The 72,089-nt window shown below is 42.5% G+C and overlaps 1 protein-coding gene and 1 pseudogene across 4 annotated transcripts; one reads left to right on the top strand and one right to left on the bottom strand.

Moving 5' to 3' along the window:
• The first annotated feature begins 4,904 nt into the window (after positions 1-4,904).
• On the top strand, positions 4,905-5,176 carry LOC308513267 (barrier-to-autointegration factor-like; annotated as a pseudogene). Its single transcript has one exon. The product of its transcript is annotated as a barrier-to-autointegration factor-like (transcript).
• A 14,346-nt stretch (positions 5,177-19,522) lies between these two features.
• Positions 19,523-43,926, bottom strand: YBX3 (Y-box binding protein 3). Of its 3 annotated transcripts, none has more exons than XM_081084072.1 (10): positions 43,451-43,924; positions 39,645-39,708; positions 38,592-38,625; positions 35,014-35,103; positions 33,069-33,191; positions 29,704-29,907; positions 23,485-23,582; positions 21,684-21,855; positions 21,072-21,171; positions 19,523-20,082 (listed from the first exon to the last, which is right to left on the bottom strand). In XM_081084072.1, the coding sequence occupies exons 1-9, from the start codon at positions 43,710-43,712 to the stop codon at positions 21,106-21,108; spliced, it is 1,113 nt and encodes a 370-aa protein (XP_080940198.1). In that variant the 5' UTR covers positions 43,713-43,924; the 3' UTR covers positions 19,523-20,082; positions 21,072-21,105. The 3 variants fall into 3 exon arrangements, with proteins under 3 accessions (XP_080940198.1, XP_080940199.1, XP_080940200.1); XM_081084073.1 differs by having other exon boundaries at positions 23,494-23,582; positions 43,451-43,838; XM_081084074.1 differs by lacking the exon at positions 29,704-29,907 and having other exon boundaries at positions 43,451-43,926.
• Between the last annotated feature and the right edge of the window lie 28,163 nt (positions 43,927-72,089).

The raw sequence follows: 72,089 nt of genomic DNA, 5'->3' as shown, positions 1-72,089 counted from the left end.
CCAGGCACATAACTTCTTTAGTAAAAAAGTTTATCATTGCCTTAAGCAAGCCTTGTTCATTGTTTCTATGCATCTGAGTTAATACACTATTGAAATAACCACACTCAAGAGAGAACATAGTCTTGTTAACTATCCTATAAACTAATCCCTGGTTTGTTTTCCTCCACCTCCACGTAATTTCAAACACATAAAGGAAACTGCAACTGTTATTCTCAGGGGCATTTGAGATCTTGCTTCCTGGCATATGTCATCAGTTTGGTTCAAATAAACTCTTATAAATTTTTTTTTAAAGAAAAAAGAAGGTTCTAGAAGAAATGTACAGTGAAAGGGAGTAATTCTGTCCCAATACATGCAAAGGAATCATGAGATCTGTTATGGCCCTGGGTCAACAACTTCCTGTGTGTGACCGTGAGCTAATTAACATCTCTGTCAGAGGGTTGTATGTAAAAGATTATGAAACATATAGAGTAAAAAGACAAGGCATCTATCGCTATCCAGTGCAGAATATCTCAGAAAGCACAACTATGATGAAACCAAAAACATAAAAAACATATTTACATACAAGAGGATTCAGAAGTGTAAAACAAGAGGAAGGGTAGACAACAATTTTTCTCTATCATTTTAAGTGAGGAATTTAGTACCTTATATCCATCCCTCAACGTGGGTATGTAACCCAGTCCTTCTAATAGAATCTGTATTTGCTGTCAACAGGAAGAGCAAGAACTACAAAAAGAGATCAAGATTGTAGATGTACCCCTACAAAGACACGGGAAGCAGCTCAAAACAAAGGGATATGAGCTCAAAGCAAAGGGATATGAGCATCGCAAAACAAAACAAAAAATCTGCCATCTTCCTGGGTTCTTCTGGGTTCTTGATTTGTCCTGGGAAACAAAACTGTGACAGTAATGTGAACTTTAAAGGTTTGTTTGATCTTATCTTTTGAAATGAAGAGGCAACAAAGATCCCAATAAAGACAGGACAGAACAATGATAATGAGTTTAGTGTCTAAATTCCAGAAGAAAACCCTCAAAAGTCGTTGCTTAATATTTATTTAAACTGAACAAAAACATATTAAATGCTGTTCACCACCTCTTGCTCTGGTTTCCTCCTCTGTATGTCTTCCCTAACATATTCTTGGACCGTTTTTCCAGTGTCCTGGTAAGAAGGTATTGTGTCCTCAATCCGCATTATTTCTCCCTTCTTTTCCACTAACTTCGTCTCTTTCCATGTGTCAGATGGGGCAGAGTTCAGGCAATAAATCAAATGGAGTGTTAAACTCCACCCTTGCTCTGCTCCTCCTTAACGGACATTTATGCCCAGCCCTGCTTCCTTGATACTAGATTTTGCTTTCCACTATGGCTTAGTACATTTTATGGCATATAGTTAAAGTGACAAACATTTATATAACACTCACCATGTGTTAGGCACTGTTCTAAGCATTTCACATCTAAGAAACTGGGTCACAGGGAAGTAACTTGCTCCAGATCCCAGAGCTAGTAAACAGGGATTTGGATCTTCAAGCAGGTCCTGTGGCTTTAAAATCTGCTTCCCAGGTAGATTCTCATAAACTTTTTTTTCAAATTAGAATTATCTTTAACATTGCTTTAGGTTTTTGTTTATTAAGATATAATTCATGTACCATGAAATTCACCCTTTTAAAATGTACAATTTGTTGATTTGTAGTGTATTCACAAAGTTTTATAACCATCACTCCTATCTAATTTTAGAATATTTTCATCAGCCCCAAAAAGAAACTAGTACCAACAGCAATCACTCCCCAATGCCCAATCCCTGGCAGTCACTACTTTATTTTCTGTCTTTATGGATTTGCCTATTTTGGACATTTCATGGAAATTGAATCACACAGTTTGTGGCCTTTTGTATCTAGCTTCTTTCACATTCACCTGTTTTCAAGATTCATCTATTGTGTTAGTAAGGGTTCTCTAGAGAAATCCAGCCAATAGGATATACATATGTGTCATGAGGAGATTTATTATAGGGATTGGCTCATGAGGTTCTGGAGGCCAAGACGTCCCATTATCTGCCAAACCAAGAAAACAGGTGGCATAATTCAGTCCGAGGTTGAAGGTCTGAGAACCAGGGGTCACTATTTAAGTCCTAAAGTCAGAAGGTCAGAGAAACAGGGGCTCCAATGTTAGAGGGAAATAAAGATGGACATCACGCTTGGCCAGCATGGCTCAGTGGCTGAGTGTCAACCTATGAACCAGGAGGCCACAGTTCAATTCCCAGTCTGGGCATATACACAGGTTGTGGGCTTGATTCCCAGTGTGGGGAGTGCAGGAGGCAATCCATCAACAATTCTCTCTCATCATTGATGTTTCTATCTCTTTCTCCCCCTCTCCCTGCCTCTCTAAAGTCTCTCTCTCTCTCTCTCTCTCTCTCTCTCTCTCTCTCTCTATTATATATTATATAGAGAGATAGATATATATAGATATATATCTATAGATATATGTATATAGATATGTAGATATATATAGATAGATAGATATGTAGATATATAGATATATAGATATATATTTTAAAGATGGACATCACAGGTTGCCTTTTTGTCCTATTCAAAACTTCTTTTTTTATAATAGCCTCCCTAACTGATGTGAAATGGGTATCTCATTGTGGTTTTGATTTGCATTTCCCTGATGATTAATAATACTGAGCATCCTTTAATGTACTCATTGGCCATTTATATATATATATACTTTGGAGAAATGTCTATTCAAATCCTTTACCCATTTTTAAATTGGGCTATTTGTCTATTATTGTTGAGCTGTAAGTGTTCTTTATATATTCTGAATACTAAACCATTATGTGATATATGATTTGCAATATTTCCTCCTATTTTGTCTGTTTGTGTGTTTGGGGTTTGTTTTTTGTTTTTACTTTTGATAGTGTCCTTTGAAGCACAATAATTTCTAATTTTGATAAAGTCCAATTTATCTATTTTTGGGGGGTTGCTTGTGCTTTTGGTGTCCTAGCTAAGAAACTTGCTTAACTTAAATCATGAAGATTTATACCTATGTTTTTTTAAAGAAATTTATAGATGTTGGTCTTCGATCAATTTTGAGTTAAGTTCTGCATTTGGAGTGAGGCAGGGATTCACCATCATTCTTTTGCATGTGGATATCCAGTTGTTTTAGCACAGTTTGTCAAAAGACACTTCTTACCCTAATGAATTATTTTGGCATCCTGTCAAAAATCAAACAGCCATAGGCATATATGGGTTTATTTCAGGACTCTCAATTCTATTCTGTTGGTCCATATGTGTATCCTTATGCCAAGAGCACAGCCTTAATTACTGAGCTTGCAGTAAGTTTTAAAATCATTCAGTATGAGTCTTCCAACTTTGTTCTCTTTTTGAAGACTGTTTAAGATAGTCTAAATCCCTTTGTTCCCTATGTGAATGTTATAATCAGCTTGACCTTTTTCAAAAAAAAAATCCATCTGGAATTTTGGCAGTTATATATATATATATATATAAATTCTGGGAGTACTGCCATCTTACAAATATTGTCTTTCTACATAAGAACACAGATTGCTTTTCCAGTTATTTAGATTTTCTTTAATTTCTTTCCATGATAGTTTGCAATTTCAAGTGTACAAGTCTCATTTATTGTTGATGATAACATTTACAGTTCCATGTCCTCTAAAGGTTAAACAAGAATTCGTATGCAATTTGGTGATACCAAGGACTGTCCCATCTCTAAGAAAATCAGTTCTAGATCAGGTTGGGCAGCACATGCCTCCTAATTACTGGCCAGACATGCCATCTTCATCTAGCACTGCAGCATAACATAGGCCACCACTGATCTTCTCATATCTGATTAAGTACACAGAGCCCTACATTTTGTAGCTCTGACTGTCAGACCTAGTTTATTTTCTTTGATAGCCTTGAGTTGGTCTACATGTCTCAGGTTGCCATGAAATGGTGGAACTAGAGAGAATATCCAAAGTATCACATCTCTAAATTCCTATCAACATAAATGCTTCTACATATCTAACCTACAGAGAGCACTACTCTCTGGGTACCCAAAATATGTTTGATTGAGGTTTAAATAAAAGCCATAAAGGTGCAGTCCCCAATATCATTTTTGAACCCCGTAACTCAGGTATGAAGATATGGGGATTTCCAGCTGGCACAGAAAGATCTATCCAGGGTTCACTGAACTTCTTTTTGTGAGTGATTTATCTCACACATGATCTGAATATCTGTGAACTCACAACCTGTGGCCTTGCTGATATTATCAAATCTTTATTGCTAATCAGTTTGTAGATAACCTAAGCTCATACTTTCATTTTTAAGTCAGTGTGTCTGTTTCTCAATCCATGTTAACTCAGTGAATTAAAAATAATCAATTTTAATATCAGCCCAAGAAGAGTAGACTTAGAAAGATAAAAGTGGTGATGGTGAAGAGGAGATGATTTATGGATCATTATAAAATCACATTTGAAAAAATAAAATAAAATCACATTTGGTTCACCTGCATTTCTTTTTTCTTAATCCCACAAAAATTGAATTAGCCTTCAAAGCTACTGGTATCTTCAAATTTATAATAGAAAGCCACTTCAGAATAATTTATGGCTGCTTTAACAACCTCATATTGCATGTGAGACTAAGATCTAAGTGAAAAGGTGACTGGCCTTGGGTCAGGAAAATAAATCAGAGATCTAATCAGATGTGGGACCTCCTGATTATGAATCCATTCATCTTAAGAGTAGAACATGGGTGAGGATATGAAAGACAGGGAGTGAAATTGAGGACACTTGGCATTATGGAAACTGCTTGGGCTCCAAGAAGGCATGCAAAGACAGCAAGTTCAACTTAGTGGCAAAAAGCCATTCTTTGGAGGAGCCATTACAAGAGCTGGAACTGCCAATTAATCCTGATCAAGATGACAACCTCCCAAAAGCACGGAGACTTCGTGGCAGAGCCCATTGGGGAAAAGCCAGTGGGGAGCCTGGCCGGGATTGGTGAAGTCCTGGGCAAGAAGCTGGAGGAAAGGTGCTTTGACAAGGCTTATGTGGTCCTTGGCCAGTTTCTGGTGCTAAAGAAGATGAAGAACTCTTCCGGGAATGGCTAAAGGACACATGTGGCCCCAATGCCAGGCAGTCCCAGGACTGCTTTGGGTGCCTTCGAGAGTGGTGTGACGCCTTCTTGTGATGCTCTCTGGGGAGCCCCCAATCCCAAACGCCAGCCTTGTGTCTTCAGAGTTTGCACCTGAGTGGGGGTTACTCCCTTGTCCTCTACAAAGGAAAGGATTGCTGTCTACTCACCACCGATGTCCTCCGGGTCTTTGGGGGAGTATTCTCCCTCATCATTTCAACTTTTTTGGAATTCTCACTCTTGCATGCATCTCCCTTCTCTTTCCCCTGCCAGTTTCAGGCCAATAATCAGCTTTTCTGAGTGGATTTCTGGCCCCTTCCCTCACCCCCACTCTCACCTCTCGTCTGTTTAATGACATTTGGCTTCTCTTTTGGCAAAACAGTCACTGTCAATATAAAGTTTTTTAAATCAATAAAGTTAGTGGCTTTCCAGAAAAAATCAGTTTTTCCCCACACTCTAAATGAAGTAGCTATATCTTCTGTGCCACTATAGTCCTATCTCCCTGCTAAAGAAGCAATAAAAACAGCAGCCCTGGCTCCATTTCTTATTCTGCCTGGCAAGCACACTATGGAATGCAATGCGTGTTCCACAGATTCCACAGAATTCTGAATGCGCACAAACCAGAGAGCCCTTTGAAAGCAACCAAAATACCTAACCTCCATAACTTACTGATGAGGAAACAGCCACAGAATTTAGGTGTCTTCCACCAGCTAATTAGCACCTAAGCTGAGACTAGTATTGTGTGTCTTGAATGGCCACCTTCTGCTCTTTCACTATCATTTCCCATCACTGTGGATATTTGACTGGATATTTGATTTCTTTTTATTCCGTTAAGTTTTGTGGGGGTGAGGATAAGGAGGAAGACCCTAGCTCTTGAAATTTCTCATGTGCGTAGACTTTCATAGCTTCTTCTGCCTGCCAGGCCTTTGGGCTGTGCATGCGTCTGGACTAGCCTCTGGAAATCTTCCCCACAATCCTCCAAGGCTGAAGACCAGAGACTACTAGTATACATTCCAGTTGTATATTCACTGGTGGCATTGCAGGGCTTTAAGAATATTCGAGTGACTACTCTGCTGCATTCTTCTTCCTCCATCAGAACTCATTCTGACTCATAGTCAGATATCATCCCCCAAGAACACTAAAGGGGTCAGTCAGTGAGACGGACGGAGAAATCACAGATGTAGGAGGCAGGGCAGGTTCAGATCAGACTGACTAGATTTGCTGCATCTGCTTATAAATCTGAGGGAAAACCAGACAGGCCAGATCGATTGTCAGCATTCCCTTCATCCCCCCGACCCCCATCCCCCTCCTTCCTGAAACCAGCCAAGCCTGTGACTTCCAAGATTCAGATAAGCAAGTCCTTCCCTCTAACTGACCAGAGGCAGCACTAATTTGGAGCCGGAGGAAGGGGCATCAGTGAGCACTCAGACAAGGATCAGCCGGAGCTTTCCTGTCTGGGCCCCGCCAGGCCCAGCTGCCTTAAAAGGGACTCTGAAGCCCTGACCAGTTTGGCTCAGTGGATAGAGCATCAGCCTGGGGACTGAATGGTCCCAGGTTCGATTCCGGTCAAGGGCATGTGCCTTGGTTTGGGCACATCCCCAGTAGGGAGTGTGCAGGAGGCAGCTGATCGATGTTTCTCTCTCATCGATGTTTCTAACTCTCTATCCCTCTCTCCTTCCTCTCTGTAAAAAATCAATAAAATATATTTTTTTTTTAAAAAAAGGGACTCTGAAGAAGTTGATTCTAATGACACACACTTCTAGGCATGGCTTCAACATACATTTGGTTCTCATAGCTGATTATTATCAGAAAAAAAGGTGCATAGGATCATCTTCTCTGAACTCCAAATTATCATCTTGGGCAAATATTTTTCATCATTCAGTTGCTAGCATATGAATATAACATAAATTACATCTCCTGGAGTCACTCAACATAATACCCTGCATTTACCTAATAATATAGTATATCCGGTTAAATCATTCAACAACTGATTATAAGACAAAAACTAATAATTTTGAAGCTTTCTCCAGAAAGCTACCTGGCTTAAATTCTAGGTATTATATGTGTATTATTGAGATTTTCTTGTGGCCACAATGTACCTTTTGAAACACATATGTTTCCCCTTAACCTTTAGCATCTGCTACAATTTGTTCTTAGTAGAATTCTCACACAGCCTACAATCACTAGTGTATACATATGATAATTTTCATTTAGATCAGTGTTCTAAAAATAGCACCATATTTCTATGTATTTTGTTACCAGACAACTTCAAGAATCACTGTTAAATATATAAAGATGGGCCTGTTTACTGTAGCTGAGGCTATAACATGTTAACTGCTGCAGAATGAAACATTAAAATGGGTTTCCTTTTCATTTATAATTCTTGCCAGTAATTTAGTCCGCAAAAGTATGAAAGAGAAGGACTAAAAAATGCAATCATACCATAGCTGGTTTAGCTCAGTAGATAGAGTGTCGACCTGCTGACCCGAAGGGTCCCTGGTTCGATTCCAGTCAAGGGCACATACCTCATTTGCAGGCTCCTCTCTGGCCCAGGTCCTGGTCAGGGATTGTGCAGGAGGCAACCAATTGATTCTAAAAATCAATGGAAAAATATCCTTGGATGAGGATTTAAAAAAAAAAAGCAATCATCTTCAAGTTGCTTTGACCATGGCATTGTTAGCAATTGGCTGTCCATATACCTTGCTACTGCAGTGGCAAGAAGGCTTATTATTATACATGAGAAAACAGGTTGAGTTGAAAGGCAGACAATGCTTAGAAGCTGAGATGTAGCTGAGGGCTATAGAAAGTGGAAACATCAGGAAATCATTCTGTTGCCTGAAGACTAACCCTTAGGGCAGCGGTTCTCAACCTGTGGGTCGCCAACCTGTGGGTCGCGATCCCTTTGGGGGTCGAATGACCCTTTCACAGGGGTCGCCTAAGACCATCGGAAAACACATATATAATTACATATTGTTTTTGTGATTAATCACTATGCTTTAATTATGTTCAGTTTGTAACAATGAAAATACATCCTGCATATCAGATGTTTACATTACGATTCATAACAGTAGCAAAATTACAGTTATGAAGTAGCAACAAAAATAACTTTATGGTTGGGGGTCACCACAACATGAGGAACTGTATTAAAGGGTCGCGGCATTAGGAAGGTTGAGAACCGCTGCCTGAGGGAGTGGTACTCACAGCATAATAAAGCTGGAACCTGCACTGCCCAATTCAGCTGGAGTTGTAGGAAGGGAAAGTAGTGGAGATGGATAGTGAGCTAAGAGGGTAAGAGTAAATTCAGGAAAAGCTCGAGTCAAGGGATGGATAGGAACTCCTTCACTCTACCCCATTTTCCTTCCCATATGCAGAAGTGATTAAACTCTAACCTATCTCCTCACGACTATTCTGGTTAGGAAATTCAGAGACATTATGAGAAGTTAAAAATTAAAAGAATTTTTTTGTGTCTTTCTTAAGCCTGAAAGAATCCCCTGAGATTTCCCAATCTACCTCAACCCTTCATTTTCCGAGAGAATAAAATAATAAGAATAAAATAACTCAGGCCCAGCTGGTATGACTAGTGGATTGAGCATCGTGCCATGCACCAAGAGGTCACTGCTTAAATTCCTGGTCAGGGTTCATGCCCAGGTAGTGGGCTCATTCCCAATAGGGGGCATAATCAATGTTACTCTCTCATTGATGTCTCTCTCTCTCTCTCTCTCTCTCTCTCTCTCTCTCTCTCTCTCTCCTCTCTCTCACTCCCTCCCTCCCTCCCTCCCTTCCTCTCTAAAATCAATAAAAACACATTTTTAAAAAAAAAAAACTCAGAACACTGAGGTAAGTGCCTTGTTCTTTGCTCACAAAAAGAGAGTCGGAGCTTAAAACAGAATGCGGGCCCTTGGACTCAAGACAGGACTCTTTCCACGCTACACCGATGTCTGTGCAATTAGCTGCTTTTTCTTTGTGTACATTCATTCCCTCCAACTTTCATTTTCCCCAGTTAGGAACTTTGTCCAAGAAATGATATGCTAGTGTAATCATTGAATACCCAGCCTGTTCAATCTGCACTTAATTAGTTTGCCCTTTATTATCTGTTTCTTCCCAACCAGACAGTAATTTCCTTAAGGGCCCAGTCAGCTTCTTTAGGTCCTTTATGAGCAGAGCCAAGAAGTAGGCACAGAGCAATAGCCACATCTAAAGTCATGGCATTTTGGGGAACTAAACCACTCAACCTAGGTTGGTAGGGAAAACAAAATGAAGCGACAGAGTTAGAAGAAAAAGCATGAAACCTTCATGACAACAGGAATTTAGGAACTTAAAAAAAAAAGAATTTAGGGACTTAAAAAAAGAATTTAGGGACTTAGGCTATTTTCTTCATCACTGTACTCTTTACTCATTGCTATATCCCCTAGCACCTAGGGTGACTAGTGTCAGGCACATATCAAGATTCATACGCTTACCTGGCCTGTGTGCCTCAGTGGTTGAGCATCAACCTATGAACCAGGAGGTCATGGTTGGATTCCTGGTCAGGGCTTGATCCCCAGTAGGGGGCATGCAGGGGACCCCCAATCAATGATTTTCTTTCATCATTGATGTTTCTATCTCTCTCCCTCTCCCTATCTCTCTGAAATCAATAAAAACATATTTTTAAGAATATTAATATGCTTCAATAAATAAATCACTAAATTCACCTATAAAAATAGCATTGGGTCTAAAATAACCATTTGCAACAGCATAGATGGAGCTGGAGAGCATTATGCTAAGCGAAATAAGTCAGTCAGAGAAAGACAAATATCACATGATCTCACTCATTTGTGGATTATAATGGACAACATAAACTGATGAGCAAAAATAGATCCAGAAACAGAGAAACATTGATCAGATGCTCAAACCTCAGAGGGAAGGTAGGGGAGGGTGGGGGTAAGGGGGAGAGATCAACCAAAGGACTTGTATGCATGTATATAAGCATAACCAATGGACACAAACAACAGGGGGTGAGGATGAGGGCATGATGGGGGGGGGGCAACGAGGGGATAAGGACATATATGTAATGCCTTAATCAATAAAGAAAAAAAGAAGTTAGGAAAAAAAAATTTACTGTTCTAATCTTTAGATTTTTCCTCCTTCCTCAATATTTCAGCTTAAACTGTTTAGTTGTCCTCAAAAAATTAAATAAATAGAAAATAAAATAAATTTTATCAGAAAATAATGTATACAAATTCATTAGGTATTGCTAAAAGTACAAGTGGGGTTGGGGAGCAATTTTGAAGTGTTACATGGGAAGATCATGGTACTCAGGTTTCTGCTCAGTGGGGAAACATTTTTAGTTCTACACATTAGGCAGGATGCTATTTTTCTCTATAAAAGGAATATAAAGTTTTTTACTACACATAGCAAGCAAAATAGTGACTTTTCAGAGCGAAAACAGGACAATAAACCCAACAAAGAAAACCTAGGCATTGACAGCTCAGTGTGGCAGGCAGATAATGGCCCCCAAAGATGTCCAAATCTTCAGAACTGTGAATCTGTTAGTTTTTAATAGTGTTAAACTAGCACCGGGAAATTAAGATTGCAGATGGATTCATGAACTGACCTTAAAATAGGAAGGTTATCTTGGATTCCCCATTGAGTCCAGGGTCACCACAAGGATCCTGAAATGTGGAAGAAGGCAGAAGTGTTGATGTCAGCATAGGGATGTGAGAAAGACTTGATGTGGCTTGAAGATGGGGGAAGGGAGTCATGAACCAAGGAATGCAGGCAGCTTCAGATTCTCCCCTCCAGCCTCCAGAAGGAACACAGACCTGCCTTCCCCTCTCAGACTTCCGACCTCCAGAAATGTGAGACAAAATCCGTGTTGTTGGAAGCCATCACGTTTGTGGTAATTTGTTAACGCAAGAACAGGAAAATAGCTCACTCAAGTTAGAACAAAACAGAGCTGCAGAATCATGTAACTCCCGGTAGGCGTTTGGAGCACATACTTGCAGGGGCTGGTTGGGAAGAGTTGCAAAAGGTGGGAAAACCAAGTTTCTGCAAAAGAATACTCAAATAGATGTGATGCTCAACTGACTGTCAGCATGTGCACAATTAGAGAACTAGGCATTGCTATGGGTTGAAACGTGCTGACCCAAAATTCATATGTTGGAAGTCCCAGCTCCCAGTCCCTCCGAATGTGACCTTGTTGTTCACTGGGAGATACTGGAGGTCACCACAACTACTTCATCAGGCTGGGCCTTCATCTAATATGACTGGTGTCCTTGAAAAGGGGGGGGAATACGAAGATAGACACATACCAGCTGAACATAAAAACAGTCATCAGCAAACTAAAGAAAGAGGCCTGAGGCAGGTCCTTCCCTCACAACCCTGACAAAACCTTGATCAAGGGCTTCTCGCCTCCAGAACTGTGAGATAAATTTCCATTGTTCAAGCCGCTCAGCAGAGTCTATGATGCTCACTGAAGCCAATACTCTGTCAGGTCTCTTTGAAAGACCGGGATGGCCCCTCGCGGGCAGTGAGCGGAGAGCCTGCTGTGCCGAGGAGGGTGACTGAGGGGGGCAGCACAGAGCCGTTTCCCGCGGCAGTTCAGGGTCGGTGTGCTACACGCTACTGTAGCTTTATTTCCACAACCCCTGATGGCTCTCACTGAGTAGTGGGAAGGAAGCGTGGGCTGAAATATAGGAGAAACTCTGAGGGGGAAAGGCCTCGCAGCAGAAAGGGGCCACAATCACAGAAATTAAAGGAGACAAAATGGGGCTGAGGTTGAAGGGCTGATGATGAAAAAGGAAAGAGATAGAGAAAGTGAAGACAGATGAAGAGAAAACAGTTCAGTCAACAGGGAACAGCCTATGACACCGCACAGGTATTATCTCACCGTCATCATCACAATGACCCTACTTTACAGATGAGACAGCTGAAGCTGAGAGCGGTTTGCCCAAGGCCACACATGCGTGGCTATATAGTCTTGTGACAAGTAATCCCTGTGCCCTGCTTCTCTCTACCTCCCCTCTCCGACTGCCCCTCTCCAGGAATACACCGAGGCCCCTCATCACTGGGCTTTCTGGCTGCTGCTGCTCTTTGCCAAAATCGCTAAGGCAAGTTTAGTCTCTTGTCATAAAAGCATTGAAAGCAAAACCCGCAAGATGCTTGTTCCAAAGAAATACAGATTCATTCACCTGGTGATTATTGTTTGCTCACATGCAATGCAGCCGCTCAAACCATCCCGCTCTGGCCTCCTCCCTCTTTTTCTTTCCGAATGTCAAAGTCCACCCCTACCTGCATCACTGCTTCCTCCACCCCGCACCCTTGTGCCCCCAAGCCCCTATTCTCTACCGTGTCCCTCCTCCGGTCACTCTGGTTTCAGATGAACTGGCCCAGCCAGGAAGAAAGAAAGAAAAAAAAAATGACCGGTTTGGGTAGGGCAAGGTGTGCCAGCCTCAAGGAAATGCTTTTCAGTCCCTCCTTCCCTGTGGGGCGTGGCTGCCGGCGAAGGATGGAGTTTGGGCGGGCTTCCCACAAGGGAAGTCTGTGGGCACTGAGGTTTCTGGGGCTCACCACACACTAGCCTGCGGGAAACCTCTGCTCAAACTGTGAAAGCTGGCCTTGTGGCTGACCTCCATGCTCATTTCCTTCCCGAGTGATTGGTTGATAGGTATAAAAGCAAACCCCCTTCCGCGTGAAACTGCTCAATCCTGATGCAGCGCAACAGTGCCACCTCAGGTCCGCCCCCAACGCAGCTGCCTTCCTTGGTGCTGAAAATGGTCAGGATTTGAGGTCCAGCTTGATTAGTCCCATCGGGGACAATCGCAACCGAGTTGTTGCTGGGTGTACCAAATAGTCTGACCACTGATATGGCATGAGGGAATCGAGGAATAAGTGGAAATAAAAATCCCACAGTTAGGTAACTCGTTATTAACATATGCTTTTGAAATACTCTCCATGCCAGGGGATGCAGAGGTGAGCAAGGTAGTTACGTTACCTGCCCACATAGAATTTACAATCACAGGAAACACTAAAGAAAAAAAAAAAAAGAAGGAATTCCAAGTTAGATATTAACACCTAAAACAAGTTCAATTTAAGAAATACAGGTCATTGGTAACTTGATTCGGCATTGATAGCATACCAAGCGGAAAGGGGCATCCACCACAAGAGAAAGAGTTAGGGTACACCGTAATGGAGAGTATGTAGAGACTCAGATACTTGTCCTCTAGTCTTCCCTATCAAAATATTTATTTCCGTTAGAGCTCTTTTAAAACGGGATGAACTGTTCTAATTGTCATTGACTTGTACAATTAAAATGGTTATTGGTTAATTTTCTGTTATATAAATTTTACAATTTTTTTTAAAGGATGAAGTCTCATCAGTCAATTGTTCTTTCCATCGTTTATGTCATAATTGATTAATAAAAGCCAGATGAACTGGTAGAAGCTCTATATTATGTAATCTCCCACTCTACTTCCCCAAGGACCCTAATCTTGAGGGCAGAGATTGTGGCTTACTCATTTTTGTAATTCCCACAGTGCCCTAGCATATTGCTAGATAGCCATTCTGATACACAAAATATCCAAAAATCTTGATATTGTCAAGGAGCCATTATAATGATAGAAGTTATAACCTCTAAGACATAAGGACTTTTAAAAATATACATATTTAACAAAGAGGGACAGGCAAAAATTTTCTTACTCCCTAAATTTTATTGGGCAATTCAAGCAAATGATGAATTTTTAAATTTCTGAAATAGAGAAAACCCTGGAAATAGCAAGACACAGAAACACCTAAGTACGTACTAAATGCAGTGCTAGTTCAACAGAAGACATAAACAGGAGGTCCCACACATTATACTAATGAATAAGGTGGTTAGAAATCTGTTGTCTCTTTTCTCTCCAAGTGTTCATTACCTTATAATTTCAATTATTACCTCTAACTCATTTTCAGCAATGCTTCAGTTCCACCATCCTGTCAGATGGTTATTTCTGCCTCAGTATTAATTCAATAAGCATTTAAAAGTGCTTGTTCTCTGCTCTGCTCACATTAAGTACTGAACAGTAGGAAGTCATACTGAGATTTACACTGGGGAACCTCTTCATTCTACATTTTCCTCCACATGAACCTTTACTAGATCCTGTTTTCCTCTAATCTCCTAACAGCCATTTACTCACGTTATTTAGTGTATTCTCTCTTGTACAATTCTGCTTGAAGTCTGGTGAGGTGGATAGTCCCGAAACCTATTTATATGGGGCATGTAGAAATCCCTGGGAAATCATCCTACCTAATAAAAGGCTAATATACAAATGACCGAATGGTGGAATGACCGGGTCACTATGATCGCGCTGACCACCAGGGGGCAGACACTCAATGCAGGAGCTGCCCCCTGGTGGTCAGTGTGCTCCCACAGGGAGAGTGCTGCTCAGCCAGAAGCCGGGCTCACGGCTGATGAGCACAGCGGCAGTGGTACGAGCCTCTCTCACCTCCATGGCAATGCTAAGGGCAATGCTTAGGCCCACTAAGCCATCAGTCAGACATCCCCCTAGGGTTCCCAGACTGCGAGAAGGCACAGGCCAGGCTGAGGGACTCCCCCCAAGTGCACAAATTTCGTGCACTGGGCCTCTAGTTCATTATAAAGAAAAATAGAGCATGAAAGCTTTGCTTAATAACAAGAATAGCTTGGTGTTCAGCATTATGTCTGTATCTTAAATTCCTTTGGCCAAGACCTCATGATTTACAATTGAGTCCTAGGGAAACAAAACTGTAAGTATAATTGATAGAGTTATTTCACACACACACATAAAAAAACACACACACACAAAACAATAAACCAACAAAACAAATTACATTAGACCTTGGTTAGCATTGCTTTGGAACTATTCCAAAGGAATTTGACACACAAGGGAGGGAGACAGATTCTTCCAACTTTACCTGAAAACATGGCTCAGCTTCACTATAGGTGGGCAGCAGGGGCTCCACAAGGTGCTGGGGCCTACCTGCAAGGCTTCCTGCACGAGGAAACAGAGCGACCATGATGGAAGCTGTAAGTAGAGTCAGCAGCAATGCCCGGCACCTGTATGGGACTTCTAAGGCACTGAGAGAACAGTAGACAGCAACAGAGGGGATCTAAGTCAGAGCAGGAAAATGGTGGACTCTATTGTAGGTGGGATTTGAGTGGGTGAAATTTATGAGGCATTCCACGACCTTGAGGACCCCCAGGGACAGTTGAGAAAAGGGTTTTTAAGATAAACCAGAGGTTCTGCAACCAACTAAAGGCAAACACGAGAGAACATGGACTATCACTCTCAGTAAGCCCTCATGTTTACCCCAGCTTGGTGTGTCCTAGGGATTGTTGATTATGGGTATACAACTTTCCATGTATACTTGTTCCTTTTTTACATTGTGTATTGGTTTTCTGTTGCTGATGAAACAAAGTACTACAAACTTGGTGACCTAAACAATACAAAATTATTATAAAAAAATGTCACGTTTCGGGACATTATGCCAACCATATGCTCCACTCATTTCTTCTTCCATTTTCCCCCACTTCCCTAAGATTCTCAGAATCCTTCAGTGTAATTTAGAGATTATAGGCCTACAGCTAGTTTCCATAGCTTATATCAACATGGACAGGTTGACGTTTCTGGGCCACAAGTCTTCTCACTTGTAAAATGAAGAGGTTGGAGTAAATTAGCCCCAAATCCTTGTCAATTTTCACATCCCAGAATTCTCTAATCCTTGAACACACACAAAGACTCATCTGGTCCAAATTCTTGCCTCCCAGATCCATTTACCACAGCAGAACATCTCTGGCAGGTAGTCCAGCTCTGTTTCAACTTTATCAGTGCTGAGGACCTGCTACCAGATAGCTCATTGCATTGTCAAAAATTTTCCTCATACTAAGTAGAAAATGTGGGAGCACACTGACCACCAGAGGGCAGCTACTGCATTGAGCGTCTGTCCCCTGGTGGTCAGTGTGTGTCATAGTGACCAGTCATTCCCAGTCTTTCTGCTGTTAGGTTCAGTTTGCATAGTACCCTTTTACTATATAGGATAGAGGCCTGGTGCACGGGTGGGGGCCGGCTGTTTGCCCTGAAGCGTGTCCTGGATCAGGGTAAGGGTCCTGCTTGGGTGCCTGGCCAGCCTGGATGAGGGGCTGATGGCTGTTTGCAGCTGGTCACACCCCCTTCAGGGTGGGGGTCCCCACTGGGGTGCCTGGCCAGTCTGGGTGAGGGGCTGAGGGCTGTTTTCAGGCTGGCGGGTGACTGAAGCTCCCAACCTCTCCTTTTTTCTTTTATTCTGGGACTTATTTACCTTCTATGGCTGTCACTGGAGCTGAGAGCCGGCTTTAGCTCTGAGGCTTGGCTCCAGCTCTGAGACCTCGGCTGCTGAAAGCAGGTATCTGGGTTTGTTTGGGTTCTATAATTGTAACACTGTTGCGGTCCTGCTCACTCCAGCTCTGACGGCTGAAAGCAGGTCTCTGGAGCTTGTTTAACTTCTATTAACTGCAACATAGTTGCTTAGAGTGCAAGCTCAGAGGCCGGCGGGGAACCTTGACTTCCTCTATCACTGGAGCAAGCAAGCCTCCTGTTCTCTTCAGCTGCCTGGCTGCCGGCCTCCATCTTGGTTGGCAGTTAATTTGTGTATCTCACTGATTAGCCAATGGGAAGGGTAGCAAAGTTATGGTTAATTACCATTGTTTCTCTATTATTAGATAGGATATGCAAAAATCACCCCTCTGGAGTCTAGATTTTTCCTCTTTTCAGTTGAAACCAAGTACTATTAGCTCCCAGAAGCTTTAATCTGTGTCAACTCTAAGCCTTAAAGAACTTCATTACTTCAAATCTCAAAGTATTAGCCTTTATAAATACATTTTCATACTCCATATGGAGCAATAGTACTTTCAAAAATTGCCTCTATGCATTCAACACTGGAGCCCCTATGATACTGATCTGGCTGAGGTATTTGTGATATGAAAGCTCCCAGATCATGCATGGCAAATAGGCAAATATTTCAGTGGTACATGGCTACTTTCTGAATAGGCGCTGTTCCAACACATATGCAAAATTCATGAGCTTCAAATATCAATCACAGCTAATGTGTGACCATGGTATGCCAGTCTTCTAGCTTATCTCTGGCTATGCTATCACCCAAGTAGCCTGTGTCTCTTGGTAAACAGTTCAAGTCCCTGATCCCCTGCTGTGAAAGAACTTATTTCACACCCATCCTCAAATCATATCCAATTGTCTTCTTTCTTGTGTATTTTTATTGTTGATAGTATTACTGTTATCTTCCATTTTCCCCCTTTACCCACCCTGCTCACAGCCCCTACCCATTCCTCCAGGTCTTTACTACCCAATTACCCAGGTCCATGGGCTATGCATGTAAGTATAAGTTCTTTGGTTTATCTCTTCTCGTCCACCCACCCCAACCCCACATTGAGGTATGTCAGTCTGTTCCATGCCTCCCTGCTTCAGGTCTTATTTTGTTAGGCAATTCATTTTGTTCATCAGATTCTACAAATAAGTGAGATCATGTGATTTCTTGTGTATTTTCAACGTGTTTCAGTTTGTACTCATGTCAACGACCTAAGCCAAGACTATTATGCCCAACTGTGCGTTATTTTTTTTCTGTAGAAATAGCTGTAACCCTGAAGCAGATGGTATTTAGAAGCAAAGGTCTTGGAATTACATGAGATAAAGTGTTTATAACTGCAATTTAAAAAGCCCTCAATATCCAAGAGTAAGAGAAAAAAATTATAGAAAGCTGTAATTAAATGGTATATAGCCAGTACAATGATGAATGCATGCTACACACATTAATAGAAAAGCAGCCGAAACCAGTTTGGCTCAGTGGATAGAGCGTCGGCCTGCGGACTGAAAGGTCCCAGGTTTGATTCCGGTCAAGGGCATGTACCTGGGTTGCGGGCACATCCCCAGTGGGAGATGTGCAGGAGGCAGCTGATCAATGTTTCTCGCTCATCGATGTTTCTAACTTTCTATCTCTCTCCCTTCCTCTCTGTGAAAAATCAATAAAATATATTAAAAAAAAGAAAAGCAGTAAAAATATTGGGTGAAAACAAAACTCAGTGCCAAAAGTACAGTATATGGCACATTGTTAAGACATTTAAACAAGGACCAGTTGGAGTGCAGAGATCCACAGAATTTAAAAAGTTATTTCTAATGATTATTAAATGGTTAGGGTCACCTCAGTTAAAACCTCTTCCCTCTCCCTGAATTTGGGTCAGTTTTTGAATGTTTACCAATCTTTTGCCACATTCCCATAGTATCTGAAACAGAAGTACTTAAACACACACACACACGCACACGCACACGCACACGCACACGCACACGCTAATTGGTTGCCTTGAGGGAATCAGGACTGAAATTGAAGACTTTTCTATGAAGTATTTTTTATACCTTTGAATATTTTTGCCTTGTACATATTACCAATTTTGATTTCTTTTTAAGCTTGCAAGGCAATACTCTTGAGCAATCCACTTTCTCCTGCTGGCTGTTTTTTCAACAGGCCCATATGGTCCCTCAGAGTTACCCTCCCCCCTAAACGCCCCCTCCCCACCCGGAATGCTCTTCTCTCAAGATATTCAAGTGGTTATTGATCTTCCGTGTATATATTCTATTATCGTTTAGAAAAGACCCCTCTCCTTCTAGTTAAACATACTCCCTGAAATTATGCCAATTTCTATCCCTTTACTTTTGATTTTTCCCTTACAACATTTGTCATTTGACATTACACATTTGTTTACATATTTGCTTTTTCTCTATATCACTCACTAAAATATAGTAGGTTCATTGCAACTAGAATCTTTTGTTCATTTTTTCCCTCCTAGCCACTAAATGGTGCCTGGCACAACCCTAGGCTCAATATGTACTGAGATAAGTACAAGTAATTTGAAGGTGCAGTGGGTCTGAGACATTATCTACACAGCACTGATATATGCCTTGGTTTCTCAACTTGGAGGTACCATCTACCCTCTGGGGGAAGAAATTTCTAATGTGGTGGCAAAGAGCCTCCGTTCCTCTTTCTGAAAGATACACATATAAACATACAATACAACCTCAGGCTAGAAGCTGAAGGATGTCAGAACTAACTCTTCCATCAATCTAAAGGAAGCAGTTTAACCTGCATGCCATCCACTCACCTCAGTGAAGATTACTCAAGAGATACAGAGGACCAGAAAAACAAAAGGATGCCTAAGTGCTGAACTCAGACACCACTTTTCATTCCCAGACGCACATTCCAAATGCATCTACCACCATCTCAAACACATATGCCTACATTTATTAAATAGCACGAGTGCACCTTTACGTTTGGTTTTGAGCTTACTATTAAGTCAAATGAATTAAGTGGGGGGAAAAGACAAAACATACGCTGAGACAGGAAAACATACTCTAGTTATACACCTTCTCCTTTCAAGGGTAAAAATTTTATTTTTGAGGAACTTCATGCTGCACATTTTCAGAGAGTCGCATAAGAAAGCAAAAATGTTATCCTCCCCTCATCTAGAAATAAATAAGAAGAGCATAAAATTTCTTTTTAAATCACGACACTTGGAAGTTTAGCACCAGCATCCAAAATGAACTAGAAAAGGGAACAAAAAAGCATTTACTATATATTTCAGATTTCTTTGGTTGGGGTACTCCCCATGTGGTATTAATATTTCTTCTTTCAATTCATATTACCAAAACAGTAAAAACCAGGAAAAAAATATAAACCTAGTGGTTGCCGAAACTGGGGAGGTTGCTCTCTTGTCTTCTGTGCAGGCATTCCAGAAAAATTGCTGGAAACATTGGCTGACATTCTCGTTTTGTACTAGTTTCGTAAAGAATAATCGTAAACATTCCAATGTCCACATCTTGGTTATTAGTCTTCCACTTTATTGCTTGGATGTTTCTTTGGTGTTGGTAAGGTCGTGTCTGCTTTTTGTTTCATTTTTTTGAATGGTCATTAATTCTTTAGGTCACCTGGAAAAAATTAAAGTCAAACTTTGAAAAAGAGGCAAAATGACCAAGAGTTAAAGAATAAGAAGACAAAAAACAGCCTGTTTTCTTGAACATAAAAAAACAGTATTTCAAAAGCTCTAAGCAAAATGTACATGTTTATCTTCTCTAGATTTGTAAACTGTACATTGATTTAATGGAAACTCTTTCATAAAATATTTTTATAAACGAGAACAGTCAGGACATAATAATGAAACCAATGAAGACTAACAAGCTAACCTGTACAAAGGGGTTATTCTTTACCGCTCTGTTTAACCACTTCAGAGGTGTTATCTCATTAAGTCTTTGCAAGGACCTTGGTGGATAGTCTGTTGGTGTTCCCGTTTTCCCAGCAGCAGACATTGCTGAGGCAGAGGGTGCACGAACTGCTCCAGATCACCTAGCAGATGAGCAGCAGATCCCGCACTGGATTGTACAGGCCTCTGGCTCCTACACACTGTCCCCACTGCCTCCAAATGAGTAATGTTGCTTGTCAAAGGGAAAAGGGAAGAAAAAAATCCTCTAATTTATTCTACAAATCAGTCTCCAGATATTAAAATAAGGCCTGGTCAGGCACTTGAAACTGATCAAACTGGCCACTAGGTGTCACAAAAGTAAAACTTCCAAAAACTTTCTTATTGGTATACCAGATTAATACTATAATAGTTTAAAACTGTCTGTCTAAAAACAAACAACAAACAAAAAAAACTGTCTAGAAAAAAATTTGGCTCTCATTAACTTTCTGAATGCTTATGTCCCTAAAGCTTAGCAAAAAAAAAAAAAAGTACATCTCAAAAACCACTCTTCAAAATTCCAATGGAGAGGAGGGGATGGTCCAGGTAAATCACAGAACTAGTTTAGACTGATTTGTGCTCTGGTTGAGAAATCAATGACTCAAAAATAATACACACACACACACACACACACACACACACACACACCCCAACGTAAGCCTGAGCTGCCCAAGCTCTTACCTAGTGATGGTGAAGGTGCCTGGGGAGCCTGGTGTTACTCAGCACTGCTCTGCTCGGTGGCCGGAGCAGGGTTCTCAGATGGCACGTCACCTGCCTTGGTCTAAAACAGAACAAAATCACAAACCAGAAATGAAGCAATTCAGGTGACAGTAATTACTTTCCACACACCTAGAGGCGGGTTCCTCTCTAAATGCGGCCCTTTATTTGGACAGCCCTAAACCTTTTGGCTCTGAATCCCCACCAGGATGGATAATTCTTTCAAAGAATGTCAGTTTAGTTAAACTCAAATATTTGGTTTTTGTGTTATGTGCAGAATATACTCTCTCTATATATATGTATGGACCTTAAGCAAAATGTTAATATACATATAGATACATAGAAAATATATGTGAATAGATACTACTTATATATAAAATGTTATGTGTAAATAATTATATGTTATTTATAAATAACATTTTACATAAACGATTATATGTAAATATACAAATTTTTATATATTACATATATTTAAGTATAGGCTATCAGACTAGAAAACCACTCTTAGAATAGACACTGAAGTTTGACAGGATTAAGAATGGCCTGGTACCACCCGCTCCGGCTGGCTGGATTTACCTCTTTGCCATCTTGTGAAGGAGCATTAGGAGGACGGGGACGGCGCCGATAGTTGTACGGGCGCCGGTACCCGCGGCGAACAGATGGCTGGTTTGGACCATTGGCCGCTTGTTGATTCTCTTTATCTTCAGCTTCTCCCACAGCTGGGGCAGGTCTTGGGCGAGGAGGTCCCCTAGAACAGAGATCACAAAAAAAAGAGAGAAGAAGTGCAACGAGACAGGGACTCTCAAGAACACAAGTTTCATTCATGCTTAGAGATTAAAGAGTCAGAGTGACCGGGTACTTGTTACTGGAAGTATGCGCAGGCTAACGCAGCAAATGGAACAAAGTTTTGGTGGGGAAAAAACCCCACCATTTCCCCCCTTTCATCTGAATACCTATTTGTAGTGAATAAACATATCCTGAACACATACTAAATTCCTACCAGGCACTCTGATAGGCACTAAGGAGAGGAAAACCAAAGGAGAAAAGTGGTCTGGTGTCTGCCCTCCAGGAACAGAGCTCCGTGGAGACTATGGATTAAACAAGGGAAGAAAACACCCACCACGTGCCAGAGCCTGTGCCGGAGTGTTTACACGTTAAGTGATTTAATTTCAACACCAATTCTGTGAGTCAGATTCACAGTGAGAAAGCCAACAGGTTGAGAGAGAGTAAGTACTTGTTTGAATCACATGGGATGGCTGCTTTTATAGGTCAAAAAGGTCAACGGTAACTCTGCCAGGATCACACAGCTAGGAATTGACAGAGCTGGACTCAAATACTGTCCCGTCTCCTCAGCTTTCATGAAGACATTTCTCTGAAGTCGCTCTTATTTGAAAGTCCTTAGTAATCAATCCTTAGAGTGATTATGCCTAAAACTGGAATGACTTGTGAGAAAAAAGGATGCCGAGTGGTACAAATCCTTTCCCCAAATACCACTTACTAGTTCTCTCCTTTCAATAAACCCCTATTGCCGAACTTCACGGTGGTCTACGTGTGATTCAGGAATGAAGATGCTTCTTCACTTACCTCAAGGACAGGCTAAATAAACAAACAGGAAGGCTTATAATACAAAAAGCTGAAAGGATCTCAGGGAATCTAGTTCAACTTGCAGTCTTTACAGGGACAGAGCACAAATAAAATAACCCGCTCCTTCGCTAACTTTAACATCACGGGTAGTAATATTTACTGAGCACTTACTATACCAGGCCATATACTAATTATCTTAGGTAGATGCTTCTTTATACATTTAACCCTAATGACAACTGTAGATAGTCCTTAATGTCCATTTTATAGGCCTAGTACTAAGTCTTAGAGAGTTCGCAAACTTGTCAAAGGAGTTATAGCTACCACCTGCAGGGTGGGAATTGAAACAGACAGTGTGATCTGTAGCCTGATTTAACCCTTACTCTAGACTGGCTCAGTTAACAGAATATGTAGTATCCCAAATACTCTCTGGCACTCAATCTCCCTCCATTTGTGTAGCACTACCAGTGAATTACTCATCAATGAATTTCTGCTTATTTCATTAAATGTAATTTAAAAATAAGTATTAATTTATAATTAAAAAATAAGAATGCTATCAAATACAAATAATGCTTTGGGATAACTAAAAGTTATAATTATTTAAGTAAGGGGGAAATGTCACAGGCCATCTGAAAACATATACTGCAGAGTCTCCCCTAAACTTGGACACATAGTGAAAGGAGGCACATCTTCTATGACATAATAAATCCTCAGAACAGACCCACAACATCCTCACACATTCTACCGTCACTCCCGAGTCCTTCAGCTGATCACGCCTTAGTGAAACGTGACGTACCTACGGTACCTTGGACGGTAAGTTGGATTTCGATGAACCGGTCCCTGAAGTTGAGCTCCCTCTGGGACTCCATCCTTGATCTCTCCAATCTCACCAGCCTAGAAGGGAACAGGGCTGAAAATGAGTGTCGTGCTACAGGACACAGGAAACACAGAGCACACGGTTGTATTCAGAATTTTTTTGAAAAGAAATAAAAATGCTTCCTTACAAAGCTGCGAGAACACTCACCTCTAACAGTGAACTTTTTACTGACTAGATCTTTGTGAAGGATAGAAAAGAAAGAAAAACTCGCTCCCACTAGGGCAGTATTCCGCCTTGTTCCAGAGCAATTAAAGTCATTTCACAATGTTAATTTAACATTTAGAGTGCTCCATTCATCTCTTCAAAGAAAACCTGCTACTTTTGAGCAATGAGGATCTGTTCAAACTCAGACCCACTAATTCTACAAACTGGGTATCCTTTCAATATCACTAATGGCTTCTACATTCGAAGTTTCTCTCACACCTTATAACCATGCTTTCACCTTTGATTTCTTCCTTTCACAATTTCTTCCTTCTATCTATTTGCACGATTTAAGTATAACATTTAAAAAATAAAGTACACTTTCCTGATGATAAATTTATTGTAAGCTGTGGGAAAAAATTTTATTGTAGAACTTCTAGAGGAAGAATAACTAAAAACTAAAATAAAAAAGCCCGCCTACCAACCTCTGAAATGCCAACAATCTCTGAAATTCATTACAATAGTCACAATGTCAATCATCGTCCCCCCTCAAAACTAACATCCCTTCCTTCTCCATATTTCACTAAGAAGCAATCAGAAAATATCGTCTACATTCTTTCACTACAGAATTTACTAAGTTACCTATACTAGAATTTATAATAATTGTCTTTTCTCTCATTACACTGGCTAAGTGGTCCACGCTCATATCCATGGCCAACCCCTCTCTTTATCCTAGAGGAGTTTTACTCTTTATCCCCCTTCACTATGTATTTTCTCCCCTTCCTGCTCCATCATTCCCACCCAGCCCATGAACATGCAGAAATAACACCCATAGTTTTCAATTACTTTATTTTGAAATAATCAAACTTGTAGAATCTAATCCTCAGACCCCATTCAAGTCTCACCAATAATGTCCTTTATAGCAAAAAGACTCACTTAGCACCATGCCTTGAATTTAGTTGTCTCTCTTTCTGACATAGTTCTTCAATTTCTACTTGGTTTCCATGACTGTGAAGGACACTTTTAAAGCTCACAGGCCAGCCCTAGCTGGTCTGGCTCAGTGGATAGAGCGTAGGCCTATGGATTGAAGGGTCCTGGGTTCTATTCAGGTCAAGGGCGCGTGCCTGGGTTGCAGGCGTGATCCCCAGTGGGGGGTGTGCAGGAGGCAGCCGGTCAATGATTCTCCCTCTCATCCTTGATGTTTCTAGCTCTCTCCCCCTTCCTTTCTGAAATCAACAAAAATATATAAAAATAATAAAATTGTTAAAAAAAAAGAAAAAGATTACAAGCCAGATATTCTGTAAAATACACCTCAGTGTGGGTTGCTGGTGTTTCCCATGCTCTAGTGTAAGTGTGGATGGCAGGGAAGCCACAAAAGCGACACCATTCTTCTCACTGCCTCCTGCCAGGTGGAGTCTGGCTTCAGTTGGCACCCAACTGACAGTGGTGGTGTTGCGCGGTCGATGAGGTGGTGTCTATCTTCTAAGGCTCCTCTGCTTTAGGTTTGCTCTTTTTATTTTTCTAAATATGTTTTTATAGATTCGTTTTTTTAGAGAGAAGGGAAGGGAGAGAGACATCGATGTGAGAGGAAAACATTGATTGGCTGCTTCCCACATGCACCCAGACCAGGGATGGAGCCCGCAACCTAGGTATGTGCCCTGACCTGGAATCGAACCAGCAACCTTTTGGTGCACAGGACTACGCTCAAGCAACTGAGCCACACTGGCCAGGGCTAGGTTTACTCTTTTCTCCTTTGTAATTAAGAAGTTTGTGAAGTAATTTCAAAGTCTATAAATATTTCATTCCTCATCAAACTCTCAATACATTCATTTATACCTATACAGACTCATGGTTTCCTATTTTATTCAATGGGTTATAATCTGTTACTATCATTACTGGCCAATGGGAACCCATTCAAGCTGCCTCATGTCCTTTTGACATGTCTCCAACATTCTCTGAGTACTTCTTTGCTTTCTGGCATGACAAGATGTTCCAGGTTCATATTGTCCTTTCTCTGGTTCAGATCTGAAATCAGCCATTTCTCGAAAGGAGCTTCCTTTCATTGGAGAATGGTGTTTAGGAAGCTCAGTGCTATCAAGGTGTCACTGATTTCAGTGAACAGAAATAAGGACCCCCACATACAAATATATATGCACATACTCTATAAACTATACATATATAAATGAGTGTATGAATGAATGTATGAGAGTGTGTGTGTGTGTGTGTGTGTGTGGCATTTGATCTGCCCATCTAATGCATCATGGGTAAGTAGTTGGTGAGGGAAGGGCTAAGGGAAACCAGGACAGAACTCAATGTGAAAACAAAATCAACCCCAAACCTTGCCCTAACCTCAGATCCTCCTCCAGATACTGCCCCATTTCTCTGAGCTCCTTTACAGATATTTATGCTAAAGGAAACCCATCACCACCACAGAAACCTCCTCAAAGGGGAAGAAAATACCTCTTCTCCCCCACCCCCGCTTGGCTCACTCTTGAATTCACTCTGACTAGATTTTTGTTCTCACCATATCACTAACCTCCCAAGTTATCAAACCTAGTAATCAATTCTCAACCTAACTTCTATTTTTTGGCAGCATTTCCTTCTTAAAATACGTTTTTTTCCCCTACCTGCTCCTTCTCATGTCATTTGCTAGGCTCATCTTCTTAATCTTCCATTGGTATGCCTCAGAACTCGTTCCCAGGGTCAATTCTCTACCTATGCTCATTTATAGTTAACTAGAGGCCAGGTGCACGACATTCGTGCACTGCCGGGGGGGGGGGGGTTAGGGGGGAAGGTGGTGGTGGTGGTGGTCAGTTCTCAGCCTGGCCTGTGCCCTCTCGCAGTCCGGGACCCCTCAGGGGATGTCCGCCCTAAGCCGGCATGAGGACACCCTTGAGGGGTCCTTAGCGCTGCTGTGGAAGTGGGAGAGTCACCCGAAACCGCCACTGCACTCGCCAGCCATGAGTCCGGCTTCTGGCTGAGTGGCACTCCCCCTGTGGGAGCACACTGACCACCGGGGGCAGCTCCTGCATTGAGCACCTGTCCCCTGGTGGTCAGTGTGCATCATAGGGAACAGTCATTCCATCGTTCAGTCAATTTGCATATTAGGGTTTTATTATATAGGATATCGTCCTATATGATGCCTTTCAATGTTTTGTGACTCCAAAGTTTATCTACAATCTCATTTCTCTTTTTCAGGTTCCCTTCAGCCTTTGTACTTGCCAATCCCTTTGCCATGCATGCCATTCCCAGTACCCCAATAACTCGCTGCCTTGCTCCCCTAGGTCTCTTCCCAAATACAGCACCGAAAACTCTGTCAACCAACTTCTTTAAAATGAAACCCTCTTAACTCGAGCCACTTTCTACCTCTTGACTCTGCTTTGTTTTATTTTATTTATTTATTTTCTTGCCTACCTGACATCTCCACTTGGAGGTAAAATATAATGTGAAGAAAAGACCTCCAAATGATCCCCACCTCTCTCCCAAGCGTTATCTTTCTTCAGCCTTCCTGTACTTGGAGGTATCCTCTACTCCTAAAAGCACACATGCACTCCAGCATCAAATGCTGTCACTTTCATGGTGAACACATTTTCTGAATCTGACTACCTACCACACCTCCATTGCAAGCACTCTAATCCATGCCATGATCATCTCTCCACAGGGATGACCTCTCCATAGTCGCTGATCTTCCTACTTGTTGCCTCCCGTAGTCCAGCCTCTAAAAACCGTCCAATGATTGCTTAAATATATTTCTTCCCTGTTTAGATTCCTTTATTGGCTTTTTATCACATTTAGAGTATGTTAACAGTCCCTCTCATGGTCTATCAGGCATGCTTGGTCTGCCCTGAGCCCCTAGCCCTCTTCTCTTGACTCATCCCAGCCCAGCCACATGAGTTTCCCCTCCGTTCTCTGAACACGCAAACCTGGTTCTTCCTCGGGAACTTTGATTGGGGGGGGGGGGGGGAGGGAGAAAGACAGAAAGAGCAACACATATAGAGAATGAAAGCTGACTAGAATGAGAAAGTGGGAAAAGCATGCATAGATGGATTAAAGCTCTACTACTTCTTGCCCATGTAACCTTAGGCAAAACTTGCTAACTTTTTAAAGTACTCAAATCCCTTCATTTGTAACAACCACAACAACCGTATGCAACCCAACACCAGCTTAAATCTGCAGGGAAAGCTGAGCAAGAACTGATTTCAAATGCCAACCATTTGGCAGATGCCAAACAATGTTACACCCTTTCCTCTATCATATATTTACTTTCTCCAAGACTACAAATACTTGATATTAGCTCAGTAACCAATTCCACTTAATTTTCAAACACACTGATTATCTTTAAGAATCGGGAAGTCATTTGGTCACTGACCATGCTATATTATGATCTTGGGACATAAGGGAAACACTATTGGCCTGCATAGTGTTAGTTTTCCCTGTTGTGTCCAATAAATGTCAAAGTTTTTGTATATTGTAGAAAATCTTAGATTTTTCTCTATGACCTCAGTAATTTTTACCATCTAGGGATCTCTCAGTACTTGTAAGTCATTACACTGACAACCTAGAAGTAGCCTAGTTTTATGGAAGACAGTTTCAGGGATTTTCACTTGATGCTATTGTTTAACTCATTCAGTGAACATCCAAACATGTATATTAGAAAGAGTATAAGGAAAACTGTTGAAAAAAAAGTGTAAGACAGTTTTTACTTCAGATATGAAACGTAAAGTAAAAAAATCCAGGCCACGTTTAAAAAACTATATGCAGTTATCAGAATAAGCATATATTTCAAAAATTAGTTTTCAACCAGCATCTGCAAAAAATGTTCTACATGGCACTCCAGACTCACTTTACTCTCAACCTTTAAATCCTAAGGTGAAATATACTTTATTTCAAATACAGAAAAGAATCATCATGTATATATGCTAAATACTAAAAATGATTACTTCAGGAAAGTGCCATCAACACTGAAAATAAATGTGCATTACAATCTCACTGACTCTTCCTGTCCTCCTAGGAGCCCCAAGTGCTGCCCCACAGGAACCTACTATGCCTGTGCCTCATGCACCCAATCTCTCCATATACGCAAGTCTACTTGTTATTTTTAGCACGTTTGTCAGGGACAGCTGTTAAAGAGTGGAAGAGAAAAAACAAGAAGCAATGTAGAAAGAACACAGTCATGCATGATGAGACAGGAGAAGGGTAGCAAAGAACAGACTGAACATAGTGTTCAGTCAAAACACTTTGTGGAAAAACAACCCAAGGACAGTAAGAGGCAGTATTTGTAGCGAGTGATAACAAAAATGATGCCCTGTCCTAAGTTTTCCAAGTTCCCAGGGACTGGGAAGTTGCTATAAGGCTCAATAATTACAAGTCAAGTTCACAATAGTTGTATCAATATTTTGTGATTAAAAAAAGAGGAGTAAATCAATAACCAACAATCCCCACCCTCTGGTAGGGTTTCTTAAGCAACACCATCTCACCTAAATTAAGGCCTTTATGGATGTTACCTATCCTGAGGCATCACACTAAAGTCTTTACCTTCGATTTAATCATAGTGAGCCCCACGGTGGAGGCACATTATTATTACCATTTACTGTATGAATAAGTTAATCTCTCTAAAGTTTGGTTTTCTCAAAATTTCACAGATAATAAGTAGCAGAGACAAGATTTAAATCCAGGTCTGTCTGACTTCAGAGTTTAAGCTCTTAAGCATATCACTGGTCTCTCTACTTTTATTCTTCCATAAACTAGAAACTGTCATCTATCCACTAGTATCCCCAAGTATAGGCATGGCTCATGTGGTTGTGCTCTCAGAAATGTTCCTAGAATGAAAGACTCAAGGCCTTGCCTCAGCTTTTGCAGCACCAGGAAGCCCACAAGCAAGGTTTTGTTTCCAGCGGCTGGTGTTGGAGGAGGAGGAGGAGGCGGAGGAGGAGGAAGAGGCAGAGGAAGGACGGAAGGGTGAGGATTGCTGAAGAGAAGTCCCAGGTGCAATTTTACCTGCATTCTGTTGGGATGGGGATAGACCCGTGAGCGACGGTCAAAGGTCTGTCCCACGTGGTAAGGCGGGAACCGCCGCCGGTACTGAGGGCGATACTGGGGGCGGCGCAGCTGACTCCTGGCCCCAGAGAACTGCCCGTCAGTGGCAGGGGGGTCAAATCCTTCACTGCTGCCGCTCCCTTCCTCCTCCTCCTCCCCAGCGTACTAGCGAAGCAAAGAAACAGAGATTCAGAAGAAGTTTCAGCAAGGAAAGAACCAAAGAATACCACTTAGGGTGAATATCACCAAAAGAAAAATATCTTCCCAAAAGGAATAATCCTTTTTTTATACGAAGTGCATTTAACCCAGATCATTATGTGATAACCTGGGATAAACTACATTCAGATTAAAGTAGATCTATGCAGATAAAATACCAAGAAGCAGAAAAGCAAAAGCAATCACTCTATAATAATGTTAAGTCATCTAATTAGGATTGATAAGTATCAGTTGACCAACCACCCAAAGAACATCTACAATGTTTATAATATTTACCTTGGCCACATGTGTGTCTCCCAACATTTGCCATTCATAGGGGCAAAGTCAGGGCAGTCAAGAAAAAATATATTTTGTAGGTTCTGAACAGTTTGTTCCACATAGTATACTTCCTACAGTTATTTTATAACCCCTCGGGGGGTTATCAAGGTCCAACTATTCTCATAATGCTATGAGGATGCTATTTGCCTGTTCCCACTCCTCATGAGTGCGTGGTGGGGTCTCCCAGAACAATAATGACATGTGGTCTCAGCAGACTGAATGCAGGAGATATGAGAACTCAGCTGTCTTCTATTAAATCAAACATCAGAGATTTGGAGAAAACATCAAGCAACCCCACTCTTCTCACTCAATTTTGAAATATATACTTTTCAGGGAGAAAGTTAGATTTTCTTTATATGTTCAAGAATAAAGTTTTAATTGTACATTAACAGATAGTAATAAGTAAAAGATACAGGTAGTTTCTAAATATAGATCTTACTGCCCAGCCAGCATGGCTTAGTGGTTAAGCGTCAACCTAAGAACCAGGAGATCAAGGTTCAATTACCGGTCAGGGCACATGCCTGGGTTATAGGCTCGATCCCCAGTGGGGAGGCATGCAGGAAGCAGCTGATGAAAGTTTCTCTCTCTCCCTTCGTCTCTGAAATCAATAAAAATATATTTTTTTAATGTAGGTATTATTAGCAAAGGAAATTATTGACCCATTATGTAACTTTTCCTGTATTTCAACTACCATATCATATATTAGTAGTTTATATTTAAAAATAAAAGCTAATAGCCAAACATCCCTCAAAAAACTTATTTAAAATCTTACTTTAAAGTGGGATATGCAGATATCTAAGTAGTCTTATGGGAAGTAACTATAGTTATTAAAAATAGCTAAATTAAAATTTAACATAATGACCCATTTCTTCTGGAGGGTGAGGATTTTTAAGTTTTAGAACTGTCCAGTTCAAGCCAACATGGGCAACTAAATTCCCCAACAGGAAACGCTTCAATGATAGCCTGAGCTCATCCAATTTCAGACAAATCAAGCCATTATAAACTTCATATAACCTGAATCAGATGTGATCCCCAATTATGTAATGATGTATTAGCAGAAAAAATGTTCAACAAAATATTACGTGTGAGACTTCATACATTTTTTTTCTTTTAGGCTTTTTGTATCTTTTTGAGCTGTAGACAGACAATCTCTCATTTTTACAAAATGAGAATAATGGCAGCATCATTAACAAACATGCTCTTGAACTCTAAGGACTTAAAACATTATAACAGAAAAACATTTAGGTACACTTTCAGAATTTTGACATTTCTAAATATCTTTTACATGCATGACTTGAAATTTCCAGCTGAGAATAGTCTCTAAAGCAGCCGTGGGCAAACTACGGTCCGCGGGCCGGATCCGGCCCGTTTGAAATGAATAAAACTAAAAAAAAAAAAAAAGACGGTACCCTTTTATGTAATGATGTTTACTTTGAATTTATATTAGTTCACACAAACACTACATTCATGCTTTTGTTCCGGCCCTCCGGTCCAGTTTAAGAACCTCATTGTGGCCCTCGAGTCAAAAAGTTTGCCTACCCCTGCTCTAAAGGGAAAATTTTCACTAAAGGTTCTACCACTGTATTTCTAGGAGTCAAAATAATTACAACTACAGCTCCATGAATCTGATGAACTTGTGTTAACCTGACATAGTAAATGCTCATTCCTACCTCTACCCTCTGCACAGCTTATTGGGGGAAAAAACACAACAGAACAAGCAAAATGTGGGTAAGAAAAATATAGAAACAGGAAAATAAGATGCCATAAGCAATCTGATAAAAATCAATTTGGGCCGGGTGAGAAGATGACAGAATGAAGGGGAAAGCATCTGCTACGCAGAAAGATGTAAGCTTATCAAAGCATGGGGATAAATCATTCTCAACCTGCATATATTTTATTCTGGTGAGATTTTTTTCAAGTTTTTCTTGGGTGACCGGCATAGCCACAACCCTGCGCTCACAAAACATCTGGAGTTTTATTCTATGGTGCCAGTCCCAGATACTAATTCTAGAAACATCGAAAAGTGACTCAAATTTATAGAATCCTCATGACCACACATAAATGGGATTCTTTTTGGGTGCTTTGAAAGTATTGATACTGTGCCTCCTAAGAAAGCTCTAGCTAGACTTGGTTGTAAACCTTTCACCTGGATTGATAACCAATCTGAAGAACTATACATCCAGACAATTACTACTTCTACACTTTAACATCAAATAAATGCTATGCTAAATAAAATAGCCACTTACTTTAGGCAAATTTAATATTTCTGCAGCCAACACTGTTTACTGCCTCTTCCCAAGCTATCCCTACTCTTCCTTGCCAACCAAATGCTGATTTTCTTAGAGACCAGCAGTGCCAGTGCCAGCAGCAAGAGATGAGCCACAGGTTTGAGCCAATCCCAGAAATCCCATTCCCCTTCACCAGTGAATGCCTAAGGCCAGGTTCCGGTCCCGGGAAAGAGCCCAATGAAGAAAACGCCTTTTTGACAACCTTGGCACAGCCTACCTTAGTTAACTTTTCTTGTTATAAGATGGTTAAATGTCTGTTATATGCAGCCAAGTACATACAAACTGATGTAACTTTTCAATGGCAAGTTTCTAATGAGACCAGTGCTTATGGATACATTCTGGGTATGAAAATTTCCCATCAAAACAAACAAACAAAAAAACAACCACCATTTTGTGTTTGTGTTGCCAGGAGAAGACACAGTATTCATCTGCTCTAAGTATGTACACTCAGTTTCAGATGTGAACATCTTTGCAATCACCAATCGGGAAGAAAGGCCAACATACATTACGGGGAGGTCCACGGCGTCTGCCATAGTAACCGCGTCGGTAACGGCGCCGATCAGCAGCATAACGGCTCCCTTCCACAGGAACTCCATCTGGGCCGGTCACATTGGCTGCTTCGGCACCCTGAGACAGAACAAAGACACCCTCAAAATTTACAAGAAGCTAGGCCAGTGTAGCTCAGTGGTTGAGCATCGATTTGCTAGTTCGATTCCCATCAGGGCAAATGACAGGGGGGGTTATGGGCTCGATCCCCAGTAGGGGGTGTGCAGGAGGCAGCCAATTGATGTTTCAATCTCTCTCTCCATTCCTCTCTCTAAAAATCAATAAAAACATATTTTAAAAAAATTTTAAAAAGAAGCTAGACCCCCCCAAAACAGCCTTAGACAACAGACTGACAGACTGTACTATCAATTCCTGTTGTCAGACATCAAAAATATGCCCAAGTTTGAATAAGGTGAGCAAGGTCACTGACGTTCTGATTGAAATGTATACAGCTTGTTTGCTCACGCGGCCTACGCTCTGCCTTCACGGCTGGTCATACTAGGTTCAAGGGCAGTGTGCACCTCTTTGACGAACACAAACGGGTCAATATAACACAACTGTAAAAGAAAGAATGCTAGACCAGGAAGGAAGATTCCTCAGTGGAAAACAACTGAGATAATGGTATCTTGCTAGAAAATGTTGAAACCTGTTACCCTGGAGGTACCAAGAGAATCCCCATTCATGGGCTCATGTGTCTCTGTCCAGCGATGAACAAGTGCGAAACTTGGGAGCAACGGGAAAGAAGGGCCCTGGATTTAGTAACAGTTTCCATACATGTCGTCCCTCTTTAGACCTTCCTGTTCTCCTCAGAGCAGACTTAGCATTCTTATTCTCTTACAGACAAATAAATAAAATAATGCTGCAAGCATATAAAAAATTAAAGCCTCAAAGAGTCTATTTCAACTATATCAATTTGTAAAACCTCAAGTTCTGAAAACAGAGGTAAAATTACCTGACAGAACATACAGAGGTAAAATAAAATAAACCTGACAAAGCAAAATTTTAGAGATCATTACAGGCCAGCATTTGTTGGTGGATGATTCAAAACTCCAAGAGATTTGCAAGATACCATGGGGATCAAATCAGTACAGACATCATTTAAATTGCTATATTAAATGAAATAAAGTTTTTCTTTTAAAACAGAACAGGTTGGGAGCGACTAAAAATACAGAGTATGGAATGGTATGTATGTATGCGTGTGTGTGGGAAAAGCACATGCGGGGAGTTCACTAGCAATTCACTCCATTATTAGTTTATAATTCAGCTGGCACGATTAAATGCCATGGTGGTTGTAACATATATGGCTTTAGGATGTTTTTTTAATGCTATGGTGTTTTATTGATATCTATAATAGACTGCTGTCTAAAAGCAAAACAGAAAGCACATTACTAATATTGGAATTAAATAATATAACAGCATTAAAAAAAAATCCAAGTACATTTCAAGATGATCGATTAGCTTCATCAGAATAAAGTTGTTATACAGTCTATCAAAAAGCCTCCAGCTTTCCAAAATCTAACTCAAAGATTCAATTGAAATCTTCTTTTATGGAGATTAAAACATTCTTCACTGTGTATTACTTGTATTATTAAAAATCACAGCCTGAAAATTTTATTTGTATAAAACAAGTCAAATTTCACCCCATTTAAAATTTGCTTTTCCTTCCATAATTAAATAGGATTCATCATTTATTCAATGAGAAATTAAAACATCCTTTTATAATATATATCAAAGAATGCTTATAATGACATCCAATAATCAAAAATATTTCTACTTAAAAGTCACTTCTTCCTGTTAACACAAAAACATCCAAAGTAATGGGAGTTCATAAAGGGGCTGAGAGAGCATTTACTCTGCAAGAAAACTAAGTGCCCACACTCTGACCCAACCACAGCCCTCTCACCTTCTCTCCTTCGACCACATCAAACTCTACAGTTTCTCCATCTCCTACACTGCGCAGGTATTTTCGTGGGTTATTCTTCTTGATGGCAGTCTGTAAGAAGAGAAATTCGAAATAATGTGTATGTCAGTACTGGTAACATTTCACTGCTTTCAAGTTTACAGGGTATAGTGAAGACACAGGTGACCTATTACACTTTTTTTTTAAAATATATTTTATTGATTTTTTACAGAGAGGAAGGGAGAGAGAGAAAGAGTTAGAAACATCGATGAGAGAGAAACATCGATCAGCTGCCTCCCGCACATCCCCCACTGGGGAAGTGCCCACAACCCAGGTACATGCCCTTGACCGGTATCGAACCCAGGACCTTTCAGTCCGCAGGCTGACGCTCTATCCACTGAGCCAAACCGGTTTCGGCCTATTACACTTTTTTAATTATCATTCTCCTACTAACCTGAATCTCTAAAATAACAATAAAACAAAAAACACTATAAAAAACAGAATGTGTAGTTGTACTCTGTTACAGCCTGAACACTTAGTCGTGATGCTGGATATATTAGTTCCCTCAAACTAGTAATCATTGGAGATTCAGACTGTAGGCTCTATCAGTGGGAGTGGGAGTGGGAATAGGAGTGGGGATGCCTTTATGAAATCTTACACACACACACACACACACGCACACATTTTAGGTATAAAGGTTTCTGTAGACAAGAGAAACTGCTAACCTCAAAAAGTATTAAAGAGCCCAGCTGGTGTGGTTCAGTGGTTGAACATCGACCTATGAACCAGGAGGTCACAGTTCGATTCCCAGTCAGGGCACATGCCCGGGTTGCAGGCTTGATCCCCAGTAGGGGGCATGCAGGAGGCAGCCAATCAAAGATTCTCTCTCATCATTGATGTTTCTATCTCTCCCTTCTCCCTTCCTCTCTGAAATCAATAAAAAATATATTTTAAAAAAATATTAAAGAATGTGTGTGAAGGGGCAGGGGGGGAGGAATGATGAACAAGAAAAATGAATTAGAAAATGGCAAGGTGTAAATATTTCTGATAAAATATGCAAAGTTACCTCAGGAAACATCTGGCCTTTCCCCCAACCTGCCCCCAATTTTATGGATGAGGAAACATGAGGCTAAAAGTGATGTATCCAAGGTCATATTCAAGATGCAGCAGGGGAGAGGGTGGATGGGGGTTAAGTGGAGGAACTCATATACCGGTACTGCATCTACATATGTATTCAATATTTTCCCCACCACACCATGCTGTGTCCCTGACAACACATTAAGAGGTTGATAAAGATGTTACCCTGCATTAAACATCTGCACCTAAACATCTGCTCATGAACAGACCTTTCTTTTTCAACCAGCAGAGGGAAGTGGAATGACTCCTGCAATGAATTTCCATTTCTCTAGCTGGTATCTCTAAATAGTTAAAGGGGCTCTGAGTTTCTATGGAACTAGGTCAACCTTATTTTATAAAGCGATTAGGCATGTGTAATCCAGCCCTTCCCTTACTCTTGAGTAGGAGGGAGGGGAAAAAAAATAAAAAGAATGAGCCAATAGAGCAGAGACTTCACCCACAGAGGAAAAAGGCAGTTCAGGACAGGATATGTGCGCACGCAGCCTGCCGCCCGAACACTCAGCCATTCCAAAGCCAGCCCCTCCCTGCCGGCTCCTTCCCCTTTTCCTGTTAGACTAGGCAGGCCTCAACACAGGGAGGTGACTCACCACACAGCCTCACAGGGGCTGGAATCAGGTCACACGCTCACTCCCAGGCCCACAGAGCTGGCCACCAGCACAGACACTTGTGAGGTCCTTTCACTCCAGCAGTCACCCAGCGCAGAGTTCTTTCCCCAACAGGTCTATTAACCTCTTGGTGTTATAAGCAACACTGCCTGTCAGCCTGCTATGACTTTAAAAGTCAATGTATGTGAACAACAACAAAAAATCTACCCAAGTTATCTAGGTACAACTGAAATATACCCAGACAAGTGGACATGTAAACAATAAAAACCACAACCAGAGAGCTTCTTCTTAACTATCACTATCTCCAGTCACCACACCCCAACACACATACACACACACAATACACACACACCCCTAAACAGAAGGGAACAAAAACACTGAAAACCAGATGCCTGACAGAGCCCTGTAGGTAAATATGCTGGTGGTAGTACATGCCTCTCTGCTTCCCTGCTATACACTCAGAACTACACACATATTTGGGGCAATTCATTGGAAACTGACTATACAAAGAACAGTAAGGGTGGGTGTTTTTTTCTTTTCGCCTCTTTTGTAAAGTCAGTCCAGGATACGTGGTAATAGGATGCAGAACATCCTAGGCTACTGATGTGAAGGAGACTGAGATCCTGGAGCAGAGACGCCCGTATTTCCCATGTTACCCATTTTCTACATTTGCTTCTCTCCTAGGGCAGCGCGGGCCTTCTGACCTGGCCATGTGCTAGCCATGCCTACCTTTCACAGGGGTGAGGACGAGTCCTGGGAATGGGGAGTTTCCTCACGTCTCACACACACACCCTAACATCGGCTTTGCTGCTGTGCTGTTTACTTCAAGTTAGAGCTGCTCTGATAGAGGAGCTTTAAGCAGCACCCACCCAGGCAAAAGCCAAACGGGTTCTGGCCAAACGCTAGGGGGAACCACACAGTCCGGAGGGTAGAACACCCAACCACAGAAACAGTGTTTTTGCTAAGGACTCCAAGGGCTCAAAAATTAAAAAGTGGCCTAACTAAATATTACTTCATGCCATTCGAAAATAAAAACTGTTTGAAAACAGCTACTATGATGGCACAGAAGCGCTAATCTGCCCATCTTAACACGTGGGATTGAGCTCTCCTGCCAAAATGAGAATCACAGAAAGGGTTTAGGGCAGTGTGCATTCTCCTCCCAGGAGCACACCCACGCCTCTCCCTGCCCCTCCCCCACAGGCATGCATCTCCTAAACCAGTGGTTCTCAGCCTTCCGAATGCCGCGACCCTTTAATACAGTTAGTTCCTCATGTTGTGGTGACCCCCAATTTCATTGTTACAAATTGAACATAATTAAAGCATAGTGATTAATCACAAAAACAGTATGTAATTATATGTGTTTTCTGATGGTCTTAGGTGACCCCTGTGAAAGGGTTGTTCGACCCCCAAAGGGGTCACGACCCACAGGCTGAGAACTGCTGTCCTAAACCATAAGGGACCCCAGGACACTTGCAACCAGGGGAGCAATGGACGGCAGCAGCTCATCCTGGGCCAACCCGAACCTGTCTCCAAGGCACCCTTTTTCCCGACTCTCCAGTGAGCTGACAGCAGCCCCGCCTTGGCTCACTTCTTTCCCATAACATTTCGGCAGAGCCAAAGCAGCCCAGCCCAGCTCTCCTGTTGCTGCTGCTACCATCCTAGGCCCTTCCTTGTTTCACTGTTCCCAGTTCTAATACACATACTCTCAAAATAAAAAATTTAAACAAAGAGTTTAGGGTAGAATGATGATGTCCATGACTACCTTTGGGAATGGGAAACAGCGCATTACCGACACCCCCCTTTTCACATCTAAAATGTAACATTTATTACCCCTCTTACCTGATGCACAAATACATCTTCTTTGGTGTCATTTCTGTTGGAAGAGAAAAGGAACACAATTTATAGGTACTAGGTAGGAAAAGAAAAACTTAAAAAGAACAAACGTTTTATAAGAGTTCAGATTTCAAAACATACCACAGACTTTTGTGTATCCTCTAAACTCAGCTCAGATGCCTGGACTCAACCCTCACTGAGAGCTTCTAATGCCCCAAGGCGCCCACCTTGCTCCTCCACATCACCACAGCGCTCAGATGCGAGCGTACAGAGGCCACACACCGAACTATCCCTCCCCTCTCATCTCCTGCTAAGTCACGTGGGATGTAATCAGAGCCCCAGATTTCCCTCCCGGCAAAAGCAAAGCAAGACAGTTAAAAGGACAAGGCACAGCTGTGATCTAGGCTCTCCTTACACTGAAACCAAAAACAGTCACCGCCCCCCCACCCGCCCCAACATCACCCCACCCTAACTCATCCCCCCACTCTCACCAAAACAGAAATTGGGGCGGGGGGGGGGGGGCAGAGGATTTCAGAATTGGGGAGCGAGGTAGGAGAGGGGGCAAAGCAAACGACAGTATCCTGTGAAAACGTAATGCCCCCAACAGCCTGCACTTATGTTCTCCTTCCTATATGGTTAGGAGTTACCACGGTTTAAAGAAAACACTCCAGTTCCTACACAGCACTTGGCCTAGACCTGGGTAATAGTTGCAGCTCAATTACGTGCTAGCTGTGTGACCTTAGGAAAGCTGCCTGGCCAGTCTAGCCTCTGCTGCTCCATCCCTAAGATTATGGATATGGACGCCATTCCCTAGGCTCTTCCCACTTCTGATTTATCGCCCCCCACCCCTTGTTTCTTTAAATGACTAGATTTTATAAAAATAAGTTCCTAATCAGTGTTCTGATAATGACCAGTAGCTTAGAAATGAGAATATTAACAGTGCTTACAAATCTTAAAACTTATACAAGTCACTAATAAAGCATGGTTAAAAAAAAAAAATTTATAACAATCGGTACCATAACATAAGTACGTATTTAAAACATGGCGAGACATACATACCGATTGATAAACCCATATCCATTTCTGACGTTGAACCATTTGACAGTGCCAAGGACTTTGGTGGCTGAAATAGGATTAAGCAGATAAATTAGTAGCCGACCTACCCAGAGATGAAGCTCATATCGCTTCAGGTCTTGACAGCATTATACGAAGCCTAAACATACCTGAGGAGACCACGAAAAGCTTAAGTCCAAAATATAACAGAAAAAGAAAAGGGAGCAAGTGAAGATATCACGGGGAAATACTTTTAGGCAGGATAAACCTTTCTTCCCTGTTAAACTTTTCAGTAGAGTCATAAGATAAGGGTGGTCATAAGTCTATTTACTTCTGCAATAATTAAAATTGAGAAACACTGTTTAAGAGGGGTGGGGGGGCCTTTAAAGTTTTAACACTGAAAAATGTTATTAGTGCAAAACAAGGGTCACAATGAAAGAGAATGCAGGTAGATGAATAAGGTAAGTACAAGTGACCTTAACACATGGCTTTCACACTTTGAAATATTGGCAAACTTCCTTAAGTGAAATAGTAGCTCCTAGTTAATCTACAAAGATATAACATAAAGTAGCCTGTCTAGTTGCCAGTTGGGGCCTATCAGAGTCAAGAGTAATAATAGAACTGGTGCTGTCTCAACCTGGTTCTGCACTCACCACCCTAAGACATGATGTAACAGGCCTTTTCAAACCACAGTGATGAATTTGGGCTTCTGTTTACCCTACTCTCTGCAGTTGGTGGGAATCAAAACCCAGAATTTTCTATAAAATTCCCTCTTAAACTTGATTATGGGTTTTACTTTGCAACAAGGGTAGGACCATTTCTGTACCCCAGATTTCAGCAGAATTTAAGAGAAAACCCAATAATATGGACACATAAGTTAAGTTGCAGATTCATAATTATTTCAGCCATCAAGTATAATTTGAGATGACTCCTTTAAATCAACCGTGAATGTCAAATTCAGCATCTCTAGGAAATGCCTATGTCTAAATTCAGAAAAATGTATAAAGCAATTATCAAGACTCAGTGAAACAGGAAATGTGACAATCATTTGGCAGTAACGGAGAAAGCCCTGGGAATAAAGTACGTTAAGAAAACTTAGCAGAGAATCAAAGTAACAATTAATTCATGCTGCCTCTCTATGAGATTAACTTGCAAGGATAAACAATAAGGATTCAGTTCTTTTAACCCAAATCTAAAACAGTAATTGGGACTTGCTTTGTTGTGGGCAGGGTTAATTCTGAGTGTTGCTAGATTGATATGCTTGAGGAAATACTTTAGCTCTCTTTGTAAAAAGAAAAAACAAAACAAAACTATATTCTTTACGCCTCCAGAGTCATTCAGCCCACTACTGACTGAGCAAGAAAGATCTCCCAATGAAGAGATTAAAGCATTAAGGCTTCCGTTTTAGGCCATTCTAACTAGAGCAGTAGGGTCAAGGAGGAAAAAAATTATGTTTTAGACCCAAATGTGCACAGAAGTGGCCTGTTTTTGATACACCATATGCTTTTCAGTCATACATTATTTCAAACGATTTGTCATTGTGCCTCCTTTCATTTGCCCTAGCGACCTAGGAAAATATAAGGAAACCCGCTTCTGACTCATTTTCATGTAAGTAAATGTTTACCATTGTCAAAGGAAAAACCTTGACGAGAAAGCCAACACTAATATAATAGGGGAAAAGATAAAAAAATGATTTCCAAGTCTAACGTCAATCAAGGCCGAAGGTTATTTTACTCCCCAATGTAGTTTTAAAAATGCTTCCTAATTCCACAAATATTTCTAACGGCTTCATATGGCCAAACACATTCATATACACTTCTTGCTTTAACACCATAAACTCACTCACATACACACAGGGTGAAGAGGAGACAGAGGAAGACCATATGGCTTTTCATCAGAAGGGAGTATTGTTTCACTCAGGTAAACTACTTTTCCTGGCCGATGGTTGGCTGTATGTCCGCTGAAGTTAAAGACTGATTGTAAAAACTAGAATGGGAGACTCCAAAACCCAAATTCCGTCTCAGTCAGCCCTGTGCCTGGCACATTTCAGGCATCCACGTGTTTGCCTGGCAAAGGAAAGGGGAAGGCAGAACACAGTGGACAGAGACAAACGGTGAAAATGTCATTTTGAGAGCTGGAGTTAGAGTGGAAAGATGACAGACTTCCAGACCGGTCACCAGGATGTGGTAGATATAGGCTAATAGCAATTGGTGGTTGACAAAATTAACTTTATCTGTTTCCTTCATCTTTAACAATCCAAAGGGTTAGTTAGTTCAGATCCAAAAGGGTAGATGGATTAAGTGAAAAACCTCAAAATTCCCTTTCTACAACAGAAAAGGAAAAAAGAAAGAAGGAAAAAAGAGGAGGTATCTGCACACCCACTTTGAATAACCCAAGGTTGACGCTCTCAGGCATTTGGCATAAAGTGTTCCAAGAAACACACGTGGGAAACATCACAGTTCCATCCTGACGAGGCTTCGACGGCTTTTAGTTGGGCAACATGAGGGCTATTTTATGTCTTAACCTACACAGGTTGCATTTGGCACGTGGTTGGCAGTGACTGAGAAAGCCCTGGGAATAAAACGGGAAAACAGGCCCCTCGATGAGTGGAGCATGGAAACCGTATTACTTCCGTCACCTTATTCCCTTCCTTTTTCTTCCTAGAAAACTGGGAAGGCGAGGAGGGATCCAAACACACCCCACCCACAATTCTGAAAAGGTCTCCGAAGGCTCCTACATCGTCCCTTAACTCTCCTGTCTGGAAGGGAGCGCATGAGACAGGCACACGCCCCTGAGAAAGCTTTCCACCACCCACCTGTTCTGCAAGCCCGTTGAAGGCCCCACAGGGGGCCCAACTGGAGAGAAGGCTGAAATGTGTGTGGCACCCCCCACCCCGACGACGACCACAGAAACCCTTTCTGGTGCTCGCCCCCCCTTGAACCCGAACGACTTATCTGCCAACTTCCTTCCCTAGGTTGTTACCAGTCCTAAGATAAGGAGGTGCCGAGCAGACGTCATACCCACACTTCCCACCAAGTTTTTCCAGCTGCTACACCAAATGCGCCCGGGAAGAAGAAAACGGGGTAGCGACTGGTAAACAGGTTTTTTGTTTTGTTTTGTTTTGTTTTGGCCGCAGTGGGCACCGGGGAGGGAGGAAGACACGAAACCAAGACCCAAGAGGATTGCGACACCCTCCCCCCTTCCCAGCATGTGGCCCACGGAAGCATGGCGCCTTTCCCGAGCCAAAGTGGGAAGGGCGTCCGGGACAGACACCTGAGCCTCCCGGCAGGAAGCCTGTTCACCTTTTTCCCTTCCGTCTCCAACCAGCGCCCCGCTCTTCCCCAAAGGAAATCCTTTCCCCACCCGGAGCCGCAGGGTCCACTCCAAAGTGGCCGCCCCGCGGGTCCGTCCCGACCCTCCATCCACCTCCATCCCCGCCCTGGGTCGTCGCCCTCCCCGCCGCCCCCGTTCTCCCGGGACAGAAGCCTTCGCCGCTGCAGGAATGCGCGGCCGTGACCGAAGTTGGGACGCCACTGGCCGGCCCAGGACCCAGGGGGACGCGCACCGGCCGGCCGGGAGCGCAGAGCGCCACGCGCTCACCTGGGAGCGCCCGCAGGCCCGGCTGCTGCAGCCACCTGCGCAGGGACCCCACGTCCCGGGAACCCCGTGCGGCGCCCTGGAAACCCCGTCCGGCGTCCCCTCCCCGGGGAAGGGGTGGGAGGACACGCAGACGGAGATGCCCACACGTGCTCGGCGGCCGGCTGCCGCCCGCCCCGCCCAGGGCAGCCCCTCCGCTCCCGGGACTGACTCACCGAGAACTTTTTTCTCCGCGTCTTCGTTGCCGGTGGGGGCTGAAGAGGCGGGGGCCGCGGGGCCCGTGGGGGCGGGGGTCGCGTCCCCACCCGGGTTCCCTGCGACGAGCACCGCGGGCGCCGTGGCCGCGGCCTGGGGCGCGCCGCCGCCCCCCGGGCTCTTGGGCGCGGGGTCTTGGGGGACCGCGGCGGCCGCCTCCGCCGGAGCCTGCGGGAGGGCGGGGGTGGTGGTGGTGGTGGTGGCCTCGCCCGCCTCGCTCATGCCGCCTCCTGGGCTCTCACTCGGGCACCTCGGTGGCGGTTGGTCGGCGGTTAGCGCGGCTGGTGGTCGCGGCGGCCGGGCTCGCTCTCGGGGAGGCCGGTGCGGATCTCGCGGCGCAGGCGGCGGCGGCCGGGGTGGGGTCTCGCGGCGGAGGCGGCTCGAGCTCTCGGGCTGCGCGCTCGCTCTTGGGCTCCTCGCTCGATCTTACTGCCCCAAAAATGGCCCCGCACAAGTTTTTCTAGGCGGCGCACGGGCCGGGGAGGGAAGGGCGGGCGAGGGAAGAGGGTGGGGAAAGTTGGCTCCGGAGTTGGGCACCGACTCTCATTAGCATTTAAAGGCGCCTGGTGCGCTTGGCTCCCCACCCGGCCGCTCGGGGCTGGGGCGCAGGGGCCGGGGCGGGGAGGACAGGGGCGCGCGGGGAGGGCTGAGGCTTGCACGGCGCGCTGCGGTGTCAGGAGCGCGTCCTGCTGTCCCTGTGTTGGAGAGGCCGGAGGGCCCTCTTCCCCACGACCTCGGGGCCACCTGAGACTGACCTTTGGGAGGGGAAAACAGGGCAACCAAATTACGCCGCGCTCGTCTCCCCCAAACACTTGTTTTTACTCAACGTTGATCGGGCACCGGAAACTATTTGGTTACAGCAATTAAGAGCTGACGGGATAAAATCTTAAGACTATCTGACAACTTACTCCTGAAAGATCATTTACCGATCATTTCACCTACTACCCACAGGTGAGGAAATGGAAGTCCAGCCCTCGGAGAATTAATTTACACCCACTTAACAGACAAATAATGAGTTGTTAATGTGTTTTTAAATAATGTAGTTTAAAAAAAAACACCTGAATAAATCCACATCCTCCCATTGCCTGGGCCATCTGGTGAAAGTTTAAGCAACTGAGCCCTCAGCCTCAGGGATGACAGGCCCAGAGACAAATCACCCAGTAAACGTCATCTCAGTTGAAAGAGACAACATGGCCTTTAGAGAGTGGACTGGGTTATGCTAAACCATGTACATGCCGGAGGGACTATGACTTGTACCCAAGCACTATCTGGAATACAGAACGATTTGGCCTTTGCCTGTAGGGCCCGGGGAAACGTAGGTACACATTTCTAGTGCTGCTCTTTATTAACCGAGTTAACTTGGGCTAGGTATTCAAGAGTCGGTTTCCTCCATGGGAGTTTCTGAAAGGTGCTATGGAAAGTAGATGAGATTATCATATGTAACTCCAGTGTCTGGTCTCACAAAACCTCCTTTTTTTCCCCCTTCCCTATTTCCCCAAACCATTTACCTATTTTCCCCCCGGAATTATCTGTGGCTGTCTGCCCTACCTCAGGAGGTGTAATTCATTATGTTTCCACTGGTTAGCACAGAATCTAGCATAGAGCTGGAGCACAGTAAATGCTTACTAAATGAAAACAAACAAAAAGACCAAATTGTTCCAAACTTAATTACTTATCAATACATTCATTATCAATAATTATGAAATCATCTGCATTATTACTTTCTTACTCCAGCCATGGAAAATACTAATTAAATTAATTCTTAGAAAAGAATAGCAAAATATAGGATTTTTTACTTTTCCATGTACTTCAATAGTTTTAAAATTACAAACTCCTACATGTTAAAGTCATATTTTAGTTTGACTTCAATCTAGAGTATACAGAATGTTATATATATGTGGGTGCTTAAAAAATGCTGGACTCAAAATAATTTTAAAATGCTGGTCTAATTCTAAGCATGATTAAATTACTTCTTAATTTTTTTAAGATTATAGTCATTAATTTGAATTATAAAGCATGATTTATTCTCCTGAGGACTGGCCATTGACTTTCCTATCCAACAAAATAATTATCATTGCTATTTACTATGCAGAATTGGATTGCAGGAAAAACAAAGAGAGGGTATGTGAAAAAATATATATATTAGAGGCCTGGTGCACAACATTTGTGCACTGGAGGGGGGAGGGGCCCTCAGCCCGGCCTGTGCCCTCTCATAGTCCAGGATCCCTCGGGGGATGTCCACCTGCCGGCTTTGGCCAAATTCCCTTCCCCCCCCTCCCCCCGAGGATCACGCCTAAGCTGGCAGTCAGACATCCCTCTCGCAGTCCAGGGCTCTTGCAGCCCTGGACCCCTTGCTCCTTACTGCCCACCTGCAGCGGAGGTGGGAGAGGCTGCTGCCACCACTGCTGCCTGGCTTCTGGCTGAGCAGTCCCGGTGTGGGAGTGCACTGACCACCAGGGGGCAGCTCCTGCATTGAGTGTCTGCCCCCTGGTGGTCAGTGCATGTCATAGCGACTGGTCATTCTGCCATTTGGTCGATTTGCATGTTAGGGTTTTATTATATAGAATATATATATGTATGTATATATATATATATATATATATGTGTGTGTGTGTGTGTATGTATGTGTGTGTATATGTATATATTCACCCTTGGAAAATAATTCATAACTAACAGGTGTGGCCTCCAACCTCTGGAAGACACTAACATAATTACAGATGCATCCTGGAATTTCCTAGAATTTGTGCTGGACTGGCTCCCGAATCTATTTATTTTCATCCAAAAAAAAGCAGTTGAGCAGCTGGGAGTTCTTGGTACTGGGCTAAATAAATCTAGAGAGAATTAGTTAGAGCAAACACAATCTATATTGTTTTAATAATCATAACAAGAGACCAACTTGGATACAAATGCTCATAAAGTCATCCATTCCTTCACTCACTCATTCACACACTCATTAGCACACATTTACTAAACACACACTGTGTGCTAGACAAAGCACTACACTGAGTATCCAGTGTTGATCAAGATGGAGCTTACACTAAGGCTTTTTCCAAGTGATGTTAAAGAATTGTTTTCCTATTATTTCCAGTGTAAAAAAATGGTATTTATTATATTGGAGATTAAGTGGAACGAAAGAAGAATCGTCATCTAGTTGTTGACAGCAGTCATTTTTAAGCACTGACTGGTTTGGTCACGAAAACAAAACCACTCAGTTCCTAGTGACTGTTGGAGTTAGAGCTTCTACAAACGTTGGACAGACAGGGGCAGAGAAAGTCAGAGGCTCCACTGAAGATTCCTAACCCAAGACCCTAAGCCACTGGTTTTCAGGAACACTCTTCAAGTCCCTGGAGACACAAGATCCCTGGGAGGCTCTGAGCCATTCAGGACTAGAGCCAAGTTTTGTGAGCCTTAAAGTGTATGCAATTTAGAGAGCTCTCTTTCGGAAAAAATAAGTAAAATTATGAATACAAAAGTGCTAAAGCCACTCCCAGAACCCTAGAAAGGGTTCATGCCAGAAGGGAGCCCTGAAGTTGCAACTTCATTAGCTTCACTGGGAGTTCACCCTCATCAGCTATCTAAGCAACATAAAGGCAATTTATCTGGAAGCAGCTTTGGACCTTTATCTGCCCACACATCTTCCTGTAATTGACTCTGGAAAACAATGGTCTCCTCCTGTTCAGCCTTCTAAATTTTGTGCAAGTGCCTCTCATTTCCCATATTGGGAAAGAGATTCTGGGAAATGTAGTTCCTGCCTTTGCTGATACTAAGGATGATGCTGAGTTGACAAAAGACTACCCAGCATATCACCCTAAGGTAAAAAAAAAAAAAAAAAATGCAATTATTTGACCAAGGAGATTGAAGAGAGTTTAATCCATTCAAGGAACTAGAGCTAAAAGGATGGAAGCATTGATATATTAGCAGATCTGAAACTGGAACACACTGAAGTATTAATCTTAACCTGATTGATGCTAAAACAACACAGAAAGGAAATTGGTCAGTTGGGAATACAAAAGTAGAAGAACCAGAAAGCAAAGGTTTTTTTCATGGCCTCTGGTGATATTTCAGGAAGAAGGAACCCTGATTATAAGGGTCTGTTTGACATTCACCAATAATGCATTCAACACACTTATTGATCATTCACATTAGGTGCTAAGAATAGCATGCAAATCAAGACCAGAATGACCCTACATTCAAGGAGGCTATGGTCTACATCAGCACTGACCAAATGAAATATAATTTTAACTCCAAGTGTGACCCACAGATCTAATTTTAAAATTTCTGGCAGCCAAGAAATAGATGAAATTAATATTGAGTTCTGCTAGGCAACTAGAAGTTTAGCTTGAATAATTCTCTAGAAGCCCATTGTGAAAAAATTCTGGCCCTTTAATTTGGACCACACATCAGTATGTAGTAACCCATCAAGATAGTGCTACCTATTGGGCTTGCTTGAGCTTACTTATCCTTTACTAGGGGCCCAGTGCATGACTTCATGCACCTTGAAAGGAACTGCGGGCTGCAAGGCTGTGGTGGGCACAGGGGGGGATTTTGGCCCATCCTCCATGCCCCCACCTGGCCCCTCCCGCCAGTCCCCTGTCTACTGGCAGCCCTGCTCCTGCCGCCGCTGCTCCCATGCATTGACGGTGCCAGCCTCACTCGCACCCGCTGACTGTGTGAAGCAATTGGGACTGGTGCCAGCAGCGGGTACAAGTGGGGCTGGTGCCAGCAGTGGGTACGAGCAGCGGCTGCTGCCCTGATAGCCCCTCAGGAGCAGGGGGAGATGGAGAAGACCTCAGGGGCGATCAGGACCAGTGCCAGGCCCTGTCAGTGGGTGCTAGCAGTGACTCTGGCAGCAGGTGCAAGCAGCCGGTGGGACCACGGTGCACAGAAGCAAAGAATTTTCAGTAACCACCAGAGGCTCACCCCAATGACAGCGACCGGCGCCCATCCTCGGTCTGGCGCCCCCGTCATCTACTTCACCATCCCTCCGCAGCCGATGCCCACCATGTTCCGTGCTCTGCCATCTGCTGCCAATGCCCACCATATTCTCCCAGGTGGTCAGCGCACATCATAGCAAATGGTTGTTCGGTTGTTCTGCCGTTCAGGCTATTTGTATATTAGGGTTTTATATATATGCAAATAGACAGAACAGCAGAATGACCAGTCACTATGATGTACATTGACCACCAGGGGCAAATGCTCAAAGCAGGAGCTGCTCCCAGGTGGTCAGTGTGCTCCCACAGAGGGAGCGCTACTCACCCAGAAGCCTGGCTCACAGGGAGTGGGCCTAAGCTGGCAGGCAGACATCCCCCAAGGGGTCCCAGACAGCAAGAGGGCACAGGCCAGGCTGAGGGACCCTCCCCCCTCAGCCGAATGTTGTGCACCAGGCCTCTAGTGATATATAATATGCAAAGGATTTACATGAACCCTAATTCCATAATTCTGAGTAGCTATGAAATGGTGTCACTGATACATTTTAGGGTATGAAAATAAAGTTAATTTACAATATCTGTTCTATACTACCACTATCTTTGCAGACATACTCTTTCCTTCTTTAACTTTAATATGTACCTCCAAAGGAAAGTGCAGATAAATTATGGGTTTTCTTCATTAAAAGAACTAAGAGTAGGGTGGGGGATTGACTGTGACTTCTGTGGGAAGCTGAATTTAGGATTTGGAAAATGTTGCACCTCTAGATCTGAGATTATTGAGAGAGGAAAGCAATTACTGAGAAGTTATAAAAAGCAGATTCAAAAAAACTGATTATTTCAGCATATGTTAATTTTATATGAAAGTTTACACTTCTAAAAGACTTTGTTGTGTTAGTTTTGCTTCTATTGTTTTTATCTAAACTGTTTAGATAAATTCTTAATATTTCTCAAAAGACTAGCAAATTGGTGCACTTTTGGTTGAAGAACTTGAAAAGATTGTCTAATAGATAAATAAGAACTAGAAAGAAATCTTAGAAAGTATCCATTTCAACCCCTCTCATTTTACTCAGTGAGAATCAGGAAAGTTAAACAACTTTCTCCAATTAATTCATCGATTTAGTGGCAAAGCTAGAACCAAACCCTGACACTCAATCCAGTGTTCTTTCTACTACACAATTCTGTCTGAAAAAAAATCCCCATGCTCTGGCATTGGATCTAGTGGGGCTTAAACTCTCTTCTTTCATTAAGTATATAATGGGAATTTGGTAAAATGTAAGAAACATGCAGAGAAATCTGTAAACACTCAGAACTCATCTCCGAAATACAGTCAACTGAGAAGATGTTCATGTCTTTCCAATTAGAACCCTTGGAGCGGAAACCCAACAGCTGTGTAAAATTTTATTTTGTAGCATTTTGGAACTAACTCTCTGAAACAGTAAAATATACTCTCTTCTCCTTGAAAAAGCTTTCTTCTGCGTCTTTTGGCACAGATTACTTTTCTTTTTCTCCCTGTCTTAATTCACTTCTTTTGTTAATTTTCATCCTCTTTATTACTTCCCTTTATGTCCTCACTTGTTTAAAAAAATCTCATGGGACATATAATCTAAATTTTTGTCTAGAAGATTTAATGTCTTATGTTTTTTGGTAGATACAATTCTGAAAAATAGATCCTCAGCCAAACAGGGAAAAAAAGGAAAAGCATCTATAGATCTCTTCTTCAGTTTTTCTCTTCAGAGGGCCTCCCGGCCAAATGCCCCCTCCCTTCCCACCGACTAGCCATGCCCCAGATCAGCCCTCCCCACCACAATAGGCCCTCAGCCTCTCGCCCTAGCTGCCCATTCCCCTGATGGGCCCCCACCACCCTGATCACCCAAAGCCTCTCCCCCTGGCCAGCCCTGTCCCTGATCACCACCCCACCTCAATAGGGGGCAGGGCTGGCTGGCCAACCTCCTGCAGCCCCTCCCCGGCCAGCCATGCCCCCAATAGGCCCCCACCATACTGATCGGCCCACAGCACCTCCCCCAGGCAGACCCCACCCCAGATCGGCCCCCCAACCCTGATCAGGAGCAGGACCACCTGGCCAACCACCCATGGCCCCTCCCCAAGGCCACTGGCCCCTGATCGGCCCCCCCACCCACCATATTCGGGGGTGGGGCCAGCTGGCCCACCTCCCACAGCCCCTCCCATGGCCAGCCCTGCCCCCAATCAGCTCCCCAATCCCAATTGGGGGCAGGGCCCGCCAGCTAATCGCCCACAGCCCCTTCCCCTAGCCGACCTGGACCTGATCAGGGGCCGTGATTGGACCTCAATCCAGGCAAGCTGGCCAGCCAACCTCCCACCATCTCCTCCTCCCGACAGGCCCAGCCCCAATCCACCTTAATTGGAGCCTGGCTGGTGGGACCCCACCCGTGCACGAATTTGTGCACTGGGCCTCTAGTATGTATATAAAGAAAAAGCACCCTCAAGTAGCAATATTTGCTAGCGTAGATCTGAGTGTGTATTTATTTTAATATTTGAACTAAATAAAAACAATGAGTAATAGCTACCTTTTCCAAGTGTTTAGATCTCTAGAAATCTTCACTGCTCTCCAAGCAAACTTTTTCTAGTCCTCTTTCTTTTATTCTGCCTTTACCTGAATCCCATGCATTTATCACTATTGATGCTGGTTTTTAATAAGTATAAGATGTTGGGGAGCCCTGACTGGTTTGGCTCAGTGGATAGAGTGTCAGCCTGTGTACTTAAGGGTCCCAGGTTCGATTCTGGTCAAGGGTAAAAAAAAAAAAAAAAGATGTTGGGGAGCAGAGTTTGAGCAAAAGTAAGTATTATGATAGGATATCTGTGCCTTACTAAGGTGATAGGTTGCAAATTACAGTTGCAGATAAGTTTGTGAATTTCCAGAAACACATCTACTTAATGTTGTTTTGCTCTGAGGCATGAAATATATTTTCAAAATTGTTTTAGTAAAAATACTCTTTTCTTTATTAATATTTCTGTTTAGGAAACTTAAAGTGATTTTCAAATTCTTGACTTTCAAGCCAGTTCTTCCTTCCCTTTTGCTTCTTATGCCATTTAAGGTGAAGAGCAGTAATTAAAGGATGATTTCATTGTTAAAGATGGAGCAATTTTAGAATTTTTAAAGAAGCAAGTAAAAGTTTTAGAATTTAAAGCTATACCACACTAGGGAGCCCCACAGTAAACATTTACATAGAAAATGAAAAACTTAAGAGTTGTGAAATATCAACAGGAAAAACTTAAAATCAGGTAGGCTAATTTTTAAAAACAAGATTGCAAGAATCAAGTGGAATGGTTTAGTTTGTTTTCTGAGGCAGTTACAGTACTTTGTTTTGATGGTGATTGGGTGATTTTTGTGTATGTGTATATTTTATGTATTATTATTATGTTGCTAGAGGCCCAGTGTATGAAATTCATGCAGGAGGGGGGCGGTCCCTCAGCCTAGCCTGCATCCTCTCCAATCCGGGACCCCTTGGGGGATGTCTAACTACCTAAACCGGCAGTCAGACATCCCTCTTGCAATCCTGGACTGCTGGCTATTAACCGTCCACCTGCCTGCCTGATCACCCCTAATCATTCTTCCTGCCTGCCTGATTACCCCTAACCCCTCTGCCTGCCTGCCTGATCACCCCTAACTCTTCTGCCTGCCGGCCTGATTGCCCTAACCACCTTTGCCTACTGGCTGAATGCCCCTAACTGCCCTCCCCTGCCGGCCTGATCACCCCTAACTGCCTCTGCCTCAGCCCCCGCCACTGTGGCTTTGTCCAGAAGGAGGACCAGATGACCGGAAGATGTCTGGTCTATCCGGTCTAATTAGCATATTACCCTTTTGTTAGTATAGATGATTATTATTAAACTCCACTAGGCTGAAAGCACATCGTCAGGATGATGGACAATAGAAAGAAGTATGTTACAGTAAAGGAAAATAGGAAGAACAAAAACGGGATGGATTGACTCCATAAAAGAAGCCACAGGCATGAATCTCAGGAGCTGAGCAGGATGGTCAAGGACAAGACATTATGGACGTCAACTCATTCACAGGGCTGCCAGGAATTGGAGCCGATTCAACAGCACAACACACACGTTACAGCAAAGACATATTTCACTATTTGGTGGTGGCCACTTCTATTTTTTCTGTATCTTAATTTCCTGAGTTTCTCCTCAGATTCAAGGTTTGTGATATATAAATATAACGGAATGAAATATTGTCCTAAAGCTAAAGTATGGACTCTGACATTTAAAGGGACCTAAAAGGGCCCTGCCGGAGTGGCTCAGTTGGTTGAGTGTCATCCCATGGACCGAGAAGTCACCGGTTCAATTCCTGGTCAGGGCACATGCCTGCTTTGTGGGCTTGATCCACAGTAGGGGGCATGCAGGAGGCAGCAGATCAATGTTTCTCTCTCTCCCTCTCCCTTCTCTCTTTCTAAAGTCAATAAAAACATTTTTTTTTAATTAAAGGGACCTAAAAGGTATTTTGGGGTCCAAGAAAACAGAATACCATTTTATTTGTATTTCACTGATGTAAAATCATGCTAGCCAGCTATTTTGTTCTCTCTAACAAGAGTAGACCAAAAGAACACAAGTTAAGTAGTATCAAAAAGGATCTCTAACTGTGAGATGGTGAGAAATTCATGTGATAAAATGAATTCAATGTGTCTCTATTTGAGAAAGTTCTAAAGACAATCTTTGTGGGCAAGAGAATGGTGGTTGGATGTAGTCTTGATTTACTGTAAAGGCCCAGAGGGATGTGCTTCACTGGTATTTTATTACCCAGGTTTGACAGGAGCAGGAGTCCTCTCTGGAGAGTGGAGTGATAGTCACGTCACTGTCACTTGACTTGTCTTCGCAGCCTAGGAACTAAGATTCACTGTGGCCACTCAACAGGTATAACTGGGCACACCTTAGCCCTAGATTCTGATCTCAATATATTCCGGTCCCTCAAGGTTAATTGGCATTTTCCTGACTTCTATTATGGCTGACACTCTTAAGCAAGCTGTACATACCTTCCAAAATAGGCCACAGTGCTGTTTGAAATAGAAGTCTGTCAAGAAAATGCTGGATTGGGGTTACTTATGCCTTTTCCTCCAGATGGGAACCAAACTCATATTGAGAGTATGTTTTGTAATCAGAGGACCTTTCCTAATCCCCTCTCAAACAAAAACCAGAAGGAAGCGACAGAAATGTCTCCAAGGTACAGACTTTTTATTCTATTCAGTTGACCTTTTCCATTTGCCATCTTATTATTTCATTTGTTCTTAACTATAGTCCAGTTCATTTTTTAATCCATCAGGTTCTCAGATCTTTCTTGCATGTGTTGTTTTCTGTAGCAGTGAGGGTGGCACAATTCCTTTAATACTAAAAGGAGGCATCATTTACCTGGTATCCATCATGGCCTAGGTACTAATCAGGGGCCTCATATTTATCATTTCTAATCCTCACACCAGTTCTGCAAGATTGGTATCCTAATTTTACAGAGGTGGTAACCAGATTATGGTCATTCAAGGTCCAAAGCAGGACCATCTATTCAACTTTATACTGATACTTCCTATGGCTCTTTTCTATATGGATTATAGGAGGATACCAACCCTGAAAAGCAATCTAGCATTCATTCAGAGAGGCAAGTTTGTTTTGAAAATTGTAATTTCCTCCTCCTTTGTCCCTCCATTTCTGTCAAACTCAGAAGCTCGTACACATGGAAGCAAAGTGAGGAGGGAAACGGATAATATGTGGAGTGTAATACATGATTAGTCTGTTGCTGTTTTCTTGTCTTTTTATACACTGATTTTCTTTTATATGCATACTAGAGGCCCAATGCACAAAATTCATGAAGGTGGGGGGCAGGGGGGGGTCCCCTCAGCCCAGCCTGCACCCTCTCTAATCTAGGACTCCTTGGGGGATGTCTGACTGTAGGTTTAGGCCCGATTCTGGGGATCAGGCCTAAACTGGCAGTCGGACATCCCTCTCACAATCCAGGACCGCTGGCTCCTAACTGCTCACCTGCCTGCCTGGCTGATCACTCCTAACTGCCTCTGCCTGCTGGCCTAGTCGTCCCCAACTGCCCCTTGCCGCCAGCCTGGTTGCCCCTAACTCCCCCCCCCCCCACCAACCTGGTCGTCCCTTACAGCCCCCCCCCCGGTAGCCCCCAACTGCCCCACGCCTTCCAGCCTGGTCGCCCCCAACTGCCCCCCCTGCTGTCCTGGTTGCCCCCACACAGCCTGCTGTTGAGTCATTTGGTCATCCCTCACTAACCCCCCTGCCGACCTGGTCACCCCACACAGCCTGCTGGTCATTACTTTTACTGGGATGGCGTTCCAGACAATTTGCATATTCCTCTAATATTAGTATAGATTTTTTTCTCTTACATGTTAGGATTGATCTCAATTTCCCCTTTGCTATAGTACTCCAGTACCATTTACATTTCCAATTTGTTGTATATAAATTCAATTGCATTTATTTACATTGCAATAGAAGAAAAAAAGAGAATTCTGAGCTTGTTTCTGTAATTTTCTTTTGTTCTTATTCTGAAGAGAAAGCCGAGAGTTTGGCAGGTGGTAGTTTACAGGATTGAAGGCTGAAGCTGACTCAAGGAAAGACCTCTCTTTATAATGTGAACAAACCCACTAAATATAATATGCTAGGGCATTTCAAGTGGAAGGGAAGAAGAGCTAGTGTCTTTGTAAGGAGATATGCAAAAGCAGAAGCCAAGGCAATAAGATTCTCAAGCCTGGAAAAGAGACAATAGCTTACTGTGAGTAAGTGGGACTGTGGCCTGCTCTCTCTCTCTCTCCTGCCTTCTGGAAGGTCTTTGTGGTGTAGGGGATGTCTGCGTGGTGGGCATATTTGGGTAGCATCACATCCCTCAACATTCTTAACTCTGGTAAAGGCTCCCATGAATGGTGTGGAGCAAAGCCACAGGACCACCAGACTTGGGTGTTCTTGCAAGCTTGGACAATGCCCATCTCAGCAGCAAGTGTGAGTGCAGTGTAGACTAAAGTTTGCTCTCCGGAATAAGGGTCTTACATGGGATGGACATGGGTGGGGAGGGGAGGCAGAGCCCATTAATGACTAAATTTCTTACAACTTTGGTGGAATAGGTTCTCCAAATAAGATTAAGTTTAAGAAAATATTGTAGGCTGAATTTTTTTGCTTATCTCTTAGGTCCATTCTCCACTTTTTTCTGTCTGCTCTGTGCCCCAGGGAGCTAACCTTTTTGGATGGCTTCTACAGACTTCTTTGCCCTCTGGATTCCAGTTGTGTCCAGCCATTGGGAGGCACTGGCAGGAGATCAGAGGAAGAGAAAGGATGAACTGGGATGTTTATTTCTAAGGATCCCTCCCTATGGGTTGACTGAGTCCTTTTACTGAAGGCAGCAGATCCTGTCTGGTGGCCCTGCCTTGTAGTTACTCTCCCTGGGTTGTGTTCTGTTAACCATTCCCTCTCCTTGCCCTCAAAAATCTAAAATCTTTAGAAGCTTTCCCACTGTCATTAGCATGAGGTGGGGGTAGGGGAGCTGCACTATTCCTACCTGACTTCCTTTAATCCTATCTACACTTTTTAAGTAACTTCTTTGTTAAATCCTCCTCAATTAATTATCTTTTGTGGTGCCATCTTTTCTCTGGCAGGAGCCTGACTAATTAATTTATGGATTCATATTTTTCACACCTGAGTTTGTGGACTCAAAAACCCTTACATGTGCCACTTTTTTCTGTAAATACCAAAAACCCTTGTGCAGTTTCTATTAAGGACTCTGAGTAGATTATAACTCCTAGCACTGAAGCCTAATCATTTTGAGATTTTTGACTGAAAGTCCCACATTCCAGGGAAGGTCTCAGTCCCAGGCAAATCGAATGGTTGATGAACCTAGTTATGACTCTGGTGGTCATAACCTAGTTATGACTTGGGTGTGCATGCAAAGAAGTCCCTAGTGACTTGTGTCTAGTGGAGTATGATGAGACAGAGTTTGAAAATTACTGCACAATTCTACGTATAAGATTATCCAGAAGATGAAAGAAATTAGGATAAATGCAACCCTGCTGAACAACTGTTTCAAAATACTTTTTAAAAAGGTATATAAATCTATTGTCACATTTTTATCTTACATAAAATATATTATCTCTCAATACTAACATGCACAAAATGCTATAATATTATAAAGATATTTTAAAGTAAAGGTATAATTTGTAGGATTGAAAATATCTATAAAATAACACACTTTATACACGATGCTTACATTCTGTAAAATTAATAAATTTGTAAGAATGATTACTAAAGAATTTACCTGGTCATGAAAATAACTTACAGCAAAGCCTCCTCCTTCATTTCACGTTAATATTCCCTTTGAAGGTTTCAAAGAGCTTCACAAATCTCAGGCCACTAGAAAGAAAGGATTTCATCTATTTGCACCATAAATTGCACAGCAAAACCTTCATCACATGCTTACTGAAAAATGCTGGGCTGGATGATAAGGATAGTGTAGCATAGATCCCAGGGGCCTCCAATGCTTACCTAATACTTTTTAGTGGGTCATGGATATGAGACCCTCATTTCAGAATGATCAAAAATTCAACTACTGCCCTAACCGGTTTGGCTCAGTGGGTAGAGCGTTAGCCTGTGGACTCAAGGGTCCCAGGTTCAATTCCTGTCAAGGGCATGTACCTTGGTTGCGGGCACATCCCCAGTAGGGTGTGTGCAGGAGGCAGCTGATCAATGTTTCTCTCTCATCGATGTTTCTAACTCTCTATCCCTCTCCCTTCCTCTCTGTAAAAATAATCCATAAAATATATCTTTTAAAAAAAGATCATCATTCTCCCCTTAAAAAATAAATAAATAAAATAAAAAAATTAAAAAAAAATTCAACTACTTCTTAAAGGTGGAGGAGCAGTGTTGTCAGAATCCTGGGTACAAGGTGAAAATGATCCTCCATACCTAGACCTGACTTTGGAGGCATGGTTTACCATGTTGAAACAGATGACAGAGCTGGGAAAGGTCAAGTAGCTTGTGATGGAAATGATTACCAGAAACTAAGAGTGCTTTTCGGAGATATAGTTTCCATCCCAAGAGGAAAGGCAGTTGTATCTCGGATGAGGCTAATTTGAGCTGGCAGGCAGCTGAAAAAGAACACAATCTGTGGAATGTCTGAGGAAGTCAACCTGAAGAGGCCACTAGTGCTCCCACGTAAAACATGTCAGTGGCCGTGGTGGAAGGCAGGCCACTAGTGCTCCCACATAAAACATGTCAGTGGCCGTGGTGGAAGGCAGGCCACTAGTGCTCCCACGTAAAACATGTCAGTGGCCGTGGTGGAAGGCACTTGAGAGCTGGCTCCAGGGCCTGCGATGGGAGAATACAGTGGGTAAAACTCCTAAGTGTTGCCAGAGTTAGGAAAAGCTGACCATATAGTAGTCCTCCCTTATCTGCAGTTTTGCTTTCCATACTCAGTTACCCTGCAGTCATTAGCGGTCCGAAATTATTAAATGGAAGATTCTAGAAACAAACAATTCATACATTTTTAAAAATTTATCGATTTGAGAGAGAGAAACATTGATTTTGTTGTTGTTGTTTCACTTATGTCTGCATTCATTGGTTGTTTCTTGTATGTGCCCTGACCGGGAATCGAACCCACCACCTTGGTGTAGCAGGACAAGGTTCTAACCAACTGAGCTACCAGGCCAGGGCCACAATTTATAAGTTTTAAATGGGATGATGTTCTGAGTAGCATGATGAAATTTTGCACCATCCTGCTCTGTCCGGCCTGGGCATGTGCATCATCCCTTTGTCCAACATATCCCATTTATCAGAGAAAGAGAGAGAGACCACATTCACATAACTTTCATTACAGTATATTGTTATAATTGTTCTATTGTATTATCAGTTATTGTTGTTAATCTCTTACTGTGCCTAATTAATGAATTAAACTTTACCATAGGTGTATGTGTATAGGAAAAACATAGTATATATAGGGTTGGGTACGATCTGTGGTTAAAGCATTCACTGGGGGTCTTGGCACATACCCCCACAGATAAGGAGGGACTGGTGTATTCATAGTAAAGTTAGAGACCTTGTTACAAAGAACCTGCCCTCAGATCCTGGAGAAGAGTGTCGCTGACCCACTTAGCACAGGTGTGAGCAGGAGCCAGGATAAGCATCTTTCCCTGTGAGGAACTCAACCTGACTGGACTCAATTCCTTTCAACCTTCTCCCAAGTAGGGGAGCTGGTGAAAAGGGGGAAAGAAGAAGCAGCTGTTTCCTTCAACAAGGTCGGAAACATGGGTCCTTTTCAGGCAATTGGCCCAATCCCTGCAAGGGAGTAGGTCAATTTCTTCGCTTTGCTTCCATGTCTTCCCTATAAAAGTCTTCCTTTAGCTCAGTGGTTCTCAACCTTCTGGCCCTTTAAATACAGTTCCTCATGTTGTGACCCAACCATAAAATTATTTCCGTTGCTACTTCATAGCTGTAATGTTGCTACTGTTATGAATCGTAATGTAAATACCTGATATGCAGGATGATCTTAGGCGACCGCTGCTTAGCTCCTGTCTCCTAACCACTTCTGGTTTGGCTCTGCTGGATTCAAATCAACTTTTGCTCAAATAACCTCCAAAACATTTTTAATGTGCCTCAGTTTGTCTTTTAACACCCACACAGCTGCTCTTTTATCTGAAGACTTCAAGTTATCTGGGCTTAATACAAACACGGAACCAGCTCTGACAATGGGAAGATTTGGGGCTATCCTGGGAGGAAGACATTTTTCCAAGAGGGCTCAGGTCCTGAAAGGGACAGGCAGGACATGTCCCTGTGCTCAGCTAACATAGTTAGCTCTTGGGGAAATATTACTGTGATATTGTGATTTATAATCATAAATACATACTTGGTTTTCCTCCCCATTCCTGGCACAGAACACCTTAAACTCTTCCAACTTCCTAAGTGATGAAAGCAGTGAAGCTGTCTTTTGCTATTCATAACAAGCCCCTTTAACCACATCGGAGTTTATGTTAACGAAGTGGCTGTTGGAAAGCTCCTAGGTCACCCAAGGATGGGGGCTGGTTGCCAGGGAAGCCGACCATGTGATTAGAGGGTTGGAACATTCAGTCCCACTCCTAACCTCTGGGGAGGAGAGAGAGGAAATTGAGTTCAACCACCAATTGGCCAAAGATGTAATCAATCATGTCAATGTAATGTCGACTCCATAAAACCCCCGAATGAGTGGGGTTTGGAGAGTTTCTGGTTTGCAGGGCAAAAATGCCGGGAAGGTGGTACACCCCAAACTTCAAGGGGACAGATGCTCCTGTGCTCCGGACTCTTCCGGACTCTGCTCTGTGTGCCTCTTCATCTGTCCGTTCCTTCAGATCCCATTCATATCCTTTGTAATACGCTGGGAATCTAGTAAGAAAACTGATTTCCTAAGTTCTTTAAGCTAAGTAGCTTGTAGCAAATTAGTCAAACCTGAGGAGGGGGCCAGGGGAACCTTAGATCTAACGGAGAAGTGGTGATGATACAGTGGGGAATGAAGAACACCTTGACCAAGTGATCCGGATTAATACCTCCAGCGAGAGGCAGACGGAGAGCTTGTGCGTCCAGATGAGCTTCCTGTGAGAGACACAGCGTCACCGAGGTAAGGAATGCTATATTAAAAGGAGGGAAGACTGTTTTTTTAAACATGCCAATGTTATAAAAGGCAACGGGAAGCTGTGGGAATATTCCAGATTAAAGGAAGCTAAAAAGATCAGACAACTAAATGCAGCATTTGGTTAGGTGTCTGTGCCGGAGGAGAAAAAAGTGCTATCAAAAACATTTTTGCCTTAATTCACGAATGTGAAATTCAGACAGTCAAATAGATAAAAAGTATGATATCAATGTTAAATGTATTGAAGTTGCTAACAGTACTGGGGTTACATAAGAGATAATCATGATCCTTAGGAAATACACACTGAAAAGTTTAGGGGTAAAAGACCATGATTTATGTAACTTGCTCTCAAATGGGTGAGGCAAAAAGAGAAAATAGCAAAGCAAATGGGGTATAATGTTAATAACTGAATCTGGGTAAAAGGTATGCGGGTTATTTACTTACTACTCATAGTTACAACTTTTCTGTATGTTTGAAATTTTTTGCTAATGAAAAGTTAAAATGATTTTCAGAGCATGCTTTTTGTTCTTTCTGGCTTTTTATGTACATTTTTAAAAATTTCATTTTATTGCTTAAAGCATTACAAAGAGTAGTACATATGTCTCCTACTCCCCCCCCCTTTTTACTTCCCTTTGCCTCCCCTACCCCCCTGTATTTTGCATCCATTGGTTATGCTTATATACATGCATACAGTGCTTCGGTTGATCTCTTACCTCCCCCGCCCCAACCCTCCCCAGCCTTCCCACTGTAGTTTGACAATCTGTTTGATGCTGCTCAGCCTCTGTATCTATTTTTGTTCATCAGTTTATAATGGTCTCTATTATCCAAAAATGAGTGAGATCATGTGGTATTTTTCTTTCATTGACTGGCTTATTTCACTTAGCATAATGCTCTCCAGTTCCATCCATGACGTTGCAAATGGTAAGAATTCCTTCTTTTTTACAGCAGCATAGTATTCCATTGTGCAGATGTACCACAGTTTTCTAATCCATTTATCTGCTGATGGGCATTTAGGCTGTTTCCAAATCTTAGCCATGGTAAATTGTGCTGCTATGAACATAGGGGTGCATATATCCTTTCTGATTGGTGTTTCTGGTTTCTTGGGACATAGTCTTAGAAGTGGGATCACTGGGTCAAATGGGAGTTCCATTTTTAACTTTTTGAGGAAACTCCATACTGTCTCCCACAGTGGCTGCACTAGTCTGCATTCCCACCAGCAGTGCACAAGGGTTCCTTTTCCTCCACATCCACTCCAGCACTTGTCGTTTGTTGACTTGTTGATATAGCCAGTCTGACAGGTGTGAGATGGTACCTCATTATTGTTTTGATTTGCATCTCTCGGATGATTAGTGACTTTGAGCATGTTTTCATATGTCTCTCAGCCTTATGTATGTCCTCTTTCAGAAAGTGTCTATTTAGGTCCTTTGCCCATTTTTTGATTGGATTGTTTATCTTCCTTTTGTTAAGTTGTATGAGTTCCCTGTAAATGTTGGAGATTTAAACCCTTATCAGAGATAACATTGGCAAATATGTTCTCCCATGCAGTGGGCTTTCTTGTTGTTTTGCTGATGGTTGTTTTTGCTGTGCAGAAGATTTTTATTTTGATGTAGTCCCATTTGTTTATTTTCTCCTTAGTTTCCATTGCCCTAGGAGCTGTATTGGTAAAGATATTGCCACGACAAATGTCGGCTATTTTGCTGCCTATGGAGTCTTCTAAGATGTTTATGGTTTCCCATCTTACATTTAAGTCCTTTATCCATTTTGAGTTTATTTTTGTGTATGGTGTAAGTTGGTGATCTAGTTTCATTTTTTTGCAAGTATCTGTCCAGTTTTCCTAACATCATTTATTGAAGAGTCTATCTTGTCTTCATTGTGTGCTCTTGCCTCCTTTGTCAAATATTAATTGAGCATACTGGCTTGTGTCTATTTCTGGGTTCTCTGTTCTGTTCCACTCATCTATATGTCTGTTCTGGTGCCAGTACCAGGCAGTTTTGAGAACCGTGGCTTGGTCATATACCTTGATATCTGGTATTGTGATTCCTCCTACATTGTTCTTCTTTCTCAAGATTGCTGCAGCTATTTGGGGCCTTTTTTTTTTTTTTTTTATTCCAGGTGAATTTTTGGAGAGTTTGTTCTAGGTCTTTGAAGTATGCCGTTGGTATTTTAATAGGGATTGCGTTGAATTTATAGATTGCTTTGGGTAGTGTGGACATTTTAATGATGTTGATTCTTGTACATTTTTTATCACATAGCCAAATACATATTTTGTCTTTACAAATCAAGTTGACTTTTACAATGTATTATTCTATCCATTGCCATGATAAAACCACAGAGGCAGGCCCTGAAAAGGAGTTAGTGCACCAACAGCAGCAGGTCTCCAAGCAGACAGTATGGCATCTCTGAAATTAATTATGATTTTACTGTCACTTGGTTGGGTGGAGATAGGAGCAAAATGAGGGTGATGAAGTGAAGAGCCTAATGTGAATATCTTACTACATTTAAGCACCCAAACTAAAATGTTCAACACATTATATATAATAAATATGGGTCATTATACGTTTGACATATGTGTCACTTATCCATCTTAATATACGTCAGATTTGTAATTTGTGCAGTATCTAATATATATCAGAGATCTAATAAAATTCCAAGATCACTGAGAAAACAACATATTTTACTAATTCCTGTTGGGAAGTTACAGTACTTGTGACCAAACAGCCAAAGAGATCCTAGTTAGGAGAAAGACTCCACTACTGTTTGTCCGCTCTTCAGAAAATAACCAACTCAATTGAGGCCTCTTCTTACTATCTGTAAAGGGCTATAACTTCTGAGAATAGCTCTGAGGAGTAGCTTGTAAAGAAAAGTGTAAAAGGCTTCAATGAGTTAGGAGTACCTCATAAAACAGAGTTCATAATGACAGGGTATCTCTGTCCCACACAGCACTACAGCACTTTAGTCTTGGATTGTAAAGGGTGGAATGGGGCGGGGGGGGGGGAGGGGGGGGCAATTGTGAAGACCTGCTGCCTGCAGGAGGCAGTAAAGAGCTTCACATAATACAGTATTGTACGTGAACATTGTGACAGTAAAGATGTAAGTTACTGTTATTATTTGGGGGGCATAATTCCCGGAGCAAAGCACAATGTACCCAAGTAGAATCAAAGGGATAATGAAACAAAATTTTAGAACAGCTACCAAAAGGTAGACACTCAAATAGCTCAGGAGGGTTGATTTACATGCTTAAAATTCCCAGAGTTTGACTCAGCATGTCCTTTCCTTGCTCCTTTAATCACTTAACCTCTCTCCCAGTGCCTGGTACACCTTCAGCAACACTAGTATCCCTTTACTTTCATCTGACATGTAGACAGAAAGCTGCCTATCACCGGTCAGAATTAATTTATTTATACTAAAAGCTCTTCCTACTATACCTGCCCTACTAGACTGAAATGGTACCAAATAGAAATTCATACATTTCAATTAGGGTACTTTTGGCAAATAGATTTCCTATTAGTGCAAACTTCAGTTGGTCGGTGATGGCTGCCTGGCCTGCCTTGGTGAGAAGGACTCTGGGGTAAGAGCTTGTAGGAGCTCAGCATGGAGGAGAACCTTGATGGATGAGTGATGACTAGCATGGTTGGATAAGGTATTAGTGGGGGCCTTCCTAACTCAGATCTGACATTCTCAGTAAATGTATTGCCTCCTCTAGAAACCCTCTTTTTATTCACAGGTTGTCATGTCTCCATGCATTTTTACAGATTGGAATTCCCTTTCCCCTTCTATACATTTGAGAGCTTTCATGATTCCGACTGCGTTCAAACTTGACTTTCCCTATGAAGCCCTCCCTGGCTTCTCCAAGCATCTCCCAAGATCACTAGACGGTGAGCCTCTGAGAATCTGCTTCTTGGTCTTCTTCACCAGTCTCTGCAGCACCAGCAGAGTGTCTGACTAAAAGCAGGCATCAAAAGAATGAGTAAACACATGTCTACTCTCAAGAAACATTACAATGGGGGGTGGGGGAGGGAGGGTTAGGAGAAAACAAGTATATCTAATATAGAAAACTGAGCATGAAAACAACCAAAAAAATGACTTAGAGCATTGTGGGGATTTGGAGACTAAGAAAACTTTGTGGACAGGCACAGAATCATGAAGGAAATTATATTAGAGTTACACCTTGACAAATAGATAATATTTTACTGGGAGAGGTGACAGGTATTTATCTCCTCATGAAGGAAAGTAGGGGAGAATAAAATTCCCTCCAAAGGCATTTTTATCATCTGTATCATTGACAATAAAATACAGACTAGATTATGCTATTAAACAGATTCTTTTGTATCAAATAGACTAGAGAACATGGAGACAAAGGGAGGATAAGTATGAACTGTCGGGGTCCAGCCCCAGCGGTCCAGGGGTTCCCAAAGCTGTGGACGGAGTCAGTGAAGAATGAAGGACGTGGAGACAGTATTCAGATGATAAGCATAGCCAGGTTCTCTCTTTATTCTCCGTGGACCTTCCTGTGCCTGGCTGAGGCCACAGAGAGAGATCCAGAGGCAAGCTGAGCCTTTATTTTATAGTCAGAGGTAAACAAGGTAGTGGTTAGCATAGTTACACTGTTCTTGTGAGTTTCACTTGTTTGGGCAGCACTTGCTGCACCTCCCTCAGCCCATTAGCTTCCCAGATAAGATCTAGGGAGTGTCATAAGGTCAAGCCTAATTATGCTAAGAGGACTGTGACCTCTAAGCTGGGACTTGTTTGTGACTTTGCCAACAGGTCATTCCAAGGCTTAACCCTATAGCCGCGCCCTACAATGAACAATTTCCATAATTCCTAATAGTTTTCTGGCTCTCGATTCTAATTTTCTGTACCACTTAAAAGAACTTCTTATCTTTGGGTCCTTCATCTCATTGAGAAACCATTCTTTTTTTCCTTTAACCAAGTTTGAAATGAAACTTTATTATTTGATTAAGATGTCAGCCAATGAAGAAATGTTCCTACTTTATTTAAGTGGCAGAAATCATTGATGCTGAACTTGGGGTCTTAAACATATAATACAGTGAACAGATAATATGTTGTAGAATTGTGCATCTGAAACATATGTATTTATGTTTCAGATGTATAATTTTGTCACCCCAGTAAATTCAACAAAAAACAGAAGGAAACAAAAATAAATGAGCTACCCTGAAATAAACCTTAAAATTGAAATTGCTATTAGTGATCAAACCACTCTTTAATAATGTCTGGGGGAGTTATATATATTGTCCCATGCTAAAAGCGAATCCATTTTTTAAGTGGCTCTTCGGTTATAAAGAAAAAAGCAAACATCTCATTTCGATATCAGTGAGGAGGGTGGTTAGGAAGGAAGGTCGCTTGTGTTAATCAAATGGGTCTTCTTCAGAGCTCGGCAAGGGTGGTGAGACGACCTTGGGCCTTGACCAGAGATGCTAAGTTTTGAATTCTGGCTCTACTGCTGACTGGCTCTGTCACCCTGGGTAATTTACTTGATTTCTGTCTTCCTAGTTTATTTTTTTCAAATATGCTTTTGTTTTAATTGAGAAAGGAAGAAAGAGGGATAGAGAGATAGAAACGTTGATGAGAGAGAAACGTCATGGATTGGCTGCCTCCTGCATACCCCCTACTGGGGATGGAGACTGCATGTGCCCTGAGTGGGAACCTCTTGGTTCCTGGGCCGACGCTCAACCACTGAGCCACACAGGCCAGGCTGTCTTTCTAGTTTCCTCTGTAAAATGAGGATGAGGATGGAAAAGTCTCCTTTGCATGACGGTGAGGATTGCAAGGGTTCTAGATCATAGTTGATTCTCCTGTGGGAGCCCTCAGCGCCGTCCCGCTATGCGTACAGCCTTTGTTCTCCCAGCTCCTCCAGAGTCAGTGACATCATAAAAACACAGGAAGGGAAATCTGTAAACATTAGTCATGGAACAAGTCTGTTTCTGAGAATCCGACTCAGAATTTACTTTTACTTCACGGTTGTTGCCACCTTGTGGATTTTTTGGGTAATGAGATTCAGTCTGAGAGTAAAAGAGGGCTTACTGTTACTTTAGTTGTCACTGTGGGCACGCTCTTCTCTGTGTTGGCTTGTAAAGTTTGAATGTAGTGCTGAGAGCATGAATAAGATCATTAACCTGCCTTCCTCCATAGATCCCTCTCCTCCCCAGTTTGCAAATATAAAAACTGAATCCCAAATAATTTGAATCCTCCTGACTTCCAATTAAGCATACTCCTCATTTACACAATTAGATAATAGATGATTGTATTTGCAATTAGCTGATGGCTATATTCTCACATCTTTTATAGGCAGTAGTTAATTGATCAATTAATTTGCCTTATTGCACTGTATTTACATGTGATCTCACTCTCTTCTGGTCTATTTCCTGGGTGCTTCCAATTTTCTTTCTTTAGAAGCATTTTCTTATCATTCTTTTGTGTGTGTGTGTGTGTAAGCATTGGGTGAAAGTTCAATATCCTGTCTCTATTTGCTCAATATTCCTTGGGAATTTTCCATCTTTGTGTATTCCTCCTGCTTCCTGAACTACCCCTCCACTTCTCTGATGTTATGCAAAACCCCATTTCTTCTACATAAATTCAAGTTCCATCTACTTCTGAGCCTTTCAGGCCACAGTGGCTCATGCTACCTCTTTTGGGACTCGTATCATTGACTTACGTAAGTTGTTTTGATGTGCATATCATTATTTCTTTAGCTAGACTATGGCCTCTCTGTAAGCAAAAATGATGTCTTAAGAGCACTTGAGTTCCCAATATATATATGTGAATGATTAACATGTATTTCCTGGTCCATTATGGGTGTCCCTACTTTAGCTTCTGTTTTCTATCCCATATCCACCTTTCCAAACAAGCAGAAAACAACAACCAAGAAAACAAAAAGATGGCCTACTTAAGTATTAACAGATTGTTGCTTTTCATTTCTACTGCTTTTTACTTGTGGCAATCTGTTTTCTAATTTGTGCAGATGTGTGCATGCTGAGTGTGTGTCTATGCAAAAGGCATGTGTGTGTGTGTGTGTGTGTGTGTGTGTGAGTGAGTGATTTCCCCCATAACTTCCAGATCTGAGCAACTTAACTATGGGTATTTTTAGGGATGAATCTGTGTTCAAGATGCTTTATTTTACTAAAGTTTTCTTTTTTTACTTCTTAGAGACAACTGATAGTATCACTTTAAAACAAATTCTCCGGATGAGATTTTTCGGACTAAATGTTGCAAACATATTTAAAAGTTGGTTTATAGTTATGAATTCTCAGATCATTTTCTCTCATTCCCCTTATTTCCAGGGTTGAAATTTGTTCTTCCCTTTTCCTGAGGAGAGGTTTTTAGTTTAAAATGTGTTTTTAATTCACCTTGTCAATGAGGGTATAGCCTTCTTGTATCCAGGTGTGTGTACATGGTGGTGGTGTGTGTGTGGGGAGGGGGATAGGGTTCCATTAATAGTCTCCAACTTCACTAACAACTATTCACTAGTGGATGTGAGTGAGTGCTCATTTTTGTGCCTGGGATATAAAGTAGAAGCTTAAGATTATCCTGGTTTAGCAGATTCCCTTATTTCCTTCCCTGGATTTTGGTCTTACTTTATTTTGTTAAATCTCTAAACATGTCCTTTGATTTTTGCTAGTTCAGTTAAGTGTTGAAAAATACTGTTTTCAAGTTACATCTAGAATCCTCAGTTACTTGAATTGGGATGGTTGTCTTTGATGGGATCAATGATCACTTACTTATTTAATCTATTAGATACAATTTAGAATTAATTTATAAATTTCACAGAAAAATTGTGTTATGATTTTGGATTTAGGATTTTATCAAATTCAGGAAAACTTTATTATCTTTACTTAATATTTATTCTTCTTCTTAAATATGGTTTATCATTCAATTTGTTTATATCTTCATTATGTCCTTCAGTAATATTTATTTTTTTAAATATATTCTATTGACTTTTTACAGAGAGGAAGAGAGAAGGATAGAGAGTTAGAAACATTGATGAGAGAGAAACATCGATCAGCTGCCTCCTGTACACCTCCTACTGGGGATGTGCCCACAACCAAGGTACATGCCCTTGATTGGAATTGAACCTGGGATCTTTCAGTCTGCAGGCCAACGCTCTATCCACTGAGCCAAACCAGTTAGGGCTATGTTTTTCTTTTAAAGCTCTTACATTGAGGGTTTGTAAACATGTTTTAACTTTCATTTTGTATCAATTATTGCTGTATAAATAGCTAACACTTACATAATACTTACTATGTGCCAGGCATAATTTTAAATTCTTTAGTAATTTTTTTTTTTACCTTGTGAACTTGTTTATTAACTTGAATAGTCTGTCACTTGACTTCCATTGAAAGTCCTAAGCTCTTTAAATCTAATTGTCAGTATAATATTTTGAGGGCAGAACTATAATTAAGAATATTGTACAGATGAGAAACTAAGTGATGGAGTGATGAAATAATTTCAAAAGTGACACAACTAGCTTCTCACCTATAGTTATTGACTTTCCCTTGCTTTCTTTTTAACATCAATAATGTATGCCTTTTACTGTTCATTTACTTTTTTTATTGATGTTTTATTTGGTGCCTCTCTTTAATACAATTGTTTGGGTTTTTTTCCCCTGTGTGTTTTATTAGCCTTGATTGTAGGCTTATATTTACATTTGACTGTGGACACTTTTTAAATTTACTGTTGCCTGACTCCAATGTTGGAATGGAGACAGTTGGCATCTTTAAGTATAAAATCTTACACTCATTCCTATGAGAATTTTTCCATTCCTTTTGGGTGTTGCCAGCTACCTGGAACATTGTAGTGCCTCTGTGACTCAGTTATTCATGCTAACTTCTCCAGTCTGGAAGAAGATATTGAAGTGTTTACTGCTTTACACTGTGTGTGTGTGTGTGTGTGTGTGTGTGAGAGAGAGAGAGAGAGAGAGAGAGAGAGAGAGAGAGATGTTTGTGTTTGCCTAGGAGGTGTGGAAGCAAGACCAGCCTGCCCTACCGCTTTACATTCCATCTCTAAGCAGTCACCCTAATGGGTTGTTCTTGGCTCCCTAAACCTCTTTATTTTCATTAATTATGACTCAGAAGAGTCTTAAGAAATAATATCACATTTTCTCTGGTGTCTATCTTTCAGCCAAATTTCCTTCCTCAATTTAATCCTGTCAGATTTCTATCTTTTAGACATATATAAACTTTTTCAGTTTTCTAATGATATTTTGTTTTTGCCAGTATGGTTCATGCTTTATTCCTTATTTTTAAATTCATTTTCAAACAGTTGTAAGGTGAAATTTGTGTCAGTTTCTCATTCTGTTACTAATACCCACTTATTAAGATTAATACCCAATTATTAATCATTTTCCTCATTTCTAGCTTCTCCTATTGGCTCTATTGTTAGTAAAACATATATTAATAATACCATTAATGAAAGAATATTTATAATCAGCAATTTCTGAACAATACATAAATCACACAAATACTGAATTGAATAAAACGTTATCACAGACCAGTTAGCATGGTTCAGCGGTTGAACGCCTACCTATGAACCAGGAGATCACAGTTCGATTCCTGGTCAGGGCACATGCCTGGGTTGTGGGCTCAATCCCCAGTGTGAAGCATGCAGGAGGCAGCTGATCAATGATTTTCTCTCATCATTGATGTTTCTATCTCTCTCTCCCTCTCCCTCTCCCTTCCTCTCTGAAATCAATAATATATATATATATATATATATATATATATATATATATCATCCTATCTAATAATAGACAAACATGGTAATTAACCGTAGCTCCAACACGCTTCCCATTGGCTAATCAGGGCGATATGCAAATTAACTGCCAACCAAGATGGCGGCCGGCAGCCAGGCAGCTGAAGCAAACAGGAGGCTAGCTTGCTCCAGTGATGGAGGAAGCCAAGGTTCCCCGCCTGCTGCTGCCGGCCTCTGAGCTTGCACTCTAAGAAACAATGTTGCAATTATAGAAGTTAAACAAAACCCACAAACCTGCTTTCGGTCAGCCGGGCTTCAGCCAGCAGGACCGCAACAGTGTTTCAATTATAGAATCCAAATAAACCCAGATCCCTGCTTTCAGCAGCCGAGGTCTCAGAGCTACAGCCGGGCCTCAGAGGTAAAGCCAGCTCTCAGCTCCAGTGACAGCCATAGAAGGTAAATAAATCCCAGAATAAAAAAAGAAAAGAAAAAAAGGAGAAGTTGGGAGCTTCAGTCGCCTGCCAGCCTGAAAACGGCCCTCAACCCCTCACCCAGACTGGCCAGGCACCCCAGTGGGGACCCCCACCCTGAAGCAACAAGATGGCGGCTAATTTGCATACTGAAGGCGGGCGGCAGCGGGCAAGGCTGTTTGCAATCCGGGACCGGATCTGTGACCCTGCTGGGCGGGGGGCAGCGCTTGAGGCTGTCTGTGGGACCAAGACACAGATCTGTGACCCTGGTGGGCGGGGGGCAGTGCTTGAGTCTGTCCACGGTCCCAGGACCTGGATCTGTGACCCTGCCAGGCAGGGGGCAATGCTTGAGGCTGTCCATGGTCCCAGGACCCGGATCTGTGACTCTTCCAGGCGGGGCGGCAGCTCGCACAGGGGCGGATCGGCTGGGGTTGGGCAGGGCAGGATGCCTGGCTTCTGCCCAGCCCCAGTCAATCTGGGCAGGTGAGCAGCGCAGAGAGCCTCTGGACAGGGGAGGTAGGCCGACGGAGGGCGGCCTGTACTCCCCACATGGCGGTGGTGACAGCTGTGAGCACACCAAGTGGAGCCTGCAGGCTGGGCTGAAGTAGCGCCTGCAGGCCATCAGCACCCAGGAGTGGCTGCGCAAGATCCGCCTCCTGGCCCAGAAGGTGCAGGATCGCAGGGACAGCCACCGTGGCGGGCCAGACTGACGTCCTCCTGGCCGCACCACAGGGGTTTGTGGATCTGCAAAGCCAGAGGCCTCCGGTGTGCACATCCCCCACTGGCGGGTGAACATCCCCCAGCACACTGTCACCCTCCCGCGCCTGCAACAGTTGCAAACCAAGGTGTGCACAAGTTCCCCCCGCCTCTCCACCGCACTTCCATCAACCCGGAATGCCAAACACCCCCGTAGGATGTGCAACATCCCCTCTGATGCGCTCACGTCCTTTGGAGAGTGTCTGGGTGTTCTGGGTGCTGAGGCTGGGCGCCTGTGAGATGACAGTGAGAGGGCAGAGTGGTGATGCCCTGTTCCCACGGAGGCCAGTGCAGCTAGGAGATCACCTCTAGGGGGTTAATGCAGGTGCTGAGGCGGGAGCAGATGCAGACAGACACATCTGGTGGGTGCAGGCGGCCCTCGCTGAGGTGCCTTCGGTCAGCGTTCAAAATCAAGAACCCAGAGGTGGAGAGGAATTCCGTCCTCTCAGTGAAACAGTGGGATAGTCATGGCAACTGTAGAGGAGGAATGTGCACTTTGGTGCCAGCACCCATGAGCGAAGGCTGCCCTGACTGAGCCTCACTTGCTTGGGGCCTAGCTCACTCCTACTGGGCAGCAGGTGACAGGACGTGCTTTTCCGAATTAATGAGAGAAAACGTTGATTCTCCTGCTGCCCACGAAGGTGGAAAGTGAAGTGGGGAGACATGTGGGGAGTGAGCGAGGTTCCCTGTCTGGGGGTTCCAAATCTGCTGTTGGTTTCTTTCACCGCTGACTAGAGATACACAGGGTGTCCCCCCAAAATGTATACACACTTTGAATACCTACTAATTCCAATGGTTTTAAGCATAAGAAAGAAACAACAATGGAGCTGTTATCTGTTAAAAGTGTGGGCACAAACAGGTAGTTGGACATTCCCTGAGGGGTCTCAGATTGGAGAGGGTGAAGGCCAGACTGAGGGGGCCCTCCCCCCCCCCCACCCCAGTGCACGAATTTCATGCACCGGGCTACTAGTAATATATAAAAACCCTGGGTCTGTCACATCCACAACGACCAGAGGCTTGACCTAACGCCCAGGCTGTGTGCAGTAGGCTCCAGTGGGTGGGGACTTGTGGCAGCGGAGATAGGGATGGGTGTGGCAGGGCCAACACTCAC

The sequence above is a fragment of the Myotis nattereri genome, assembly GCF_964212035.1.
Source record: "Myotis nattereri genome assembly, chromosome: 2".
Taxonomy (NCBI): Eukaryota; Metazoa; Chordata; class Mammalia; order Chiroptera; family Vespertilionidae; genus Myotis; species Myotis nattereri.
Note: the sequence above shows the minus strand (reverse complement) of the source record. Positions and strands in the feature narration are given on the sequence as shown.

Bases quoted from the DNA above. Each gene is read 5' to 3' on its own strand.
- YBX3 (XM_081084072.1), bottom strand. From the start codon at position 43,712: ATGAGCGAGGCGGGCGAGGCCACCACCACCACCACCACCCCCGCCCTC. The intron at 23,583-29,703 runs GTAAAATTGCAC...GTTCCCTTCTAG, and splicing joins CCCATCCCAACAGAATGCAG to GCTGGTGAGATTGGAGAGAT. The intron at 21,172-21,683 runs GTAAATCCAGCC...GTTCTGTTTTAG, and splicing joins CTTCACAAGATGGCAAAGAG to ACCAAGGCAGGTGACGTGCC.